This window comes from Haliotis asinina, chromosome 13, assembly GCF_037392515.1.
Source record: "Haliotis asinina isolate JCU_RB_2024 chromosome 13, JCU_Hal_asi_v2, whole genome shotgun sequence".
NCBI lineage: Eukaryota > Metazoa > Mollusca > Gastropoda > Lepetellida > Haliotidae > Haliotis > Haliotis asinina.
Genome location: NC_090292.1, coordinates 20,981,043 through 21,053,131, shown reverse-complemented (window position 1 = coordinate 21,053,131; position 72,089 = coordinate 20,981,043). Strand labels below are relative to the sequence as shown.

The 72,089-nt window shown below is 40.8% G+C and overlaps 2 protein-coding genes across 2 annotated transcripts; both read right to left on the bottom strand.

Moving 5' to 3' along the window:
- Positions 1–26,479: 26,479 nt before the first annotated feature.
- LOC137259275 (uncharacterized) lies at positions 26,480–30,673 on the bottom strand. The gene is made up of 2 exons (XM_067796907.1): positions 30,549–30,673; positions 26,480–26,917 (listed from the first exon to the last, which is right to left on the bottom strand). Exons 1-2 carry the CDS (start codon positions 30,660–30,662, stop codon positions 26,627–26,629), a joined length of 405 nt encoding a protein of 134 aa, XP_067653008.1. The 5' UTR covers positions 30,663–30,673; the 3' UTR covers positions 26,480–26,626.
- Positions 30,674–38,403: 7,730 nt separating this feature from the next.
- On the bottom strand, positions 38,404–63,164 carry LOC137259412 (aminopeptidase N-like). Its single transcript, XM_067797077.1, has 21 exons — positions 62,891–63,164; positions 62,163–62,655; positions 61,712–61,879; positions 58,950–59,061; positions 58,276–58,396; positions 57,720–57,871; positions 56,681–56,794; positions 55,486–55,620; positions 51,912–51,977; positions 50,607–50,672; positions 50,324–50,502; positions 48,941–49,050; positions 47,871–48,016; positions 46,981–47,036; positions 45,553–45,697; positions 43,960–44,039; positions 43,185–43,295; positions 42,187–42,357; positions 40,450–40,590; positions 38,934–39,009; positions 38,404–38,562 (listed from the first exon to the last, which is right to left on the bottom strand). The coding sequence occupies exons 1-21, from the start codon at positions 63,162–63,164 to the stop codon at positions 38,404–38,406; spliced, it is 3,075 nt and encodes a 1,024-aa protein (XP_067653178.1).
- Positions 63,165–72,089: the final 8,925 nt, after the last annotated feature.

Genomic DNA, 72,089 nt, shown 5'->3' with positions numbered 1-72,089 from the left:
TACTAATCTCTAATATCGACAAGTTAGAGGATTTGTGAAGCTGATGGCTTTTTCTGAATTATCTACAAATACCATCACCATACCTAGTGTATCCTGCGGCTACTGTTGTTCTGCACAACATGCTAATGACCACTGAAAGCCTCAAGCCATATCAGGATTTCTTTCACGTGTCAGGTTTCACTTCAAACACACTGACTGATGTTGCCTACAAACACGAAATGTTACCAACGAGTACACATGTTACCAGCCTATCTACCGCTTATATCATGGAACGATGCAAATTTTATTTAGATCAGGATCAACTTGTGTTCTGACATTTCAACAAAATCGAGTTCATTACATGATAATAATATAGTCTAAACCATCTAAGCAATGAAGAGTTTTATTGAACGCTCAGTTAATATATAATATGTAGCCAAGGAACCATTTCAATCTATTAATAGGCAGTACTGCGTTTCTAATCAGTTTTATGATCTCCAACAATTTCATCAGTATTAATTATGGTATAGTATCGTACTGTCACTGCAACAAAACATGTCACGTACAAATACCCTGAGCCACAACCAGCTGTTTACTGGTCATGAGATGGGCATTGATTAATGTACCCTCGATGATTGAGCCAGAAAGTACATCAACCCATGGTCCCCGCTGGACCTGTGAATTACGTATTTATCTTATAGAATACCTCAATGCTAATTTTGAACTTTTTGAGACGTGGGTATCGGATCGTACACTTCAGCCAACCTGTGTGAATCAAACGATTCAAATTTTGCATCTTGCTTTTTTTCCCGCAAGAAAAACAATTCATTTCTAGAGATACATTTTGCCTTCGAGTTTGTATAAACCAGCGTTGTGAAATATGTGAAAAAATCGTACACACGATTTCTTTCCTTAGATATATCTGTCTCAAGGTGTCCTACTTTTATGAAAAATGTCATTGGTTGCATTGAAACAAAATTCACACTTTCTAAAGCTGGGATAAATCATCTCATAAATAATTTCACGAACATAAGTTTCAAGAGTACAGTTTTACCGAGAAGGTAGATTGAGGACACAGGCACTCGTGAAGGACAACCTGAACGTGATGAGCGCTGGGGAACTCTAATCGCTCTACAGGTTGCTCAGCTTGACCTGATTAAGTGAATACTAATGCATTGCATGAGCATGTCACACCTGGTAGGGTCTATTACTGTGAAGGGGTGAGCCTTTATCAAGTGATTGGATACATGTCCGAAAAGCGGAGACCAAGTCGCCGTTTGACGTCTCAGTGTCGAGACATCGTCAACAATGTCCTAACTTTCATTAAACAATTACCTACAGATCGTTAAATATTTCCTGTTCGGGCAGCAGTGAATCGAATTCTGAAAGTAACTGGCTTTACGTTGTAAAGCTAGTAAACCAAATTGATAGCTTATGACTGTAAAAATAATTCAATTAAAACATGAGATGAATGGTTTTGTTCAGAAGAGTTGTTTTCCGGGACGAGTTCTGTAACGAATCAATGTCTGCATGTTTCGCTAGGACGCTACAATAACAACATTTCCTGCTCCCCTATTTAATGACATAAACTCGACCAGCCGTTTGTGCCATTTGACCTCCCGGGTCATGCATATGCAGAGTAGCACAGGTCAAACTGAACACGTTGTACCTCGTGTAGATGTCCTCAGCACCCTTTTTCTGCTCATAAGAGGTGACCCAACTGAATAGCGTCTTTTCAAAGGGTCGCGCCCATTTTCTATGCAGGATTCTGGTAGTTGGCACTGGTTCCAGGACTTATGTCCCTTTCATCACGTACACTGTTGCTTCAGCTTGACGGGAGGTTTTTGTCAGTTAGCTGGTCATGCCAAGTCTATATGTATACACTCAAGCTACATCGAAAAGTTATACGTTAAAAATATTTACTTTTACAGTAGACACGGCTTGACATAACCAGCCAGCTGATAAAACCTTCCAGTATGCATGGGAGCAGGACCAGTGTTCCTATTGCTCAACACACCACTTCGGCCCTGACTTCACCTAGACGGGTGGTTGAATGGGTCCGGTTCAGCAATCGGCTAGTCATGCCAAGGCCTGTGCATGGTTGGTTCATAGAATATAGTTTGACTTGAATTTTGTTTACATGAACTTGCCTAGGGTCTTATGCCCAGAAGGCGGTGCCTCATGGGCCAGTCTGGTACAATTATTAATCTATTTAATGTTTCTGTTGGATTACATCATCCGGGTATCCTTGGTGCTGCAAGTTGGAGACCCACTTGTATTTAGCATTGTCCTTGTGATACTCCGTGGTGGGTGGGGAACTCGGAGGATGAACCATATAACCAACAAACATGGAATACCAAACCCCTTGCCAAAAAAGAAAGCAAACGTCCACTGGATAATTAAGATGAGCAAAGACCTTTAAAAGTTGTAGAACATTGGCCACGATTTCTAGTGCTTGAGACAGTTGACAAAACACCTCTCAAACTGAACCCTTTTGCAGTATCTAAGGGTATTCAAGGCATAGCCGGTGAGGTTAAAAACGTCAGACGATTACGATCAGGTTCTTTGCTGATAGAATGCAACAGAAAACAGCTATCTACCAACCTTATGTAAACAGTTTCGTTTGTCGGCATTCCTGTTTCAGTTACAGCACACAGAACACTCAGTACCAGTAAAGGAATTGTTCGAGACAGGGACCAGTTGTTTGCTGATATGACTAAAGCTGGCATAGTGTTTGAGATGAGAGATTAGGGAGCTATGTTTGTTAAACGGTCCTCAACACGAAAGAACTCACAAACACAACCAGCTAATAAGTACCTGTTTTCATTTTCAACGCCGATTGCCTCGACATCAATAAAAACAGGTTACGGCAATAGCAAAGTTGACACCTTTATTCCAAACCCATTAAGGTGTTTTAATGTCAAAGATTTGGCCATGGCGTCAATACGTGTACAAGACCTGTCACATGTGCTCACTACGGTGAACAAACTCATACAACGGAAGATTGTGACAATGAGGCTAAAAATGTACCAACTGTTCAGGGAGTCACACATCATACTCTAAAGACTGTCCTGTCTGGAAACACCATATGAAAATAAATAGAATTAAATTTTCCAGAAACATCAGTTTTTCTGAAGCAAAGAAACTTCTTCAGTCTGATGAAGGCATAGAAACCTATGCGTCTGTCCTCCAGACAGTCCCTGAAATAACTATCAAAGTAACAACATTATCTACTGACTGCCAGACAGATTTGACATGGCTGAACTCTGAAGCGCCTCAAATATATTCAAATGAACAATCAACACAGACATCTGATTCACTCTCTGACATACAGACTCTTTCTTAAGGCCAATCATAATCTCTCACACAGAAGAAATCTCAAGCACAAAAAAACACAAATATCTCAAAGAAATATGAAACAAAACAAAAGGACATCAAAGCGATAGGATTTCAAAGGGGTCGGATAAGCCGATCCACCTATATAATAGGTTTGGATCTCTTGAAAGAATGGATGTGGCTGAAAACATCCAACCAAGGGCGCATAGCGTAAGTACGGGCTAGATCCACAGTCATACCTCCCAAAAGATAGATTCCCAAAAACAATAACATACAGTGGAATTGCCGAGGACTGAAGACAAACTTAATGAATTACTACTATTGGTCCAGGACATAAGTCCATCAGCATCCTGTCTGCAAGAAATATATCTGAATGAGACAGATTTCAGTTTGCGTCAGTTCAATGCATATCATTCATTTTCTCCTCCGGGCGATAGGGCCACGGGAGGACCTTCCATCCTTGTAAGCCCTGTTGTACTTAAAACTAATCTTCAGTACGACTTACTTTGCATGTTACTTTTACTCTCTGCTCGCTATATACTCCACCATCTCCAACTCTTTAGCAGGCTGATATCCAAACCCTTTACAATCAACTCCCGAACCCCTGTATTATTATGGGTGATTTTAATGGCCACAACCCACTCTGGGGTGGTACAACTGTTAATACTAAAGGGAAAGTACTGGAGGGGTTTATTATACACAATGATTTATGCATATATAATGATTGTTCAAATAAATATTTACACCCTGGCACAGGAACTCATTCAGCTCTTTATTTGTCAATTACTGATTCTGGCCTATTGAGTGAGTTTGAATGGTCAGTCCACGACGACCTTTGTGGAAGTGACCGTTTCCCAACAATCTTAAAACCCCTGAACCCATCTAGATGGAATTTTAAAAAGGCCAGCTGGAGTTTATATGAAACAATCTGCATTGACAAACTTAAACATGAACTTTTCATTTACGTTCCTGATGCTATTAAATGTTGTTTTTTGTGAGAAACTGAACGACATATGGGTGTATCCCAAAGTCCTCAGTACATTACTTTCGTCGTCATACAATGGTCCATAACTTGAACAAATGTAAAATCTTAAATGTTCAAGCACCGTGTACTTTTAAACAAAATAAACGTCAGTCTTGGAAAAGCTATGTATCTAAAATCAATTCACGTACGCTGATTTCTAAAGTATGGAATATGATCCAGAAAAGCAAAGGTAAGGGCTCTAAATGTAGCATTCGCCATCTCAAAGACGGAGACCTGTTATTAACTAATAAATCTAATATTGCTAATAAACTTGGTGAAACACTGGCACAACATTCTTCTTCCACAAATTATCTCAGTTCCAAACGTATCAACAACAACAAGAAAAAAATCTATTAAATTTCACTTCAGATAACGGGGAAGATTAAACGAGGTATTTTCAATTCATGAGCTCCATACAGCCCTTGACCAGGCTCACGATACTGCTACAGGAGCTGATAACATACACTATCAACTTCTGAAGCACTTTACAGAATCCTGTTTAGAAACCCTTTTAAATATTTTGGTGACATTTGGACGTCGGGGAAATTTCCGTCATCATGGTGAGATGCTATAGTACTCCCAATATCTAAAGCTGGACTTGACCATGCCGACCCTTCAAATTATCGCCCAATTTCTCTCGCAAGCTGCGTTTCCAAAACCGTGCAACGCATGATAAACCAAACTAGTCTGGTACATAGAAACCAATAACCTCCTAACAGATATTCAGTGTGACTATCGTAAAAACAGAAGTACCATTGATCACTTAGAATCATTTGTCAAAAACGCTATAACAACATGCAATGTCTATCTATTTATTGTTTAGAAAAAGCATATGACACTACATGGATATACGGCATTTTAAAAGATGTACATGACTTTGGATTGTGAGGCCGAGTGTCTCAATTTATATCCAACTTTTTAAATGACAGGCAATTTCAAGTCCGAGTGGGTTCCACCCTGTCTGATCATTATAATCAGGACCAGGGTGTTCCACAAGGGAGTATTTTGTCTGTTACTGTATTTAGCATTAATGTATCAACAGTTTATCCAAAGTTTTAAATGATTCGATTGACGGATCACTTTTGTGGATGATTTTAATATTTCTTGTCGTGGTAAAAATATGCATACTATTGAGAGGCAACTGCAGTTGTGTTTGATTAAAATCAATAAATGGTGTCTTGAGAACGGTTTCAAATTTTCTAAATCGAACACTAGTTGTATATATTTCTGTAGACGATATAAACCACATAAAACCCTGAACTGTTTCTAAATGGCACTGCTATTAAAGTTGTAAAGGAGGCCAAGTTCTTGGGATTGACTTTTGACTCACATTTAACGTTTCTCCCCCATATCAAATCCCTTAAAACTAAATGCCTGAAGTCACTTGACTTGCTGAAAGCCATTTCTAATTGTAAGTGGGGAGGGGACCAAGCTACCCTCCTACAACGTCATCGATCTTTGGTCCGTTCGAAACTAGACTACGGCTCCATCGTATATGGTGGAGCCTGCAATTGCATCCTTAAACTTCTTGATTCTGTCCACCACCAAGGTTTAAACCTTTGTCTTGGGTCTTTCCGAACTTCACATACTGACAATGTTTACGCTGAGGCCGATGAACCATCTCTTACACAAAGTCATATAAAATTTTCCTTACAATACATTACAAAATTATACTCTAATGAATCTAACCCTCCATATAACTGTGTGTTCAGTCCACTTTATGAGGATTTGTACAACAAGAAGTCTTCTCTTTGTTCCACCTCTAGGGAGAGTTAAACCCTTTCTTTCTTCGGCCGGCATTGAGCTGGAAAACATAGCTCCCTCCCGTCTTCTTTCTTCTCCTCCTAGGCAGTTGGTTAGGCCACAAGTCGACCTAACATTAACTTCATTTCAAAAATCAAAAACAATTACAATAAAAACAAGAATATGATCAATTAAAAAGTATACATAGCAATTACAAACATAAATATAACAACTATAAATCCTTATTTAGAGATGGTTCCAAGGACGGTGGCGCAGTAGCTTGAGCCACTGTCACTCGATCGAGAACAATATCTTCTAGATTACCGGATAACAGCTCTATTTGTACCGCAGAAACAAAGGCCATATTAACAGACTGTATAATGATCTTGCTACTGGCCAATACGACATCGTCTTCTGTTGGTTACCCAGCCATGTAGGAATCTCTGGTAACACACTGGCTGACCTTGCTGCTACAGCAGCACTCAACAAATCTGTGACTCCACTTCTTATTCCTTACAGCGATTATAAAGCCACTATCAGATCTTATATCCGTGATCTGATGCAAAAGAAGTGGGACACCCAAGTAGGTATAAACAAATTACATGCGAGTGGTATCGGTTATACTTACTTGGGTTGTCAGTCGAGATTTGAGGAGGTCCTTTTGCGACGATGTCGCATTGGCTATACGAAGTATACTTACGAATATCTATTAAAAGGTGAAGATCCTCCGTTTTGTATCCCTTGTGATGAAAGAATCACAGACAAGCATCTGTGTGGAATATTCCATCACAAGGGATAAATAATTTAACTCACGAACTTTCAAGGATCTTTTTAATAATGTTAGATCTCATTTAATTAATGCATTTTAAAAGAATTAGATTTGCTAAATGAATTGTAAATAGATAAATATGTTATGCTTAGACGTTTGAATTAGTAACTCAAGCGTATTAGTGGCTGTATCCTCGAAGGGGGTTGAAGCAGTGTAAAATTATTGTCCTCCTGAGAGGGTACGTACGTCCCAAAACATTCAAAGTACATCAAAACGTTCCACTGTTTCTAATCGTAGAATACCCGTCTTTTTAATTAATGGCTAGATTCCCTGAATTGCTAACGGCTGAAGAGATGATGTAAATCCAGCTAGGGTCCATGCAGGAAGTAAATGTACTGTAAGTCTCCATGGTCCCTAGTATGGTGATCTACCTTCGGTCGTTGGTGATATAGATATATGTTTTAGATTGTATTTTCTGCTTTAATTACTAGAATGTTTTACTTTTTCATGCTAGTTTTGTGTGATGTCCTAGTATTTTTACTTTCTTCAAAATGTTTTCATTTTTCTCATATATATATGGTTTTCGTAAGGATATGGCTGAGATATTCCCGATGTGATGTTAAATTGTAACTCACTCACTCACTCAAATTGCGCTTTTAATCGATTTCTGTATAGGACCTCTGGAAACTCGATGTCATGATAGTATAGGCCTCTGGTTCATTGGTGCTGAAAGAGCTGAACCATGTGTTACAATTTCTCAATACAAGATAAGATGTTCACTGGCCACGAGGGGGGTATGGGCTAATGTACCTTCGAGGTTTGTTTATAACCAAATCTCGAGGGTACATGAGCCTATGGACTGCGAGGGACCAATGAACAAGGTATTTATCTTACCGAACACCTGAATTTTAATTTTGAACTGTTCAAAGCACTTCTGTTGAATGCGAGGCGAATCGCCATTTTGCAGACGACACACGGTAAACAGATTTAGAGTTATCACCCTTCCATCGATTTTCAATCGCAAAACATCGGTAATTTCCGTGCTTCATGCGTGATTCAATGGTATTCGAGACAAAGAAGTACTACCATCAAGCACCAGAAGAGTTCGGAATTCCCAGCGGTGTACATTGAAAATAATACATCTCCCGAAAGCGGGGTACATTGAAAATAGTAGAATAACGCTTAGCCAATCAGAAAGCGACATTCAAGATAATGCAAATTGTATATACGCCAACACATAACACAACATATAGCAGTACGAACATATTTGCATAACCCAACCTTAGACGGGAAACCCACCCCAATCCCATCGCTGAATTTATCTTCAATTGCCGACAGTGTGACAGTGGCAAGAAATGCAGACAAAAGTTTATCTGAAATTTACAACAACAAGCAATTAAAAAAGAAAAAAAAACGTTTAAGCAAATGAAACACAAATTTACTCGTTCTAAGAATATATACACTGTAGGATCGTAGATTAGAGGCAAGCTACTTTTGACGCAGTTGCACAGAGCAACGGCAAGCTACTTTGCAGGGTCAAATGTCCTGACAACCGAAAGCTTGGGGGACCTAATGGCGCCTTAGCAACAAGCTATCCCGCAGTGATGGAAACCCGCGATCTGATTGGTTGGCGGGCGATCGGTCGGCACCATGCATACTGATCGAGTTCAGGAGTTGTTTGAAGTCACCACGTGTAATCGCAAAAGTACGACAGACTGGTATTGATTTCTAATGGAGGTTCAGTGCGTTTTGTCGCTGCTCTTAACATTGACAGGCTGTTTTGTTGAAAACCAAGTTGCGCTGGCATCAGGGGAAATTCTCTCCCACATTCAGCAACTAAATCCACCTGAAGTAATTTTCTGCTGTTTGGCAATACGTCCAAAACCTGTGTCAGCAGAGTTGGGCCAAGCAAATACCTGATAACCCATGTACAATATAACCATTGATAAGGGGGCAGTAGGGTTGCCCAGTGGTGAAAGCATCACGCCGTAGACCTGGTTTCTATTCTTTACATGGATAGAGTGTGTGAAGCTCCCGCCTTGATATTGCTGGAATAATGCTAAAAGGGGGTACAACCATATTCACTCACTCATGGAGGACAGAGGATCCAATATAATATATTCCGTGTAACAATCTTTTGACTATCAAGTCACCTTTTGGTGGAATGTAATTAGTTTTCATCATTCGACCACGATTTCATGATGTTTAGACTATGTCTGAACTTATCAGTTCCGTTTCTAATCATGTAATTGTATACTTTTTAAAGAAATGAAACTATATTGTACATATTAAATTCTGAACGTCAGTGTTTACTGTGATTATGGAACGAAGTTTCCGTGATTTTCGTTGCATATACGTATCAACAGGACAAAGTTCTATACATGGGTAGCTGCAAAGTTGCTTTATGCAGCATTTACGTACTTGACGCCACAATGCACATTAACACGGACGCACACATCCACGCAAGCACGCGCACGCGTAAACAAAGTGGAGGTAGCTCGCCATGGGTGCCTTACTTGTTTGACATGACATGAGTGAGTTTAGTTTTACGCCACACGCAACAATATTCCAGCTGTATGGCGATAATCTGTAAATAATCTGGACCAGACAATCCGGTGATTAGAACCATGCGCCTCGATCGTTGCAACTGGATTACGTTGACATGTGTCAACCAAGTACCCTTGCCCGACAACCCGATCGCGTTAGTCGCTTCTTTTTGAAGGTCAACTCTGGTTCGTACCCTCATAGGTTCATTGGGCACTAGACAGGATGAAACAAGGACTGATCGTCAATGTGGCTGGAATCCCTGTTAAACAGGCAGCGAATTGAAGAACATGTGAAATGAGTGCAAAGAAAATTAAAGCTGTTTTATCAATTTTTATTCAGGGTGCAGGTACAGAGGTGTTCTTTGACGCAAAACATTCACTTCATTTACCATCCGGATCCATTGATTTGTTTTGCTCCATTTTTCGTTTTGAGTCAGTGCAGAGGGTATACAAACAACCCAACGTGGTACATTGTACGAGAGTAACAGTATAACACAAGACTAATTGCACAGGATTAATGTACAAAGATAACAATATACTATACTGATAAAGCCTTGATGGCGTATGGGAGAGGGTGGAGGTGTCTTAATGTACACACATAACAACATAGCTGGGCGGGAATTAGATAGGATCAGTGTGCTGGTGAGCTCTTGTGATGGGACTGGTTTGGTCTAGGGATCTTGACCGTTTTCAAGGGTGACTAGGGTTTTCCTTATTGTTGTCTCCACCAGATACTAGGCTACCCTTTGAGAGCCATGCAGATGTGCTGGAGGTGATAAATGTCTTGAATGAGGCTGTTTGAATTGCATATGTGGGTGGCAATGATAGCTTGTTTGATCTGAGGGTAGGGAATTGACACGTAATGAATGTACTGACTCGCGTGGGTAGGTGTGCCGTAGATGGCAGAGTGGTTGTTGTCGTGGTTGTTGTCGTGGTTGTTATAAGGTCTGTATCAGGGAGGCTAATTGGTGGTGGTTTTCTGTTTCGATAGTGAATTTGATTATGTGACCCTGTATGTTGAGGTGCTCCAGTAGGTTCATTTTTTTCATCAGTTTCACATGCATACGGGACAACAATTAGTATCGTCTTTAGGTGCATGTAATCATATTAGCCAATCAATTACATTCTGAAAACTTCCAAACTTTTTCTTCTCAATTCTTGAAAGGATCTACATTATCAGAGCAGTAACTTTTCCTTCTCAATTCACGGGACTTACAAGAACGTGAACTGTTTCTACTCTTTGGAAAGATCTACACTTGTGGGTCGTACGTATATCTCCTGCCAGGACTGGGAGACTTGTTCATTTCTTTTACTATGTCACAAAGGTTCTCAAAAACAGCTTTAATGGTGTCATCAAATTTGCTGCATGAGCTGTCGCTAGTGGCAGAGGCGTTTGGTTTAATGTTCTCCCTCTTGTCAATGCCATGACGCGACTGCACTCTCAAATGTTGCATTTTCAGGATCTCAGGAAATTTGTAACCTTGAAGCGTATTTTGCTTGGCGTCGTGACTCCAAGCTCCGCTTGCAAGTTTTTGATCACCAGGATTTATTTCAGTGGAAGCCTGTGGCACTTGTGTAAAAAAAGCATATTTTTTCGTATGTTTACGTAGAAACGCCAGAAAGCGACCAGAAGCTGTTTCTGTACGCATGGCAGGTACATGTTTCTCGGGCATCTTTATGAAGACACGTGAAGTTTCCTCACAGAGTTTCAAAAGTCTTTCATTCATGTCAGACACTCTCCGAGTCACAGAATCTTGACCATCAGTCACCTTCTCTTCAGGTAGGACTGTAAGCTTATGACGCCATGTATACTGATCTGGCGAGTTGCTTTTTTCCTGTGACTCTGTTTGGATTGCTATTGAATTTTCATGTTTATCTGTGTCAAAACTCTGTTGTCCATGTCCAGAAGCAAAGTAATTCTCATTGTCTTTCAAGTTATCATTTCTTTCGGTAAAATACTTTCCAAGGTGACTGACAAGTGGGCATGTCAAATCAACTTCATTCCTTTCCTCTACATGATCTGGATCATGAAATGCTTGTCTCGCTGTCTCATCGTTCTTTTGACGAGGAAATTTCTTAGTGCTGATCATCGATGAAGCAGGGAAACTCTTTTGAAGATCTGAAGGCATGTTTATAAATGCAGCAAAGCTTTCCTCTTTTCGTTGTTGACTGCTTGCAATTGAATGTTTATATTGTCGGTCAAAACATCGAAGGTCGCTTGGTACAGTTTCGGGTATTTCTCCCGTTTCAAATTCACTATCAGTGGTCGAAATCTCAAGAGGGGGGGACATCACATCGTGGACCTTCAATGCGAATGTGTCTTCGTCATCAAGAATTTTCATTACTACAGGAATATTGTGATCACCTTGTGCGTTGATGACAGTGTCCAGCACTGTTCTACCTGTGCTTACACTAGACCTGTTTGTGAGTATCACTACAGCATTGCCTTTCACCAAAACTGGTTTGGGTAAAAGGATCTCTTCATGACCAGGAAGGGAATTGATGCAATAGTTCATTACATTCACCGTCTTAGGCGTGCCCACCTCTCTGAAGATAGCCTCGAGTTTGCCCTTGTAAACATCCCTGTAAACACAAAGGTACTATCTTAAACGTCATTAATGTGATTGTCAGAACACTTATCATTGAATTGGCAGAAAAGAAATGCGTGTGTGTATAGACAGGATACGAAACCACATGTATCGTATTATTTATATATGTTTTCGTTCATGAAAATAATCATGCATGGATTGGCCAACAAGCTTATTTGAAGGCTGCTGATATATGCTGATATATGATATATGCTGATATACAAACACATATACAAATACAGAAACAGATGACAATACTGATGCAATTCAATGCATTATCGAGATAAGGACAATGCATGAATATCTGTTCAATTGTTTGACAGTCAATAAAGGAGTATTTATGAAATATCTGTTCGTTTTTCAGTCAGTATCAAAGTATTTATGAATTATGAAATCTATCAGCTTTTATTTTGTAATCATAAACTGCTTTCAATAATTTGTAAAGATGATTGCCAGTGAGCGATGCACATCCACGTAGTACCAGTTTTGATACTAAATCTTTAAGTAAAAGGATGATTCCTCTCTTAGTTTTGCCTATGTACTACACGTGAAGTAATAATGTACAACATTCTCGATTGGATAACTACGTGATCACGATATACCTGTCAAACATATCAGCATTCAAATCACTACAAGCCTGAGGTGAGTATGGATGGCATATTCTTGAGTCATATAATTTAGGTAAAAGACAATTGTTTGGGTATTAGGTTTGCATAACAATTTCTTTTCATCGGGATAAGGTATCAATATTTTGACTTCAGGACTTAGTGTCCCTAGTATTGTGGTCTACCTTCAGTTATAGCCAGTTTTTATATTGTATTGTCCAAATAGTGATATCAGTTTTAACTTTCCACACTAGTTTTATTCAAATTGTGATATTCTAGCTGATTTACTGTCCTTCGTCTACAGGTTTTTATAAGACCGATATAGTTCCTTTCAGTGTTAACACCTCTTGTCACGATACGGCTGAATTCCACACTTTATTGTATCCTGTGAAACTTATCTAGCATATACCGCCATTCTGCATTTAACTTTTCGCGATATTGAATTCTATAATTAAGTAGTTAATCGAAGGCCTAATATCTTTCGCATAGAGTTTATGTAAATATATCAGTAACAGTTATTGACCCGTGATGGCCCCTGGGTGGTATAGGCCTTTTGCAACCCATGCTTGCCATAAAAGGCGACTATGCTTGTCGTAAGAGGCGACTAACGGGATCGAGTGCTTAGGCTCGCTGACATTGCATCGGTTCCCAATTGTGCAGATCGACGGTCATTTTGTTGATCACTGGATTACCTGGTCCAGACTCGATTATTTACAGACCGCCGCAATATAGCTGGAATATTGCGGCGTGAAACTAAACTCACTCACTCACTCAGTAACAGTTATGTGAAGGGCCAAGCCAAGATGTTAGTGATTTATTTTCTAAGTCTTGAATTATCACACCGTTCACTGTAATATCTGGTTTGATGCTACGATATAGTTTTCTACTAGGCTGTATTAATTTCATTGAATGAATATTTTAACATTTCTGGTCGTAAAACCGATCCTTGTGGGATGCCTGCTAATGCTTGACTACGATTTGATGTGTGTCGTAGAAGAACTCGATGGGTTCTACCATTCAAATAACTTTCAAAATACTTCAGGAGGTTACCTTGAATTCCATAGGATTTCAATTTATGCTAACATCGCAGAATACCGCTCCTATTTCTTTCCCATCGTCAAGTGCTAAAGGTATACATTTCATATCATTTGATATCCCTTCAAAATGAAATTTATGCTGCGGATATGAAACACAACCACTCTGATGTTTGCGAGGTGCTTGTTATTGCAGTGACAGAAATTTTAAGAGGCCTTATGAAAGATTTCATGTCTTCTTAATGCACGATTGCTAGCACTACATGGCTTAACACACAGTATTTATACGGGAATGGGATCAGAGTCTCCGAATGCACTTATGAATGAACATATTCACGAAAACGATCCTTACCTGAAGGTGTTGTTGACGATACAGTAGATCTTGGGGTTTTCGGCCATGCAACTAATAAATGTAACCGTGAAGGTATTACCACGGTGTTTCAAACTCATGTTGGTATAAGGTGAGTTACTTGTACCAACGGATCGGTTGTTGCCTCTCGCAGCAGCTTCTACAACCTCTGGGCTCTCGAGTGCAGCCAGTCATCGTCTCTTCTGCCGGAGACCTTTATATAGTCTTTTCCGGCACTCCCTGATACGTGTCAACAATAACTTAACGGTGATCAACACAAAAGTATTTTTCACGCCATGAAGAGCAAGTCTTTGCCTCGGCTTTAAGAAGAGGTACAATGCAATGACCACATGATAATATTCTAAACATTGCGAATTGATATTTATTCTTTTTATTTCACACTTTGTTGTTATCAAGAGTGCAATATGACAAGTTCCTGACTTTTTTTTATTCATTTCTCCATTTCCATCATAATGGAGGGGGGCAGTGTTGGAAAAACTAAAGAAGGCAGTCAGGACCATCTCATTTTGACATACAAACGGTATGTGTAACCAAAACCGTCCAGTACATAATGAACATACAAAAGGACCAAATAATGTAAATCCTAGGACTCAGTAAATATGCATGACACAGTCACAAATCTTGTAACCCCCAACTGGAAACATGTTCCACTTATAGTTATGCATCATCACATGTCTCCTTTCAGAGGCTTTCTGAACAAACTGGATCACTTAAGAAGAAGGGCAAACAGTTCAGAGTAAGTAAACGTATTCTAGTCATTTTACATCTTGCACAGATTAAAACTTTAAAGGACACTTTTTAAAAATCAAGTTAGTGTTGTTTCTTGATATGTACATTCAAGGAATTTTAAAATGAACACTGCTTAACAAGTGCAATTTATCCTTTGAAATGTTCAGCTTAAAGAGTTACAAATAGCACATATAATGGTGCAGTTTATGCTTGTGACACCATATTCAGAGTTTGTCTGACAGAATGACTGCACGTTATTGGTTAAGGAAACATTTCGTTTCACAATAACGGATAATTTGTAGTTCTATACTCATAATTCATAGTTCTATACTCATAATTTGTAGTTCTATACTCATAATTTGTAGTTCTATACACGTAATATATAAGTATATCATAAGTAACATTCAGAAAATAAATTATGGCTTTCAAAGGAGAATTTCTTCGTGTCTCTGCACTCTATCAAATATCAATAAGCTGTTCTGCGATTGCAACTTTTGTCACTTTTGAGGTCAAATGCTCAGTTTATACTTTTTGAGCTCCTCGCGTATTGGACAGGGGGTTCAGTTTATTTCACCTCAGGCAATACTGAACAGTCTTCCTTTCTCTAGCCATGGATATTGTTGACGAATGCTTGTTTGCAGTGTTATTTTGTTTTCTAAATTTCAGAAGATGGAAAGCAGGAAGGCTGTGAAACCATTGACTGGCCGGAGGAGAAGAAGCAGAAAGTTCTTCCTTTCTTGGAGAAAGAGCTAACATTTCTCAAACTAGGAAGCGAAGTGATATGGGCTAATCTACATTGATGTGTTTAAGAAAGCACTATATACTCACTGCTATTTATTCCATTGTTTTTATTTCATTTACTTATTTGAATATTCCAAATATCATTTGTTTGCAAACAGATTGTTGACTATAAATGAACTTTTAATGAATTTGTGTTTTATTCTGTTATTTGTCATCCTGAAGCCTCTTACCATTATGCAATTGTATAAAATATATATACCTGATTTGATACGTGTGAGACATGAAACAACCTCTTTTCAGGAGGAACGGGTAAAGGACCGGCAAGTTTCAGTTCATAGAAACTAGGTTGGAAACTAGATTGGAAACTGTATTGGAAAATACAACATGGAAACCGGATTGAAACCTACAATAAACTCATACATGAAAACCAGAGTGGATAATGAATCGCACTGGAAACCAGTTGGAAATGATGCAAAATTCAATTTCAGTTTTCATTGAAACCTACAGTAAACAAAAAACATGGAAACCAGCTGGATCCTGCTTGGAGGAGTGGGTAATGAAACGAACTGGAAACCATCCTGAAATGGTGCAGTTTCAGTTGCATGGAAGCCACGATGAAACCATAAGAAACTCCCTGGATACTAACTGGAAATGTTGGTTTCCGTGACGTGTCTTCTCAGTTTCAGAGTTCCGGAAACCAGCCTATTTTTGTAGTGAGACCTGTCTGGTGCGTGATTTGTGATATGTTTACCACCATGCATTCGTCTGTTTTCAGAAAACATTTTATTTCTGAAAATGTCAATACCAGTATCCATTTTCAAACACGAAGTTATATTGTAAGTATTTTTAGTATTTGAGCCATATTGTAACTTTGAAAGTTATTTCATATCAAGAAACAAACTTTGCTTGATCTTGATTCCTTCATCACAAGGGATGCGAAATCCTCACTTTTTAACCAATATTTGTTCAATAAATGAATGGGTCCGTAAACAGGGATTGCACATATTTATTGCCGCTCAACAGTGAAATGTCCTCTGTTTTTAACGAGCAAACGTGTGTTACCACGTGTGATAGTTTTGTGGCTCATTATCTCACTATTTCAATAAATAGTCATGAAAACATCGTGGCACTACACACAACACTGTATACACCTTCATATTTTGGGACTCGTGAAGGTCCCTGGCTAGAAGAGGCCTTCACCAACCCATGCTTGCCATAAAAGGCGACTATGCTTGTCGTAAGACAATCACTGGATTGTCTGGTCCAGACTCGATTATTAACAGACCGCCGCCATATAGTTGGAATATTGATGAGTGCGACGGGAAACCAAACTCACTCACTCACTCATATTTTGGAGGTTTAACTATGAGACATCCTTGTATGTTGGATCTGTTCATATGGAGAGGATACCAAACGACCTTCCACGTAATACCATTATTATTAAACGAGTTAATAATTTGGTATCAAACGAACGAAAGCGAGTTTGATACTAAATCTTTCACGAGTTTAATAAAATGGAAACGAGTTTAGTATCTATTTATTACTCGCCAACTGAGAAGCGTTATGACGTCATGTGTCTCGCGGTATTAAACTAGTGTAATATTGTCGTAATAATATCACACTGCAGTATCTTCCACGGACGAGTAATACATATCACCGTATATGTCATTATGTAACGACTGTAATGTTCAGCAAAGTGTTTTTTCTTTTGTTTTGGTTTGTTTGGTTTGTATTTTTTTAATTTGTTTCTTTCTTGACAACGGAAACACGAATAAAATTTTAATCCAGAACATATAACTGTAAGTTAAAAGTACCTGGAGATGAAAATATGCGTGTAAGTAAGACAATATGTAACAAAATATCAGGCTTATACAAACACGATTAACCTTGTGAACGAATAGTTCGAGATTGGAATATCAAGATTTTGCATTGTAGCATCATTGTGGGAAAAGTTATTTTTCCTTTGTCCATATCTTCGTAGACAAAACTGTATCAGCTGAACAGCTGAGCTTTATTACGAAACACTATTATATTTTATATACAGGAAGAAGGGGCAAGCTAAACACATATATAATTAATTTTAATCACAAAAGATCGTAGTCAGAGCTTTTGTTTATGTCTCCTCAAACGGCATCAGTATCGTTCAGTTTACTGCATACATTTTGAAAAATATCAAATACCTTAAGAAAAGCGATATACTTTTTCCTTCGTTGTTAAATTTATTTTAGTAACCAGTTGTTCTCGTTGATGAACAAACTCGTAAAATAAAAAATAATAATAAAACTGCTTGTGGTGAAACAACTACTGTGTGGAGCAAACAAGTTGACAAATAATTTGGCTTTGAGATATTTCATTCAAAATGTAAATAAAAGTCAAACAACTTTCTTGATCATGAGAAAAACAACGAACTACGCGCTCGCCCCCAGACTTAATACTTATATTTTTAGTGAACCGTTATTTGTAAGAAAACGTTTCAGGGATAAAGGCTATTTGTCAAATAAAACTGTTTGAATCGTTAAAAAAAATAGTGAAAACTTTCTGTTATTTTCATTTGTCTTCAATTTTAAATTGATGGTGTATGCTCCGTGGCTGTCAGGCAGTGGGGTAGGTTAGTGGTTAAAGCGTTCGCTCGTAACCCAGAATACACGAGTTCAACTCCCAAAATGGGTACAAAGTGTGAAGCCCTTTCAGGTGTGACATCCATGGAGGGCCACCTCCTCGTGGTGAGTGCTGGGTAACGCTAAGCGTTCGCCAACCCACCGTGAGGACCCAGATCAACTAGGTCCATAGAACCCCATTGCTGGTCGCAAGGTGCGATCGAATTGGGCAACCTGTTTGTCGTGGGTTGCGTTCCGTGTCGGTGGAGGACGGTAGTCTGGTATTTGAGGGCAATTGGAGACTGAACAATTTTGCTCCATTTGCTCGACACACCACGTCGGCCCTTACTTCACCTGGTAGTAGAACTGGCACAGGTCTATCAATCGGCTGGTCACGCAGAGCCCTGAGCTACAACTATGTAATACTCAAAATTTGTCAAACTGTTTCAAAATTTTGAGATTGTAATTTGAAACCCATCATTTCATGTATGTTTTTGTCTAGAGTCGTATGCCCAGAAGGCATAACTCATGTGGCTCATGGACCAATCTGGTGGAACTATTAATCTTTTAATTTTTCTGCTGGAGTTTATCATCCGTGTATCGTTGGTGCAGCAAGCTGGAGATCCGCTTGTTTCTAGCATTGCCCTTACTCCGTGGTAAAAAAGCCCTCATAAAAAAGCAAAACGTCCACTTAATATTGATCAAGATGATAAAGAACACAGACCGAGCCAATCAATTGCCTACTGGCCAAGCTTTTTAATGATCGAGAGTCTTGATAAGATGCCACTAAAGTTTGCGGACTGGTAACAAAATCCAACTTTTTAATAAGTTCGGATCTTTGGAGGATATGGATGTATCCGAAAACATCCAAACAAGGGCATATAGCTTGTCGCCCAAGAGAAAAGTGTTGGGTAGATCCCCATTCAACCCACCCAATAGGCAATGTAATTTACGAATATAGTTCAGGGGAACTGTAGAGGATTAAGGACTTATCTTATGTGTTGCAGTTATTAGCCCAGGAGCTAGCACCATCAGCATTCTGTCTGCAGGAAACTTTTCTTAGACAGCCACATACTTTTAATCTACGTCAGTTCGAAGCATATCACTCATACCCACCTCCGGGTGATAGGGTCACTGGCGGGGCTCCAATCCTATACAACTAATCTTCAAGCCGTTGCAGTGAGACGTACTCTTCATGTTGCCTTCACAATATGTTCGATGCATATTCCCTGTTCAGCACTTCAACTGTCTGATCTGTCTATGATCACTTTCCTAAGCCCTGCATTATAATGGGTGATCTCAATGGCCATTATCCGCTCAGGGGTGGTACAAATACTAACACTAAAGGTAAAAGACTGAAAGATTTTATCTCCAACAATGAATTGTGAAGTGTATATACAATGATGATTCAAGCACCTATCTGCATCCTGCAACTGGCACCTATTCATCTCTGGAATTTTCTATTGCAGATCCTAACCTCATGAATGAATTTGATTGGTCTGTTCAAAATGACCTTTGTGGAAGTGACCACTTCTCCACTATTCTTTCAGGTACAACTCCACGTGATTCTCCATCGTATACAAGATGGAACTTTGCAAAAGTTAACTGGTCCCAAAATCAAACTATTTGTAAATTGATACGGCAACCTGAATTTTTCCGTGATATAATGATCCTATTCCAACTTTTGAATGCAATAGCTGATGAGTGTGTACCAAAGACTTCTACGTCTCCACACGTACGAAAACCATTTCTTAATATAAATTGTAGACAAGCCAGAAAAGCTAGGAAAAAGACAGAACATTATTCCCGCCGTCATCCTTCGCGGCGTAATGTCATTGTAATCCCAATACATACAGATCCGTCAAAATACAGACCGATATTTCTAACTAGCTGTGTCTGTAAAACCATGGAACGTATTGTGAATAACAGATTAACTTGGTACCTTGAAACCAATAGCCGTATAACCAATATTCAGTATGGTTTCAGGAAAAATCGTAGTACCATTAATCATTTGGTACGTTTACAATCCTTTGTTAAAGATGCTATGGTAAATAAACAACATGCTGCATCAATTTTCTTTGATCTTGAAAAGATACCACCTGATCTTGAGAAAGCTTATGACAAGACCTTGAAGCATGGCATTTCAAAGGATTTACATGATTTTGGTTTCAGATGTAGGTTGGCTCTTTTTATATGAGCGTTTATAAAAGACAAGCTATTTCAAGTCCGAGTGGGTTCAATCCTGTCTGATCATTACTGTCAGGATCAGGGTGTCCCGCAAGGCAGTATTTTGTCTGTCACTTTGTGTAGTATCAAGATCAAAGGTTTATCCAAAGTTTTAAATGATTCAATCGATGGGTCACTCTTTGTGGATGATTTTAATATTTCTTGTCGTGGTAGAAATAAGCACACTATTAAACGGCAATTAAGTTGTGTTTAAATAAAAGAAATAAATGGTGTCTTGAATAAATGGTGCCTGTAAAAGCAACCTTAATATTCTTGATTCTGTCCACCACCAAGATCTGAGACTTTTTCTTGGGTCTTTCAGAACCTCACCTGCAGCTGTTGACAATCTGTACGTTGAAGCCGATGAACCATCTCTTACACAATGTCGTATAGAATTATCTTTTTCGATACTTTACCAAATTACACGTATCTAGACCTGCCTATAACTGTGTGCTAAATTCCATTTATGAGGATTTATACAACAAGAAATCTTCTCTTGTTCCTCCCCTCGTGCACAATTATTTCTGCTGCCGGCATTGAGGTGGAAAATATAGATCCTTCCCGTCTTCCTTCCTCTCCCCCTTGGCAACTGGTTAGGCCACAAGTTGACCTAACATTAACTACATTTAAAAACAGAATTACAATAAAAACAAGAGTATAATCAATTCAAAAAATAAATATAGCAATTACAAATCCTGATTTACCGATGTGTCCAAGGACGGCGGAGCAGTGGCTAGAGCCACTGTCATTGGATGCAGTGCAGTATCTACTAGAATACCAGATAATAGCTCTATTTTTACTGCTGAAGCAAACACCATATTAACAGCTCTTAAATATATTCGAAGGCACCCTAAATATAAATATTATAGACTATTTTCAGATTCTCTTTCTTGCCTTCAGACTATTAAAAATCTTTGTAGTAAACATCCACGTTTAATAGAAATTATTGAACTATACAATGATCTTCTTACTGGACATCGTCTTTAGTTAGTTACCCAGCCACTTTGGCATTTCTGGTAACACAATGACTGATCTTGCTGCCAAAACAGCAATCAAGAAATCTGTGACACCAGAATGGGCATTAATATATATAAAAGCTATATATGCTATAAAAGCCTCTTTTGGTTGCACCTACTTGGGTTGTCAGTCCAGATTTGAAGAGGTCATTATTCAGCGGTGTCGCATTGGCCATACTTGATATACGCATGAATATCTGCTTAAAGGTAAGGATCCCCCTTTTTGTACTCATGAATATTTATTGAAAGGTGAGGATCTCCGTTCTACTTGTGATGAAAGAATTACAGTCAAGCATGTCTTGCTTGACTGTGTTGAATATTCCATCACAAGGGAAAAATATCTTAATGTTCTCAATTAGTTATTGCATTTTTGAAAGAATTAGATTTGTGAAATGACTTGTAAATAAGTAAATATATTATTATCACAATGTGGGGATTGCAGTATTGTAAAATTATTGTCCCCCTGAGAGGATACGTAAGTCCCAAAACTTTTGAAGTAAATTTAAATTTGCGATTAACATTTTCTTCAATCGCTAGCGGTTGAGGGGATCCAGCTAGGGTCCATGCATGTAGCAAAGGTACTGTGAGTACCCATGGTCCCTAGTATGGTGATCTACCTTTAGTTGTTGGCGATCTATAGCCTGTTTTCATATTGTATTATCCACATAGTGATATCAATTTTAACTTTACACACTAGGTCTAATTCAAATTTTGACATTCTAGTTGTTTTACTGTCCTTCGTCGATGGGTTTTTATATCATATGTACATAAAGTCCTTTTCAGCGTTAACTGTTCTCGTCACATTTCCTATTACGAGGAAACGTCCGGAGTTCTTGTCTTGGAGTCATTAGGAAGATCAATATGCAGAAACATGTAGCATTATCCGATTCTTTGGCTGAATGATCATATTTTAACTTGGAATATATTTAACACTTGAATGCTTGAAATTTGCAGAGGAGTTCATTTGTGAATAAAGATCATTGTCGGCTATTATTTCATGGCTCTTCCGTCAGTTTACCATTATCAGATCACATGATTATGTGCCATGGGATTGTAATAAAAATGATCTTTGAACAATTCTTCCAAGAATTTGTCGTCTTTGGTGCTTCTATAAAAATCCCAGGGAAAGAAAAATGAGGTGGTTTCTTCCTCCATCATGCAAATTCATGCAGCGAAGGTAATACCGTATTACTGCCAACGTATCAAGGCGCGGTCATCAGGCCATCATTTCAGGCATGTCGAACACTATTCGACAAGGATGTTACTTTACAATATGAGATCGAAACAAATATCAACAGATGGACTCGTGTGAGATCCAACAATCTGTCAGTATTCGTTAGAACCACCGAACCCTTTGTGCAGAGGTAGAACTCTTCAGTGGTTTGACGGTCATCGAGTGCGTACATATTTTGATGTTTCGAGTGAGTGAGTGAGTGAGTGAGTGAGTGAGTGAGTGAGTGAGTGAGTGAGCGAGTGAGCGAGCGAGAATAACGCCGAAGGATTACTATCCTGGACTAATAGATGTATATACTTCATGAATATATTCAATCACAGCTATATCCTTGCGCTATCAATGGGTCTCACACATTGATACAAGTATGAATGAGTGTTTCAAACACTTTCAACCTCTAGATATTTTAAACATGGTGCTATGAATTGACAACTGCGATTGTTTGTGGCTGTACCCGTAAAGGGGGGTAAAGTAGCGTAAACGTATTGTCCCCCTGAGAGGGTACGTAAGTCCAAAAACTTTCAAAATCAAATTTAAACTTGGCCTTTTATTAAACGTAGTATTTTTGTCATTATTAATTTCGGCAACATTTTCCTCGGTAGTTGCTGAGGGGATGGTGTAAATCCGACTGGGGTCCATGAAGCTAGCAAAAGTAATATTGGTCCCCTTGATCCCCAGTACGGTGATCTTCCTTCAGTTGTTGGTGATCTACAGCCTATTTATATATTATGTATTGTACAAGTTGTGCTGTTAGTTTTAACTTCATGTGCTAGTTTTAAATTCGAATTCGAATACTGTTGCTGTTTTACAATACTTTGACGACGGGTTTCATAATATATACATATTGTTTATAATCATGTTTGTTCTCTTCACGATATGACAAGTTAAATTAGAACTCACTCACTCATTCAATTACTAGACCAACGTCCTACCTCAAACGAAGTAACCAATATTAACACGCTAATTTGGCAAATTTTAAACTTCTGAAAATTCTGAAAATTCTGAAAATAATTTCAATGTTCCTTATAGGCCTAAAACTGAAAAAGTCAAGTATGTAAGCTTTCAGTTGCCAGAAGTCGACTGAAAACGATACTTGAGCAGGCCAAGCTGTTGTCCGTGTTCGATTAGTCTGGCAGACCGAATGAAGCTGTATTATTATGCACATTCGATCTGTGATATCTTGATTTATACACATATGTTGTTTGATGAACTTGAAGACAGAACATGAGAGATCTCAGTACTTTAGACCCGTGAAGGTCCCGGGGTACGTAGAATAGGCCTTCAGCAACACATGCTTGCCACAAAAAGCGACAATGCTTGTCGTAACGGGATCGGGGGTCAGGCTTGCTGACTTGGTTGACATGGCATCGGTTCCCAATTGCGCAGATAGATGCTCATGTTGTTGATCACTGGATTGTCTGGTCCAGACTCGATTATTTACAGACCGCCGCCACATAACTGGATTATTGCTGAGTGCGGCGTAAATCTAAACTCACCCACTCACTCTCAGTAGTTAAATTCTGATCTGAGGTTGGAATAGTAGCTTTGCACACTGAACCTGTGTATTGAGGATGCCGACTGAATGAGTTTGGTTGGGGCCTCCTCGTTTTGCCACTACCCTAGTGTTAAGGATGGCGAACAGCCATGCGTGTTGGTTAACAGAACAATAGGAGGTCTCAGGGGTCGTCTCAAGTATTATGAAAAGTATTATTAAACTTTGCGCCAAATTTTACAGTAAAGTGTATTGAGTGTTACTGATGAAATTGCACAAGATTTGCACAAGTTTGAATGCATTTGCACGTGTAGCAAAACAGCATTTCCAGTGAATGCTGGCACTTCGCGTTCTCGTAACTCTAAACTTCAAACATTGAAATACTAGACTACAGCCACCACTTAAAACGTGATGAATAAAACATAAAATTCAATCTCCTGACATATATTGCAGCAATTTCTTAAAAGTTTCTAGCATTATATTTTTTTCGCCAAACGCTCTATGATCAGCTACGTTGTACTGTTGCATATACTCATGGAAAGAATTATCGCTACATAATATATTTGTCATAGTATCATTATATTACCATTAACTACATCAAGGAATTACCAAAATCTCAATTTATTTCATTTATGGCAAGTCTAAGCGACAAAAATAACAAAATATACTATACTGGGCTAAATACGTTAGCGTTATTTTGTTTTTATGACAGTGAATAAATACATCATTATTAATAATTTCCAAACTTACAAATATCCATGTTTTTTGCAGTATAGTATTTATTAAACTTAGCACAGAGAGTGAATCAATCTGTTTGAAGGGCTGATTGTGATAGCCCAACCCAGGCTTGCCATAAAAGGCGACTTGTCGTAAGAGGCGACTAACGTGATCGGGTGGTCAGGCTCGCTGACTTGGTTGACACATGTCATCGGTTCCCAATTACGCAGATCGATTTTCATGTTATTGATCACTGGATTGTCTGGTCCAGACTCGATTATATACAGACTGCCGCCATATAGCTGTAATACTGCTGAGTGCGGCGTAAAACTAAAACTCACTCACTCACTCACCCAACACTTAACGTCGTTTTCATATAATCTGAGGACCCGAGTGAACGTCGATATCTACCCAGCCAACATCACTGACCCTGAATCAGACGTTGAATTTGACGTTAATTTCTTCATGGAGGAATTTTACTGGAAGATCTGTCTTGGGAATTCACCTTCTCGCAACATGCTCTATGGGGTTGATGGTACACATGGAGAGTTTCTGCATGTGTACTTTCGTCCGACCAATGGACTCTTTTTCTTGAGGTGAGTTTTACGCCGTACTCATCTCTTCTACAGCGGCCACTTACTTCAGTCAACTTCATATGTAACATTGAAAAGCTTATTGTGATGAGTCCAATATATGTTGAAAATTAGAGAATTCTTATCTTTACATCAAAACGTAGATGTTCACATGGAACAATACCTGGGCCTGACAGTAACCATGGCAACGCTCACGGTTTTTGTACGAGTGACCAACGCGACGCTCACAGTTTTCATACGAGTGAACAAGACAACTCTCACGGTTGTTATACGTGTGACCAACGCGACGCTCACGGTTTTCATCAGAGGAATGAACTTTAAGGCAGTCGTGTAAAAGATTCCGCTTAGTCAGCAGTGGTAATATCACACGATAAACAATCGCTATGTCTTGTTTTATTTGTAAAAAAGTTGTATTTAGTCAGATGAACAGATATATCGAGGAAAGTGTAAGGGGTCGTCGTGAATCGGAGCCGAAGTTAAAGAAAGTCACAGGAGTGATCCATCCACAATTGTATACCAAACGTCACTGTGCTCTGTAATCTGATTTGTTGAAAGACTGGTCACTGCGTATCGACACGTAGAAACATCGCACACACTTGTTTTGTTGTGTCATCAACAGTGGTGACGTCATTCAAATCACATTGTGACGTAAAGTTAGATTGCGACGTTTCGGTACAGATTCTTGTACCGTTGTCAAGCAGGAATGACGTTCCTGACATTCCTGCTTGACAACGATACAAGAATCTGTACCGAAACGTCGCAATCACGCAATAAAGAAGTTGTTATCCATACAAGTCCTATTCCTAATTCATAATAACCTCGACAAACGCTACCCGTGAGGATTCGGGTTAGAATTGATCTTCAGTGACTTATGCTTGTCATGAAAGGCGACTAACGGGATTGTGTGTCCAGGCTCCATGACTTGGTTGACACATATCATCGTATCCCAGTTGCGTAGACTGATGCTCATGCTGTTGATCACTAGCCTGTCTGGTCCAGACTCGATTATATATAGACCGCCGCCATATAGATGGAATACTGGTAAGTGCGGCGTATACCTAACAACACACACTCAATGCTGTACACTGACTCCTTCTGTCTTACGATGTCAGTTGCAATTCATGTAAACAACAAAGCCACTTCGGGAATTACCAGAACATCTTTCATTCAGAGTTTGATTGATAATGATTCATTTGTCCTTTTTTTGAAACACAATGACACTACAAATTTGAGGCATTAAGTTGTATATACAAGTTCATACGTCAAGCCAGGATTAGCATCACTCATCACTTAAGGCTTACAGATGATGTAGACATGGGTGTGGTCATAAAACAACGACCACATTCTTCTCATGCTGTTGGCCTTGAACTCTAGGACGTCACAGTCGTGGTCGCTGGGGTTGTAGGTCCTGGAGATGTCATTGATGCCGGGGACGAACCACGTGGACCACCGCTTACTCCTCCATTGGATTTTGTAGGCGATGATTTTCCCCCCGTCTATCAGCTGATCGGCGAAGATGTTGAGCCCGGCAACCCATGCACAGTTTCTGGTTGGTTTTCTTTCGTATTCTAGGCAGACTACCTGGAATACGAAAGAATTAATAAGTGAAGATCCAGATTAGAACTGGTCTTCAGCAACCCATGCTTCTAAGAGGCGACTAATGGGATCGATTGGTCAGACTCGCTGACTTGGTTAACACATGTCATCGTGTATCAATTGAGGTCATGGCATTACAATGTAATTGGTCTGTGCATTGTTAATGTATACTGACCAGCAAAAGTAACGCAACCTTGGCTTTTCTGACAAGTTTTTAGATAGAAGACATACAAAAGAAGAAACAAACACGAACACTTTCTTTTACATTTCTAAGGATATTACGTTGCTTTTGATGTTCGGTATATCTACGACACAGATTTCCTCTCAATTGGGACACAGGGTTGAGTGATTTATGCAATACTCCAGGCGCTGATTTCTCGAAACAAACATAAGTCTGAGTTTTGATTTAAGCTAAACTATTTCCTCAAATATGAGAAAATGCATTTCCCAAAAAGAACTGAAATGGATGTTACATTTCAGATCACTTGAGGTAGGTGAATAGATTACTTTAGTTCTTTGGGCTTTATTATTTAAAAATTGCAGTTGGGGTAAAAATTCAGTTGTTTCAAATTGTCCAATTCAGTTTGAATTTTGAAAAACTTTCGTTTCCAGAAATCGGTGCGATGAATGCCAAGGTAGGGAGCATTAGCAACTAGCTCCACACATCTGTGGAACTGTCCTCGGCTTCACACGTTGTACTCATGTGGGGAATCTATCAGTCGATGTGTAAATATCGTGTATTTCTTCCTGGTTTCTGAGTTGATCATAAACGTAATAAATAATTCAAAGATAATTCAGACATGTAGTATCAGTTTGTTTGCATAGTGATATGAATGTTGCAAACAATTAATACCATATTTTCCTTATTAGTAATAGATATTTTGTTTGCATCACATCACAACGTAAAGACCAAAATAAATGCAAGTTCAGTTCATAAAGATGAAACATAATGCTAAGAATAGGTTCGCGCAGTTTGAAGAGGCATTCCCGGATTATAAGGTCGTGAGCAGGAGTGGTCTAACCTTCGTTGTGACACGAACAAGTAAATGATCTACTCGTTACATAAAAGAAAACAAGCAATCTCTGTCACAGACAAAAATCAGTGTCTATTTTATTTTATTATATGTTATTTTATTATCTATGTAGCTACCTAATAGCAATACTCAGCTACAATCATTGACCACATCCAATGTAAACGTAAGATCTATCACGCTATGCGGCACAAACAAGCAACACTGAGAATATCAGCATATGAATCAGCCAATGAAAGTCCTCGTTACACTTGAGTGCTCACCCACCCGCTCTCACTCGGTTCGGTATCCCGTCTGTTTCGGTTGTGTTGTAAACCCAAGTACAAACTATTTTGATTTGCGACTGTACCCTTATAATTTTGCTGTTTCGGGTTTTTTTTAATGATCAGCAATATATATTGTATATCATGAAAAAATGCTAACTGTGTTTCAATTATGTTTTATGTTTCTTGTTCCAATGAATCTTTAAGAATTGTCTTTAGGCTTTATACAAACAACAACAATAAACAATAGCATAACAACTGACACAGAAGTGTGTTACCTCGATATTCATTTTGATTATTATTTCTTTAGTTCTTATCAGCTTAACGCCTCACTCAACAATATTACAGCGAAATGGCAGCTGTGTGTGTCATATGTTTGCCTGAACAAGGAAGTGTGTCGATTACACTAATCATTTTTTTTCTTGGAGTAACAATTCTTGGTTTGAAATTATTGGAAACACATAATATAGAGAGAGGATTTTCCAAGTGTCCAGTGAAATGTATATATCTGTCACCGGGTGGCGTGAAAGCGTATTATTGTCACTAGAGACGCGGAAACGTAATATTGTCACAAGAGACGAGGAAACCTAATATTGTCACGCGGAACTAGAGACGCGGAAACGTAATATTGTCACGACTGACGTGTTAACGTAATATTGTCACGACTGACGTGTTAACGTAATATTATCACTAGAGACGTGTTATCGTAATATTGTCACGACTGATTCACTAGAGACGTGTTAACGTAATGTTGTCATGAGAGACGTGGAAATGTTATATTGTCACTAGAGACGCGGAAACGTAATATTGCCACTAGAGACGTGTTAATGTAATGTTGTCACAAAAGACGTGGAAATGTAATATTGTCACTAGAAACGCGGAAACGTAATATTGTCACTAGAGACTCGGAAACGTAATATTGTCACGACTGACGTGTTAACGTAATATTGTCACGACTGACGTGTTAATGTAACATTGTCAGAAGAGACGTGGAAATGTAATATTGTCACTAGAGACGTGACTGACTCACTAGAGACGTGTTAACGTAATGTTGTCATAAGAGACGTGGAAATGTTATATTGTCACTAGAGACGCGGAAACGTAATATTGCCACTAGAGACGTGTTAATGTAATGTTGTCACAAAAGACGTGGAAATGTAATATTGTCACTAGAGACGCGGAAACGTAAAATTGTCACTAGAGACGTGTTAACGTAATATTGTCACGACTGACGTGTTAATGTAATATTGTCAGAAGAGACGTGGAAATGTAATATTGTCACTAGTGACGCGGAAACGTAATATTGTCACTGGAGACGCGGAAACGTAATATTGTCACTAGAGACGCGGAAACGTAATATTGTCACTAGTGACGCGGAAACGTAACATTGTCACTACAGACGTGGAAGCGTAATATTGTCACTAGAGACGTGTGAACGTAATATTGTCACGGCTGACGTGTTAACGTAATATTGTCACTAGAGACGTGTTAACGTAAAATTGTCACGACTGACTCACTAGAGACGTGTTAACGTAATGTTGTCATAAGAGACGTGGAAATGTTATATTGTCACTAGAGACGCAGAGACGTAATGTTGCCACTAGAGACGTGTTAATGTAATATTGTCACTAGTGACGCGGAAACGTAATATTGTCACGCGGAAACGTAATATTGCCACTAGAGACGTGTTAATGTAATATTGTCACTAGTGACGCGGAAACGTAATATTGTCACGCGGAAACGTAATATTGTCACTAGAGACGTGTTAGCGTAATGTTGTCACAAGAGACGTGGAAATTAAATATTGTCACTAGAGACGCGGAAACGTAATACTGTCACTAGAGATGTGTTAACGTAATATTGTCACTAGAGATGCGGAAACGTAATTTTGTCACTAGAGACGTGTTAACGTGATATTGTCACAAGAGACGTGGAAACGTAATATTGACCTGAACACGTAACATTGTAACGAGTGACGTGAACATATAGTATTGTCACGAGTGACATGGAAACATAGTATGGTCACGAGTGACATGAAAACGTAACAATATATTGTCCGAGTCATTTGAAAACGTAACATTGTCATGAGTGACGTGTAAAACATGAGCAAGCAATCATATCCCATTCGTCACGTCACGATCTCTGTTCTGAGAGACAACCCAGACTTCGTCTAAAAGGGTGGTGGCGGTGGGGAGTCCTTTCACGAAACAACCTTAACTGAGGTTATCTTTAGTTCCCATTTTTAAATATTTCACTAAGGTTACGGTTGCCTTAGTGACTTACGATCACCGTAGTGCTTTGTGAAACGGATGCCCAGCTTACCTGAGAACTGATATCCTGCTTCAACGTAGCGGATTCTATCGTCGACATGACACGCGCTGACGCGATCGCCATGATGGCGGACAGGATAAAGAGAAACCATCCAAATTTCCTCATTGTAAGCCGGTAGACACGTAAATATGAGGAAGGTGTGTTTTATATCTACAGAATCAACCAATCAGCTGGTTGAGAGATGTCACGTCCAAATCAATCAGGTATTGACTGTGATAGCATTCTCCATAAGGAAAACCGTGCCATGTAAGGTCACCAATCGATGTTTACTATTCACATACCCACACAGAGCTTATCAGAATATAACAAATGCAGAACAATAACCCATAAAGAAGGATTGTTTACACAGACAAACATCTCACAAAGAGCATCTGCGAAAGAATTGGTTACTTCATACAACCAAATGAGCACTCGTGCAAGGAAATTCCGATAAACAATCTGCAAATATACGTTGCGTTTTGTTTTGCTTTATTGACTAAACGTCTTTTATTCGACTCACGAATGCCCACACCCACCTTCCAGGCAATAAAATATGCTCTGAACGATTTAATAAGTGAAGATCCAGGTTAGAATTGGTCTTCAACAACCCATGGAATCGGATGGTCAGATTCAGACTTGGTTTGTCATCCTGTAATAATTTATCGGTGCTCATGTTGACCACTGGATTGTCTAGACCAGACACAATCTGACATTTGAGGCTGATTTTGTTTATGGTGATGTATGGCTGGACGGTACAGCGATGGGAGTAAGTTAGGAGACGTCACTCACCAAGTCAGCGTCGGTCTTTTGTAGTGACGCTCTCTCAGAAGACACCGCATTGCGTTGTGTAGAACACAGTAGCAGGCCAACTGATCCTTTCGACTGGATGAAGCTGGTTGGTCATAAATGTGAAACAGAGGGCTTCCGTTGTTTTGCTGTTAGGACCCTACTCGCAATCGCCTATATCTTATTCTTGAAGAAAGTGTTAACATGAAAGGCCGACTGTCTAATAATATCACAGAGATTGCCCAACACCTGTCAGAGGATGCCCTTTCGTGGCACAAACAGCATGTCACAAACAGCATGGTCGCGTCTCTGCCATACCTGTAGCTTTCCCTCCGCAATCCATCCTTGGAACGACCCTGAAAATGTCCAGGGCGTCATTGAAAATGGTGCTTTCAAACTTCTTTGGAATAGACCCATACGTACAGCCTCAGAAGAATTCCTGACAAAACATTTGATTGTGTCCTTTTTGATAAATCCAATGAATTTATTTAAACATGTCTGGACTACTTGTAGAGGGGACAAGGGCCTTGAGCTAATGATAAGCTTTAACAGCCTGACTGTGCCAAGATCACCCGAACCCTCTCTGCTGCATTTGTCATCTTCATGTGTAAGAGAAATGACAATAATAGCTACAAACCTGCATGCTTTAAGCGCATATATGATAGACGTTATTACCCGGGATAACCCAAACTATGAGGAAGAAGGCTAATAGTTACATTTGTTATCCCACCGGGTACCCTTTTTCTACTAGTTGAAGGAACCAAATGTTTAAAAGTTTTGACAAAAAACAACCACTGCGCTATTAATACGAATTATATTGCAACTCATATAACAACATCTACAGATATTGCCACTGCTACCGAAAAGCAATACAGCCAAGGAGGTACATTATTTCTAACCCGTAGCTGTTTTAACGTAGCCGTAGCTATCCCTTGTTATGTAAGACTTAGTGGACAGATGTTCATCGTGGCGTCCGGGTTTAATTGGTCCTCAGCAACCCTCGTAAGATGCGATTCACGGGATCGGGTGGTCATGGTCGCTGACTTGGTTGACACATGTCATCGGTTCCCAGTTGTCAGAGTACGGCGTTAAACAATAACTACAACTGCTTGACGGGATAAAATATGGACTGATCAGCTCAGAGTCTGTACACCTTACTGGGAAGACAGCTGGTAGGCATGTAACTGGCACTGTATCCTCCCTCCCTGGATACATTCGCCCATCAATCCAGCCATCCATCCACCCCTTCTCTGCCTCCATACATCCATCTACCCTTCCACTCACCCTTCCATCCACCCTTCCATCCGTCCACTCATGCTTCCATCCATCACCCATACATCCATCCATCGTCCGTCCGTCTACCCACTATCCATCCATCCATCCGTCCATCATCCGCCCATCCATCCGAACAATCCATCTATCTATCTGCACATCCATACATTCATCCATCACCTATAGATCCAGAGATCCATCCATCCACCCACCCACCCTTCCATACTTAATGGGGATCGGGTGGTCAGGCTCGCTGGCTTGGTTGACACATGACATCTGTTCCCAATTGCGCGGATCGATGCGCATTTTGTTGATCACTGGATTGTCTGGTCCAGACTCGATTATTTACAGACCATCGCCATGTAGCTGGAATATTGCAAACTCACTCACTCACTCCATACTTAATGACGCGACGCTGGATACACTACTATCACAATCACTGTCAACACCGCAATCACCGCCGTCGTCGACTGCACGAACGACGTTCAAATGTCGATTCACAAGCTGGTTCCTGATCATTATTTGTTACAGCTACCTCGTGCCTAGTAGGAGGGCAGCATGTTGCACAAGTCAACATTTGACATCAGTTGTGACAACGTATAAATTCCTACATGACTACAAATTGACAAGGACACAGGTGTCGCTGTCTGTGACACGCATGTCATGGTATACGTTCTTTAGTCCATGAATGCCGGAACTCGGATCTAGTCTTATCAGCCCATGCTTGTCTCCACCCGCGAGTAACCAATGCTTGTGTCCATGCGCGAGGGAATAGTCTTAAACAACACGCGCTTGTTTCCACCCGTGTAGAATCACATTACAGCGACGTATACATGTCTGCACCCGTGAAGATCCGTATCAGAACTGATCTTCAACAACCAATGATTGCTTCACTAGTGAATGATAGGACCAGGATTAAAACTGGTACTGCCACGAGTGAAATGAAAACGTACTTTTGTCACATAACATTGTCACGAGTGACATAAAAATGTAAAATCCACGAGTAGTCAGGTCTCGTTCTTCCCGTCACGATCTGTGTACTTGTATGCAAGGTTCGGAGAGAATGGATGACTTTTCTCCGGCTAGTGAGTTTCTCAGACTGACACTGGTACGTGTAAGATGTTTGCCTAAGTTAAGTTGGGGTTGAAGGTGGAAGTACGGGGTAGTCGCGTTCGATATGACTGCACGTGTGTACTGACTTGCACTTATTCCAGTTTCATGGCCTCAGTCCCGTGAAGGTCTAGCCGGGGTAGAACAGGCCTTCAGCAATCCATGCTTGCCATAAAAAGCGACTATGCATGTCGTAAGAGGCGACTAACGGGATCGAGTGGTCAGGCTCGTTGACTTGGTTGGCACATGTCGTCGGTTCCCAATTGCACAGATCGATTTTCATGTTGTTGATCACTGGATTATCTGTCCAGGTTCGATCCTTTACAGACCGCCGCCATATAGCTTGGGCGTAAAACTAAATTCATTCACTCACTCACTCACTCATTGCCACAGATTTTCAATGCACAACTGCCTGTGTTTAATTTCTGTAATGCCGAACGTCAGACCGGGTGATAACGGAAACAGACATCTTATAATGTATTCTGGTAGGATACGAGAAGAGAATTGAACCATAGAATTTCGCTCTCCGGACAGACGTCAATCAATCAGGCGACAGAAGGCAATCGGCCATATTAACGCTGAGATGTGTACCATGACGATAGGCCAGGTGAGGTGGGCGCACGGTGTATAAATCTTTTATCGATCTGCAGGTATGGGAGTACCGCGCTACACGTGTTGCCATGTCATCAATAACACTGTTCGGAGCGCAGAGGGTTCGAGTGACAATTGTTGGCCTTGCATTTCATTGGAACCGGAATCAATATAGGGCGATGTGACATCTGCCACACTTCGTTTTACATCATCAAAACAAGCAGTGGCAATATATAGCTTGCTTTGACCATGTATTGTCCTGTATGGTTAAACTGTTTTAGATCTAGTTGTTAGTTATACACTGGAATCTCTGATAATCTAGTTGTTTTACTGTCCTTCGCTGACTGGTTTATACAAATTACCATTCATTATAAGGTATAAAATTAATTGTTCTCGTCATGGTAGGGCTGAAATATTGCCGATGTGACGATAAATGTTAACTCACTCACTCACTCAGACTGCGTTATGTATGGTCAGTTCTTGCAGCAGCGTCGACGGTGAGCTGGGACGCAGTCTCATACTCAAACTGCGCTGCTGAGGCTGGATATTTCTTCACAAGTATGTAAGCGAGGCCCAAAATGCACGGGTCAACAAGACGTTAAACATGTAGCACTGCCAATCCCGGGTTGTGTCCCTTGGGCGTTCCAGGGAGTTATGACATTGAGATCCAAAACATATGCTCTGATTATGAGTCTGTCAGAACTTTACCCCCAAGGTGTCAAACATTTACGAAATGCATCGATTGGGCTTTTCTTCGACATATTGATAATAGAACAGAAATGCAGCCATCTGCTACCTCACTCTCAACAGTAGCGAGTGAGTGAGTGAGTGAGTGAGTGAGTGAGTGAGTGAGTGAGTCATATCGTGACAACTCTCCACAGTAAACTTTAGGTACAATAGACTAAACGTGACCACTATTTAGTGTTCGATATACACGTACGTCCTTATGAGTTCTTCGACTAAAATATGAAGCAAGTGGTGGGAACAAGGAAACAGTTCGGCATATCCGTAGGTTCGGGATAAAACAAAGTTATGCTGTACTGAAACTGGAGGTGAGATCAGCTGATGAGATTCGATGGCACACAGGCCACAATCATATTAGATTTGTGTAAACTATGATATAAAACCACATTCTAACCTTATTTTGTTCATAGGCACAATGTCACACATTTTGCATAATATTTGGCCTATATTTTATATTACAAGATCAGGGTATCTCAGCCAGACCACAACGTGGTTAGCTGTAAAACTTGCAAGCCCTGACCAAAAGTTACATTCCAAAATATCTTCCTGTACATGTTATTTTTTGACCCGACCATTAGGCTGGTGAATTTGCGAATCTGGCAGTCTCTGTTGAAAAAACATCCTTCACGGGCGGTCGGGCAGGCATGTATTTTGAACGCAGATTAGGTGCACATGCACTCACTTTAGCTTACTACTGATGCGATAAAAGACTTGTTATCTCTTGCCGCAAATCAATAAGGGATCCTGCGATAATACTTGTCATGTATCGACCCGTGAAGGTCTAGCCGGGGTAGAATATCTTCAGCAACCCATGCTTGCCTTAAAAGGCGACTATGCTTGTCGTAAGAGGCGACTAACGGGATCGGGTGGTCAGGCTCGCTGACCTGGTTCACACATGTCATCGGTTCCCAATTGCACAGATCGATGCTCATGTTGTTGATCACAGGATTGTCTGGTCCAGACTCGGTTATATACAGACCGTCGCCATATAGCTGGAACATTGCTAAATGCGGCGTAGAACTAAACTCAATCACTCACTCACTACAACCATTTCCAGTTTCAATTAGTATAAAAACAAGTTGTGTTTCTACAGTGAAATAAAGTCACTTGTACATGACGTGACGGTTATGAACACTGCTAGAGGTTTGAACTTCAGTTTTACAATGAAGTGTTAGAACATTATGGCATAACTGAAGAGAGTGTACAGGTTTCGTGGAACGGCATACTGATCTTTTAAGTCTTAATAAGTGAACAGTCCCGCAATGGAGACAGCTGAAATTCTGATTAAAAATTATATCGACGGAAAATTTTATATTTTAAAGCATCACTGACAAGGACCACAACACCAATCATAATTATATAAAAGGAGTTTATTTTAGACACCGATTAAATATACAAAATAAGCTGTTAAATATCTCATTTACTGGAGATGCTATCAAACACTGTTCCCGCTTTCAAGTCGTCAAAGAGGGATTAGAGTTGAAATGAATCAGTAGCAAAATGTAGAAGGGGGAATGTTTATTGTATGCCTGGCAAATGATCATTGGCGCATTGAATATTGATCGCCTTACATGTACGAGCCATCAGTATATGTCAAGGTTATTCTACGTGATATTCGCCTATAAAACAGTTTAAAGTAGATAGGTATTTTGCAGAAGATGTAGCTGAGAATAAAAAATCATATCTCACTACATCTCCTCAAACTTGTTCATCCCTGTCTTCCTAAATTATCTGTATGTACACTAACCTGATGTATTATACGTATTTCTCATCTTTTTAAAAGCAGTAAAGAAAATGCATTCCAAAGCGTTATCAATAATATGTATATTGCTTTAGCTTTGGATTATATGAAATAGGTTTGTGACCGGTCAGTATTTATCTGTCAAATACAGATGGGATGTGTGATTTTGTGTTGTCAGGTCTGACAACTGGTCCTCAGATTACCCTGGTTTCAACTTGGGAGTCATTATCAACATTCACTGTTCCGATACCCTTTTTCTATATGAAGACCATAATTTCTGTCAACTGGCACGTGACAATCGGGACAACCATTAACAGTTAGACCAATCGCAGTTAATGTGCTGTCTAGATAGAATATGTTAACTTGGTCTGTATGCCAAACGTCTGGTGGAAACTATCTGCAGGTCAAAAAAAGGATGACTTTAATTCGTCTAGAGCAAGAACCCTGCTAAAGTATAGGTTGACAATGTTCGTAGAGCTACGACTGTCGTGAGCCTGTGCTAAGGTATAGGGGTGACAATGTTCGCAGAGCTACGACTGTCATGAGCCTGTGCTAAGGTATAGGGATGACAATGTTCGTAGAGTTACGACTGTCATGAGCCTGTGCTAAGGTATAGGGATGACAACGTTCGTAGAGTTACGACTGTCATGAGCCTGTGCTAAGGTATAGGGGTGACAATGTTCGTAGAGTTACGACTGTCATGAGCCTGTGCTAAGGTATAGGGATGACAACGTTCGTAGAGTTACGACTGTCATGAGCCTGTGCTAAGGTATAGGGATGACAACGTTCGTAGAGTTACGACTGTCATGAGCCTGTGCTAAGGTATAGGGGTGACAATGTTCGTAGAACTACGACTGTCGTGAGCCTGTGCTAAGGTATAGGGGTGACAATGTTCGTAGAGCTACGACTGTCATGAGCCTGTGCTAAGGTATAGGGAGTGACAATGTTCGTAGAGCTACGACTGTCATGAGCCTGTGCTAAGGTATAGGGGTGACAATGTTCGCAGAGCTACGACTGTCGTGAGCCTGCGCTAAGGTGTAGGGGTGACAATGTTCGTAGAGCTACGACTGTCATGAGCCTGTGCTAAGGTATAGGGATGACAACGTTCGTAGAGTTACGACTGTCATGAGCCTGTGCTAAGGTATAGGGATGACAACGTTCGTAGAGTTACGACTGTCATGAGCCTGTGCTAAGGTATAGGGGTGACAATGTTCGTAGAACTACGACTGTCGTGAGCCTGTGCTAAGGTATAGGGGTGACAATGTTCGTAGAGCTACGACTGTCATGAGCCTGTGCTAAGGTATAGGGGTGACAATGTTCATAGACCTACGACTGTCATGAGCCTGTGCTAAGGTATAGGGGTGACAATGTTCGTAGAGCTACGACTGTCGTGCGCCTGTGCTAAGGTATAGGGGTGACAATATTCGTAGAGCTACGACTGTCATGAGCCTGTGCTAAGGTATAGGAGTGACAATGTTCGTAGACCTACGACTGTCATGAGCCTGTGCTGAGGTATAGGGAGTGACAATGTTCGTAGAGCTACGACTGTCATGAGCCTGTGCTAAAGTGTAGGGGTTACGATGTTCCAAGCGATTTGATCACTAACAGCACCTCAGTGGCCAGTTATAGCAGGTATTCTGCGAAGCCCTGTTCTGTGAGCCACTCTTTGACGTCGTCACCATATTTCTCCAGCCAGTCCAAATTATCCTGCGTCGTTTTAATGGCCTCTTGAAATGTAGTCTGATACTCTTCTGCCATGGTGGTGTTGGCCAACGACTGCAGCTGTTATAAGCAACAGAGATACTTTTGACAACAACACTTAAATTACTGGGACACTTATCTATTATGAAATGAATCCGATTTGTGGAACTTGTACTCTGGGCGCTGCTCAGAATTAACTAAAAGTACATTTTGTACAATGCTTTTGAAATAACTATTATAAACAACAAAATAAATGCAACTCTGTGTTTTGTCAAGTTTTTAAACACAAGACATAAACATAAAGGCTTACCTTCATGAGATTTCATGTGTTTGTATCTTTTGCTATCAGTATATATACTTTCAAACATTAATTTAAGGGCAATTTCCGAACTCAAGCCAGATTTACCCAGGAAGCATTGTAGCATCAAACGAACTCACTCAAACAAACCTACCTCATTCAAAAAGTATCCCGTGTTATAAAAATAGGCCATGTATCCTATCAATCTAGACAGCTCGCCTTGACCGAATCTTCAAGAAAAAGAAATACCTTATTAGCATCACATGTGAACAGTTAGTTACAGTGAACTCAGTCATGGTGGACAGCCCAGGTACACAAGAAGCAGGAGGGCCATGTTGACCATTAAAACGGTCACAATAAAGACCAATCTACGTATCGAACCCACGAGCCACAGCAAGTAGGGCCGGCTCAAAGGACTGGGATCTGGGTGAAAACTGACCTTCAGTCTTTCGTAAGGGGATACTAATGGGAATGGGTGGTCAGACTTGCTGACTTGGTTGACACATGTTATATCATCGCAGTTGTGAACATATATGTTCATGATGTCCGTTCACTGGATTATGTGGTCCAGACTCGAACATAAATCAATTTAATGGCAGTAACTATAAGTAGATAATTTCACCCCTCCACCTTCGCCGGCCCGGTGGCCGTGCGGTAGAGTGTCTGCCTACGGATGAGAGAATTGCGGTTTCAGTCCCGCTTCGGGAAACCTTTGTATTGTGACTTTGATCTTGAACGATATTTTTCACTTGATTTCAAACACTCATGTATCATTTGAATGTTGATGTTCATATAAAGTTAGGATAAGTAAACCCTGGGAAGCGGTCTTACTAACGAAAAGTAAAACCTGTCCCTCCAAAACAAATGCGGTTATTCTGGGAAAACAAGAGATGACATAATAGACAGTGAGAAGCACACTTTAGGTTTATATAACTGGCATAAAACCTTAAAGAGTTATGTATATATACAGAAATACAATGTAACAATGGGAGATCACCACACCGAAATGACTATATCTTAGGATTTACTTCATTGATAAGAGTTGCGAAAGAACTGACTTCGATTAGAGCGACATTCCAAAGTTCCTTTGATGTGGATTAACCAGACTCATATCCTACATAACCTGCATCCATAGCTTGTGATCGGAATGGCAACAACTGTGGATGGATAACAGTGAAAAGACTTCCCAGATCGAAAAGTGCAAACATTGTAACTATAATTAAAAGAAGACCGTGCTTTAGAGGATAAACGGTAGAATTTACTCCCATGAAACGGATCAGTGATGAGAGGTAGCAAAGGCTTGTTTTCGATGAGGTCTAGAGATGACAAAACAGCTCCAAATTTTGTTTGGCTTTGCAAATCAGTGTGATATCTTAAATGACCTGGATCAATAGCGTCGATCGGAATGTCAATAAATTAACTTTGATAGCAGCGAGAAAACAATTTGTTAACTTTCCCATATTCCAAGAGGAACCATCAGTGGGGATCAAAGGACATTTCTTTGAGGTCTAAAGCTAATTTATACCTCACATAGTTCACATATGAAAGATATTGTCACATTTGATTCATTACTGACAAAACTGATATAGGATACTTATGACTGTCAGTTTACAGGCCTCTGGACTGACCTGGATAATTGCAAGGGGAAGTTTGCTCAGTGTGTTACTTACTTGTTGTGTAGTGTCATGAAGTTGTTCTTGACAAAGTTCCATGTTATGACTTTGTCGGCGGCATTCCCGGCGACGCTGTACAAATTGTCAAGTGCATCAGAAGAGCGAACGGTTGTATTGTCCAATGTCATGTCCAACAACCTGAAAACATAGTACTTGTTAAGATGAACAAACCATCATCGTCATAGTCATCGTCATCGTCGTCGTCATCATCATCATCATCATCACCGTCGTCCTCGTCGTCGCCGTCATCATTGTCATCAACAACGTTAACTTCAAAAGCCCAACATTTTGACTCAGTGAACAATGCGAACTCATTTGGTACAAATTTGAAGGGATTTTATCTGTTTCGTGAACTGTAAATATGTACCTATATGATATAACTCTGTCTAATAGTGGTTAAATATATATACACTCAATACAATACAATGTGGGGGAAAGGTATTCTTTCGAGTTATGTAGTGAGTGAGTGACTTAATATTTAACGTCACATCGGCAATATTTCAGTCATATCGTGACGAGAACATATTTGATATTGAAATGAAATAAGTATACATTATGTAGACCTATCGTCAAAGGACATTAATATAAAACAACTAGAACATCACAGTTACAATTAAAACTGGTGTGGGAAGTTAAAACTAATGTCACTGTTTGGACAATACGATATAAATACGGGCTTATACATCACCAACAGCTGAAGGTAGATCACCATACTAGGGTCTATGGGTGGAAAGCTGCGAGGAATGTCTGCAGGCTACAGAATGGTGTGAGTGGCGACGAATGTATATGCAATTTAGTTTTCTTGTAGGTTACAGAAAGGCGCGAGTGTTGTTGAATGTGATGGAGGGACCTTTTCTTCCATGTTACAGAAAGGTGAGGATGATTGCAAATATGATATGGAGACAAGTCTTGTGGCAGGTTACGTATAGTCATGTTGTAGGTTACGTATAGTCTTCTGGCAGGTTACGTATAGTATTGTGGCAGGTTACGTATAGGAGCGAGTGATGATGAATGCGACATTGGGAGAAGCGTTCGTTCAAGTTACGTCGAATGGTGATGAAAGTGACATGACTACGAGTGTTCTTGCGGGGTATGGAAACATGCTCGAGAAGTCTTCTGGAACTTGGCGTGGTAAAGAAAGTCATTGTGGTCCTTATGTTCTTGGAGGCCACAGAAAGTACGCGAGCAGAAGTCAATGCGCTGACGTGACGAGTCTTTTTTCAAGTTGAGGAAATGGTGTTGAATGTGTTTTTTAGGACGAGTCTTCTTACAGAAATTGTAAAAGACGTCGGATGTCACAAGGGGACGCATGTTCTTGCAAGTTACCAAAAGATTCGAGTGGTGACGAATGCCAATTATGGAAAGTCTGTACAGTTTACGGAAAGGTTCGAGTGGTGACGAATGCCTATTATGGAAAGTCTTACAGTTTACGGAAAGGTTCGAGTGGTGACGAATGCCTATTATGGAAAGTCTGTACAGTTTACGGAAAGGTTCGAGTGGTGACGAATGCCAATTATGGAAAGTCTGTACAGTTTACGGAAAGGTTCGAGTGGTGACGAATGCCTATTATGGAAAGTCTTACAGTTTACGGAAAGGTTCGAGTGGTGACGAATGCCAATTATGGAAAGTCTGTACAGTTTACGGAAAGGTTCGAGTGGTGACGAATGCCTATTATGGAAAGTCTTACAGTTTACGGAAAGGTTCGACTGGTGACGAAATGAGTAAGAACATCACCTTTGTAAAAGCCAAGGTTGTGGTGTGCAGGACAAAGCGTTTAACCAGTGGAAGCCGTCCACTTCTGACGGAGACTGGTCCTTGTATCGGTTGTAGGCAAAGTTCCATTCTGCCATTCCCCCGTATCGTATAGCGTTACAGGGGACAAATCTAGTGAGATCGGGGTTCATCCTGTAACAGAGAATGGCTTAATGATTACCTCCTTAATTTCTTTGAATGGTATTTTCAAAGGCGGGAGGTACAATACAGACATACTTTATGGTTTATAACATTTTCACTTCGAGTGCGGAGCTTCGATACAGATTCTTGTGCCGATGTCAAGCAGGAACTACATGGTAAAAGAATAGTATCGAAACAACGCACTAACGAAATAAAGATATTGTCACATACTTTATCTATAGTGTACCTCCTTAGTGCTTGTTTGTTTGTATGTTTATACCGCCTACTATTATGACGTCGATCTGCAAACAATCAGATTTGGACCAGACACTCCGTTGATCGATATTCCGAGCATCGATCAACCTCTTTGGCACATAATGTCATACATCACCATCACGAGTGATTAATATTGCGAGCAGAGGTCCACAACAGGGACAGCCAATCAAAGGAGTCACGGAATCTGACCACTTGACCAACGTATTTTATAAAGGACACGCAGTTCGAGCATGATGATACAAACTGGCAAGTCTGATCTCGTCTGTCTCCTCAAATCTGGCATGGTGTCTTTTAAAAATATATCTATGTAAGACGAGTTGTGTCGGTATGCCAAGTATATGACATTGAGGACACAAATTTTCCTCCAAAGCTAATTTGATTCATCAGTACTGTAACCCTCTGACGCTAAAACCTTGTCTTCGTGTTCTTAATACGTACTATTCTCTTTCTACACCATTGTAATTTAACTGCGCTGTAATACCAGTATGGGTATGATCTATAGGTCTGTATGAACTTTGGTCTCTTGGTGTTATTTTTTGTTTATTTCCGAAATAATTGTCTACCTGTTATTCACCGGGTCTTTCATCAGCTCCCGGTACACCCTCAAAGCATCATCCGCACATTCCTGAAGTCCATATAGGCAGGCGTAGTTTGCACCACGAGCTGTCTGGTATCTGTGCACATGTGTATGTTGACATACAGTCATTAACATATGTTCTTACATCAGTGAGTGAGTATGGTTTTACATCGCTGTTAGCAATATTCCAGCAGTATCACTGCTGGGAACCATAAATGGGCTTCACACGTTACACCCATGTTCCACTTAAGTACCGTCCCCAAAATGGGATGTGACCTCAAATTAGGTAACATATTTGGCTCAGGTGAGAGATCAAATATCACAGCGGGGGATCCACAAATTGGCTTCACACAATGCACCCATGTAGGGAATCGAACCTGGGTCTTCGGCGAGAGAAGCCAAAGCTTTAACATCTAGACTTCCCCACCGCCCTCATTATAACATAAAAAATCTCGGAATGTTTACTCACAGGTTTGAAACCACAATCACAACCTTTAAATTCAACAGTATATTTATTCGTGATACCGGAGTCGAATACAGTAAACTACTGTTACATCGAACAACACATATTCGACCAAACCAGTTCATCGAGTTATTGTAAGCGTGATCATTATAAATGCTCTTTAACTTATAACAGTACAAGGTTATCAATAATTGTGGTTCTGTTCGTTGTTTATCGTCGGCAGTCGACTTGAAAATAATCCAGTTATTGTGAGCAAAGCTCTGGCCAATTAACCATGACAACCAGTACTAGTACTTACACGTCGATTGGAACAGTATCAGTCTGTACGTTCATCCTGTAGTGGTTGTAGGTCTTCTTAACGGTCACCTTCATGAATTCCTAAAATATATACATTTATACTTTTTTATATTTGAGTCAAACATATGTGCGTGTTAAGACAGTTATGACTGTTTGAAAAGTTAATAACATGGTTAACCATTGTTTACAAACACCTCCACAGCGATGACGTGAGTCTCATGGGTAAAACAGCTCCATTTTGTGGTCTACTTTTGGTTTCTTCCCTGTGAAGATTCGGGTAAGAATTAATGTCAAACAACCCATGCTTGTCGGAGGCTGCAACTAACGGGATCGGGTGCTCAGGCTTGCTGACTTGGTTGACACATGTCATCGGTTCCCATTTGTGCACACTACCGCCTTCGCTGGAATACTGCTGAGTGCGGCGTAAATACTAAACCCACTTGCGTAGGTCGACGCTCCGGAGTTGATCACTGGATTGCCTGGTTCATACAGACCGCCGCCAAATGGCTGGAATAATGCTGAGTTAAACAACAAACAACAAACAACAAACCAACCCTTGGCTTCTGAGGCTTAAATGTGTTCATGCAACAATGTGGTCCGAATAGAACTTTGCTATTCATATTCGATTTGGTCAAAAACGTAATGTTGATCGCATCGCTAAATAGCTGAAGCCATGTTCAGATCCATTCACGTGTTTGACTTTTAACTGAGGGTTTATTTTTGGAAACCTACTTTTACTACTTTGTCACTACAATGCAGTTCGTGACAATACTACTTATCAGACTCACACATAAATGTCGTTTTCTGCTTGGCTAAGCGCTCTTCTATTATTTTCAATGTACCTCACTTACAAGCGAGTTACAGTGGAACCTGTCAAAACCGGCATCTGTCCAATCCTGCAAGTTGTCAACACTGGCATAAAATCTCAGCCCCATCCATGGCTTTTTGATTTATCGTCAGCTCTACAATCCATCACTTTGAATAAACCGGATTATTTCTTCAGTCCCGATGAGTGCCGGCTTAGACAGCTTCCACTGTACATTGCAATGTATCCCTGCTGCCAAAGGCAGCTCATTCGGCACTTCGTGGCAGTACTTCTAGATCTGTATCTCGAATAACATTGAAGCATACATGATGCACGGAAATTACCTATGTTTTGCGAATGCAGATCGATGGAAGAGAGATAACTCTAAATTCTTGCAATGGTTACGAAACGACTTACCCAGCATTCTAATTAATAAATTTTGTCAAAACGTTCAAATGCAGTCCCTGCGAATAATAAAAAGGGGAACCGCGGTGATTTTACTAAGACAATACCTGCGGGGAAAACAGCAAAATGCAAGATTCGAATCCTTTGATTCACACAAGTTGACTGAAGTGCTCGATCCAATACCTATACTCCAACCAGTTCAGAACTAACATTGAGGTGTTCGGTAAGATAAATACCTTGTTCACTGGTCCCTCGATGGCCACGGCTTGAGGTACAGTCTATGTTTGTTTATGTCCCCCTTGCCGTTCGAGCTCAAATAACATAAACATACACCTTCGTCTCCAGTGAGCAACTTATATTATACGACAGTCTGGGTACACTTACCCTAATGGCACCGTAATACTGAGTACGTTCCAGTGTAGTGAGGTATCTGCTATGCGCTGAAAACGCAAGCCAAGGTACGTAGTCGATCTCGTTCTTGAGGAAACTATGAGTACGAAGGGCAATTCCAATCTCCAGAACACCTGCGCTGAAAGAAGAATATCCCAGTTGGAAGAGATAGTAATGTACACTTGCTTGAAGTAGGGTGGTGGGTAGTGTTGAGGTTGAACGTTTCACTCGTCACGCCAATGACCAGTGTTCGATTCCCTATGCTGGTACGATGTTGGGGTGGCTAAAGTAATCGATATTCGAAAAATATCGTCGATGGGGAAAATGATTAATGATTAGGGATATGAAAATGTTGTTATCACTAACATTGTTCATTAACCTTTCTGACAGAAAAGACCCGTGAAGGTCCCGGGGTAGAATAAGCCTTCACCAACCCATGCTTGCCATAAAGGCCGACTATGCTTGTCGTAAGAGGCGACTAACGGGATCGTGTGGTCAGGCTCGCTGACTTGGTAGACGCATGTCATCGGTTCCCAAATGCGCAGATCGATGCTCATGTTGTTGATCACTGGATTGTCTGGTCCAGACTCGATTATTTACAGACCGCCGCCATATAGCTGAAATATTGCTGAGTGCGGCGTAAAACTAAACTCACCCACTCACTCACTCTGACAGAAAATAGTTTCAAATTTCTCATTCAGTGTACTAATTTAGGACTTTATTCAGGGTCTGCTTCTAAACTACGATGACGACACCGCATTGTTAATAGTCATCGTCGATGGATAAGTGGTTAAAGTGTTTGCTCGTCACGCCGAAGAACCGTGTTCGAATATCTACATGGATGCTATGTGTGAAGAACATTTCCGGTGTCCCTGACCATTATACCATTAAACAACAAAGCAAGAAGGAAACCGAGGTACGCGGGGCTGGGGGCTATCCCATTCCCACAATGCGGGGCACAAACACTGGTTACACAGCTGAAACATACTTTCATCTATGAAAACCCATCCTGTCCTCATCGTAAGGAGAGGTCGTCCCATTCACAGATACCCACTGACGCAGCAGTGACCATTTCGTCACCAGGTGACAAGGACTACTAGTATTTACCGTGAAGTAGTACCCGACCTCCAAATAAAGAATCACCATCCAGTTAGGGTGTTATCATCCCATTTGTAGATTAAGGAGTGAGTAAGTTTAGTTTGACTCTGTTGTTAGCAATGTTCCAGCCATATCAAAGCGGGGGACACAAGAAATGAGCTTCTAAAACGGCACCCATATTGGGAATCGAACCCGGGTCTTCGGCGTGACGAGCGAATGCTTTAACTAATGTGCTACCCCATCGCCCCGGGTAAAGGAGTGAGTACCACATCCTCATGTAAGTATTTCTCAGATTTCAACTGAGACAATAAGAATGTTACTTACTCATGAAGTGACCAGGCATCGCTTACGATCTGTGCACGGGTCACTGGCAGAAACACCTGTAAATATAATGAAAGCTCAAATTACAGTTGAAATGAATTAGTTGGATAAACAACATGGAACAATTTGGAAAGGTCGGCTAAAGCATCTATATTCTCCACATAAATCTTCCAGTCCTGAAGCATGCTTACAGCCATGAAACATTCTTCCTGCCCTGAACGATCTCGAATCATAAGCATTCTTTCGCCTGAAACATGCCTACAGTCATGAAACATTCTAACTGAAATATACTTCTTGTCCCGCAACATTCTTACAGCATTGCCCTCGAAGAGCCCTGAAACGTAGTTTCAAATCATTAACATTCTTCACACCATGAAACGTACTCAGGGTAAGAACCATACTTCATAATGAAACATTCTTTCCACAACGCAAGATACTTCCCACTTTCTTGCAATGAAACAGTCTTCTAGCTCCAAATTCCCAAGGGATTATTCGAGGACTAAATATCTTTCCAGCCCAGAAACATTCTTGCAATCACTTCAAGCCCTGAAACATTCTTTCATCACTGAATCATTCTTCTTGCACTGAAACATAACCTGGAGGCACTGAAACATACATCCACAAAAAGCATTGTTCTCGTAATGAAATACTATTCCCGGTTAGAAACATTATTACAGCCCAAAAATATTCTTCCTGTCCTGAAACAGTCCTAGATTCCTGAGATAGTCTTTCGGGACTGAATTATTCTTCTTGCCCTTAAACCATCCTAGATCCCCGAGAGGGTCTTTCAGGACTGAATTATCCTTCTACCTATGGAACATTCTTCCTGTCCTCAAACATTCTTCCTGACCTCAAACATTTTTCGTCTTCACCACCGAGGCTGCATCCCATACCGTGTGGTCTGTCTCTAGTTGTTTAATTAGAGCCATCCAGTTTCTCTCCTCGTAGTTGACCCTGTAGTAACCCCATTGTTGACCGTTTACGACGACCCACGAGTTCTCCTCTGAAGGGTCGGGGATGATTGGGTCGCTGATGTTCTCTGTTGAGAAATACATTGAGAAGCAATTATTTTCGCATCTTCGTATAGATACGATGACCAACGTTCCTGATTATTTTAATTGCACACTGCCCCACGTTAGCTCTCGTCTCTTCGATTTCACACTGAGTGAGTGAGTTATGTTTTTCAAACTCAGCATTATTCCAGGTAAATGGTGACGGTCTGTAGATAATCGAATCTGGACCAGACAATCCGATGACCAACAACATGAGCATCGATCTACACAACCGGGAGCCGAAGAGATGTGTAGAAAATGTCATCGAGGCTGACCACCTGATATGTTTTGAAATGTGAAAATCAATTTATAACAGGAAAGGTCTGATTTTTCTAATAAAGCTTATCGGTGATCACTGATATCTGTTTTTCATCAAGTACAACTTATAATTCAGAATTATCCTCCCATGCTTTCAATAAAGATGCCCAATATAAAGAATGTTTACACAGATTTACTGTTTTTAAAGGCGACAATTTCTTACAAAACTTTATCGAAACTCCGAAGCACTTGTCTTGGATATATACCATTGGCAATTGTGAATCTGACATGTATAGATTCAAAATCACGACTCTCCTTCCTGGTGTACAATATTTCTGATCTTTCACAGCATGTCGTGAGGAAGAGAAAGCCCAACCGGAAGTGGGGCGACCAAAGCTGAACTGAGGAGGCTACACCGGAAGTAACGCAGGTTCAAGCGACGAGTTCTTTTGTGAAACCTGCCCTTCCGCGCTACTTGCAACAGAAGTGTGTACATATAGTTATATCACATTTCTACCATCGACCAAACGTTTCGAGAGGCTTGTGAAGAAACCTGGAAAAGAATTAGGGAGCACTTGTACATTTAAGTGTTCCCTCGTTTGACTCGGGCACAATTCATGTGACATCCTGTATTCAGAAGAGATACTACTTACTCTCTTCTTCCGTCGTAACCAACCACGCAAAGTCGTTGTAGCTGTACACCTTGTTGAGGTTGCTGTAGTTACTGCTGGTGGCGATTGTGATAGGAATTGTCCATTTGTAACTGGAAAGTAGAGCATTCACTTTAGGTAAATATATTTATCTTTACTTGAATGATCGGGCAGGCGGTCAGTGGGGTGATGATTTTTGCCGTTTAAGTGGTCATGATAGTGGGCGTGTAGTTCATAAGTGAGTGGGTGAGTGGAAATTACACGTCTGACGTGTAGGCGTTAGGGTGGGAGGGTGTAAAGTCTTGTGTGTGTGTGTGTGTGTGTGTGTTTTCTTTAACGTCGCCCTTTACACTATTCCAGAATAATGGAGGTAATCTAGTCTAGAGCAAATTCAGGAGGAGTGAGTGAGTTTAGTTTTACCCCGCACTCAGCAATATTCGAGCCATATGGCGGCGGTCTGTAACTAATCGAGTCTGGACCAGACAGTCCAGTGACCAACAACATGAGCATCGATCGGCGCATATGGGAACCGGTGACATGTGTCAACCAAGTCAGCGAGCTTGACCACCCGATCCCGTTAGTCGCCTCTTACGACAAGCATCGTCGCCCTTTATGGCAAGCATGGGTTGGTGAAGGCATGTTCTACCCCGGGTAGACCTTCACGGGTCAAATTCAGGAGGATCATTGTGGCAGAAAAACAGACAGGTTTGTTCGGTTTAGAAAGAATCGGGACACGTTGACCCGTTGCTTGCGCGACTCTTGCGGTCCCTCAAAACTGCCAAATGGACAAGCAACACTGATACTAAGGGATGGCGGAATGGAAACTTTCATGGATCAAACAACATTTGCTCGGACGAATCGATGGTATAGCCTAGTGATTAATCGTTCTCTCGTAATCACATCACCCAATAACCCTCATCATATTCCCTACATTGATGCTACGTCTGAGGCATATTTCTCATACTGCTAAAGGTCGCGTACAATTCACTCTCTATGTGCTATCACAACCAACTCGGATTTTCTTGCACCGAAGTGTTTTAACCATATGAATCGCCAGTTTGTCTGTCCAATGTCTTGTTATTTACTGGTTATTGCAATGTAGTTATCCGAGAGGATCCGGGTATGAGGATATAACTCGTCCTTGTCGCATGAGGCGACGAACGGACTTGCTGACTTAGTTGACACATGACATTGTATCTCAATTATTTATATATGCACGTGTTGTTAATCACTGGACTGTCAGGTTCAAGCATGAGTTTTGGTTTCATACAGCTGGATTTTTTATGTGTGTTGCATAAAATAACAAAGCAACAAAGCAATTGTAGCAGTTCTTTTAAAGTATCACTGAACAACAAACAACTAAACGGAAAACACCGCCGTATTTACCCGAAAGGAGCGGTGTCTCCGGTGGTGTTGGAACTCATGTTGTTGAGGTAGCGTTCCTGGCGGACTTTGATGGTTCCAGGACCTGTGACCTTGACAGTGACCAGGGGGTAGTTCATCTGAGTGACCCAGGGTTCAAAGATCTCGGTCATGTTGATAGGGGTGCCTTCAGCTACAGATTGCTGTGTATAAAGATGAAACAATATTACATATAGTTTATGAATCAGTGTCAAGTTCGAGAACGTGGACAGAGCGAGTACAAAGCAATTCTAAAGGATAGACCCACCTCTGTCAGAGCGTTGAATAGGTCTTTATGCTCTGCAACGCCGTACTGATGTCTCTTCAGATACAGCTGAAACAATAATTATTATCAGATTTGTGAAAGACAAATATGAACGTATGCTGAAACAATGCCATTTAGAAAGTAGTCAAGTGTTAACATATGGTCTAGTATATTTGTTGGGTTGAGTCGTTTCCGAGATTCGTCGACAGCTTCGGAGCCAGGCACCTAATTTACATTTTGTGTACCCCTATGAAAAAATGTAATTTACACGTTTCAGAGGGGTACACAAAGTCCGCAGTCTAGACTACCTGTTATCCTACTTCCATTTTTATGGCTGCCGATGTGACGTTACATTTTAACTCACTCACTGACTTAGTCCATTTTTGTGAGGGTCGCTGTCGCTCAGCGGTTTAAAGAGCTGACCTCGTGTCCGAGCGATTCAGCCCAACATAAGTGCTAGAATCTGTACTTTACTAAGAAAATATAACAAATGTTAAAGATGAACAGGGTTTTTTTTTCAATATTTCTCTCTCTCTCTCTCTCTCTCTCTCTCTCTGTGTGTGTGTGTGTGTGTGTGTGTGTTGTTTCTTGCACAATTGTTTATTGCACGGGGCATCACATTGCCGGATTATACCTGGACTGTCGACAACAACGAACAATCCGTCCAAATTACTTGTCGACAGTCCGGGAAAAGGGAGATGATGTTCCGCATGAGTGACTTCACGCCCTAGGTGCTCGTTAAGTAACGGGGGTATATAGCGTTCATTCTGACCGTATATATTTGCACAATATATTTTGATATAGATATATATTATATAAGTGAAAAGGGTATTAACATTTGAGAATTGGGATGACAAAGTCCATTTCAGTAATCTGAATTTTCAGCCACGATGAAGCAACTCTGACACGTGGTCTGTGTAGTTCCAGTCAATCTATCTATCTATCTATCTATCTATCTATCTATCTATCTATCTATCTATCTATCTATCTATCTGTCTGTCTGTCTGTCTGTCTATCTAAGTAACTAACTAACGATGGATAGATGGATAGATTGATAGATAGAATAAAGGATGGACAGACGGATAGTCGACATTTCATGACAGGCATACAGACGGGAGGACGGACAGAAAGACAGACAGACAGAAAGACAGAAAAACAGATAGCACATGATATAGCTACCTTTAACTTAAAATTCCAGTGGTCAAACTCTAAACGTGTCTAAGTCAGCATTGTCGACACGTTTAGCCTTATCGACTTGGTTTCGTCGTTAAATGACTGAAATGATAAAGTCCATTAAACTGTACTTACATTGAGCCCTCTGATGAACAGGTCATGTCCCATGATGCAGCGCATCATTCCAATCACACAAGCTCCCTACAAAGTGTAGAAAAACGTTAAATTCGTAATATAGTAACTACGGTTATTACGAAGTCAAGGCGATCAATAATTCAGTTCTCTGTAGTTCGTTTTACGTATTTCCGCTACAACATGCAGCAATGGTTTGGGGGAGAGTATATATGTGTGTGTGTGTGTGTGTGTGTGTGTGTGTGTGTGTGTGTGTGTGTGTGTGTGTGTGTGTGTGTGTGTGTGTGTGTGTGTGTGTGTGTGTGTGTGTGTGTGTGTGTGTGTGTGTGTGTGTGTGTGTGTGTGTGTGTGTTACACAGGTGTGGGACAAAAGTAAACAGATAGACCGGCCACTTAGTATTGTATTGAAGATATTATGAACAAGTACGTGTATCACTGTTGTTTCTGACCCTTAGCGCTTCACACAGAATGGGGAGTCTCCCGGCAATGTACTTGACATGCAAGCGAGAAATTCCAAAGGGACCGCATATTTGGCATGTTTTTCCTAAATCTTCGCAATCACGTTGCCGTCAAAAGGGACAGAAACTTCAATGATATAAATAATTTCATTAGTTTTATCAAAAAGGACAAAATCCATTGCCTATATAAAAAACGACAAGATCAGGCTTGTTGGAATTCCCCTGAGGCTGTTTATTCCAATGACATTTTAAGGCATCATTCTCACTTTCAAGGCAGTACCATGGATGGACCTCGGAATCAAAACCTCGGGTATAGCGAAGACGGCAGTAGAAGCAAAGAGCCATGCAACCATGTCGTTTAAGATATGCTGTTTGTGTCAAGGAAGGACATCCACTGACAAGGCGTTGGACAGTCTCTGTGAATTCATTGCAAGTCAACATTTCATGTTAATGTCTTCTTTAAGAATCACATGGTGGTGATTACGATGGGAAAGTGACGATTCCTGAGCAGCAAAAAGGAAGCCCTTATCCAGGCAAAGGAGTCGGTTGGATTGGTGTTCTGCTCCACACAGCATGTACACACGATGCAGTGGCTTCTCAGACAGCTTCTCCACAAAGGACCGACTCCTGGCAGACTTGGTGAATGACTTCAACTGGTTTATTCCCATTGCTCTACCGACCAGCAATACATTTTCATCAACCTGCAATTTTAGATTCTGTCCAACAACCTTGGCACATTTAACATAGCTGTTTAATCCCTCGCTTTCATCCTGACACGCATCACCAGTTGACATTCCCATAAAAAAACATCTGCAAAATTAATAGTAAAATTCTACCATGAAGACCCTCTGCATCAATCAAACCAAGACCTCCAGAATTGATTGAATTATGTAAACTATGTAACTAAGGAACTGAGGACCTTGACCTTTGACCATCCTATTAGCCGCCATTTTTTTAGTGCTCAACAAGGATAGAGTTCCTGTCGATGTTTTCACTGCTATAATTTGTAATTTATGATACAATTGGTATAGTTGGTACCGACAGGAAAGTGCATAATTGTCCAGGAACAAGTGACGAATGTGAGACTGAATTATCGCCCATAATGAGCCCAAGTGAAAACGAGTCGTAGGTGATTGAACGTTAAGAGCTACTTATAACGTCACCTAGCAACGGGCTTGATATTGATAATGACCCATCGTCAAGCTCTTTGCGGACATTAACAAATTACAGTGGCCCTCTCATTTGTAATAAAATGCGGGGATTTTAATGACAATTATATCCATTTTAGCCACAAGACATTTACAAAAAGGGAGATAACCATTACAGGCATATATACACCACCGACACTAATATCGCACCACCCACTTTTGTCATTAAGTAGAACTGGATCTTGAGTCTCATAAAATGGTGCTTAGCTATAGTGTTAACATGTCGCCGTGAGCGTTCGGTCAGAAAATTGGCAATACAAAACCAAATTTGAGCTTCATTATAGCAAACTAAAGGTCACTAAACTCAGTGTAAATTACTGTGAAATGGCTGTCGGGGTCGTTACAGCTCACACTCAACACAGTTCAGATTTCATCAATGTCGAACAAACTGGGAGGGTCCACAATAACTGGCTAACTCAGCAGTTGGTGCAACTGCATCGCATTTCGATAACATTTGCTACACACCGTCTCATGCTGGTCACCAGACGTCTGATTCTCTGTTGGGAGATCTGCTGCCACTCAAAATGTAATGCAAGGATCAGTTACTGAAGGGTCTGAACTGGCGGATCCCTTGCTGTCCTACGTCCCAAAATGTCCCACAAATGGGATGTCGGCTTGAATGGTCCTCTGATTCCATGCTCCAAACTCCTCCCGTCTGTACAGTTCAACAACAATCTGCTTTCATCGTACCGGTGGATGTCGCCAGGTTCCAGCGATAAGTGCTTGGCACCAGGATAAATGGACATGGCCGTGCTGATTTGTACGGAGTGGACGTCTGATTGGTTGTCTCAATCCTGCAGAATCTAGGTGTCGTCTGACTGACACCATGTCAATCATTTGTGCAAGTAGACGTTGGGCTTCGTCTGGCTTGGCGTACGAGAACAAGATCATCCGTCTCCAGACCTCGGTGCATCCTTAATTCACCGGAAGCAGTATTCTTACCTGCTAAAGATTGTGTGATTAATGTTCAGTTGTGATCCAATAACACAACATGACATGCCAGTCTGGTGCATGCCAATAATTTGGTATCTTTGGTCCTGAGGAAGTAGATGCTTAGTATCTGGTCAAAGCAAAGCTTAATTTATCCTAGAAATCAAATTTTAACTGCGTCTGCCAACATGACATACACCAAAAGTGGCTATGTGCATATTGCATTTTTAACAAACAGAATCCTGGAAAAACATGCTCAATGCATGCGTAGCTCGGAACAGGGTGTGTTTGTGATATTTTGGAAACAGATGATGTAGTGTATAATATGTACTTGTAGTTCAAAAACCAGAAAATGTATTTCCTAAACTCACTAATGCGAGGTGCATATTAAATAGCCACATACTCATCGTCGAAATGACTGTCTCCAAAGTTAATGCAGTATATTTGACACAAGACATTAAGTACAGCTCACACAAAGCTCTTTTTGTGCCGACCCGTGAAGGTCCCGGGATAGAACAGGTCTTCAGCAACCCATGCTTGCCATAAAAGGTGACTATGCTTGTCGTAGGAGACGACTAACGGGATCGGGTGGTCAGGCTCTCTGACTTGGTTGACACATGCCATCGGTTCCCAGTTGCGCAGATCGATGATTGTGTTGTTGATCAGTGGACTGTCTGGTCCAGACTCGATTATTTACAGACCGCCGCCATGTAGCTGGAATATTGCTGAGCGCGGCTCACTCACTCACTCTTTTTGTGCCAGAATACATGGAAGGTCGAAATGACCAATACAATAATGTATTTCCGACGCACGACCTGGCTGGTCTAGGCAGCATCTGGCTACTTGTGTATTTCAGTCGAAATTCATGAACTACGGATATAAGGAACTGAAGTTAGTGGTCTCTTTGTGTTCGATATAGCCCTGGTTTACTGTATTATATAAATACTCTTCATCTGCCCCATCTTGCTAAGTTACACTTACCTTGGTGTAAGTAATTGTGTCGAAAGAGCCCTCCACTTCAGCGTTACTCTCGACGTCGTTCGTCATTGGGTGCGACGTCTGCACACCGTCTACGTACATCGCAGCATGCATCGACTGTACTGTGAACTGTTCAATCTGGAAAGAGTGACATAGTTTTCTTGGCTTCGCTTCATTGTTTGGGGGGTTTTGGGTTTGTTTTGTTTGTTTGTTTGTTTGTTTGCTTGGGGTTTGTTGTTGTTGTTGTTTTATATTTGGCTGTTTGGATTTGGGGGAGTTTTTCGTTTATCTTGTTTATTATTTGTGTTTGTGGTGTGTGCATGTGAGCGCCTGTGTGTGTTTGTTTGTTTTGTTTTGATTATTTCTAACCACACTCCACAAAATTGTACGTTTTTGTTTCTTTCGCGTTTAACGTAGAACTCAGCAGTGTTACCGCTGTTTGACTGCGGTGTGTAAATAAAAGAGACATTCCAGTGATCAACAGCATGAGCTTCGATCTACGGAACAGCGATACGATGACATATGTCAACTAAGTCTGACCACCCGATTCCGTTAGTAGCCTCTTTCAACAAGCATGGCTTACTGAATTCTATGCGAGATCTTCACGGGCCATGTGGTGAACTACCACCACTACTCCCCATGTTCCCTCGCATCCTAACGCGGTACGGTATGTATTATTTCTTTTCAATGTATGTATTCTTTCTGTTACATTTCATGCTGCCATCGGGGCGGTGGGGTAGTCTAGTAGTTAACCTAGTGGTCAACCTATTCGGTCACGCCGAATACCCGGGTTCGATTCCCCACATGAGTACAATGTTAGAAGCCCATTTTCTGGTGTCCACCGCCGTGTGTTGCTGGAATATTGCTAAAAAAGCAGCGTAAAACTAACCTCCGTCACTCACTGCCATCCATCAATATCAAACGACATTATCCCTTATCCTCCAAATCTAGGCTGAAGAATGACCTACTAGTACACAAACTGATGTCGCATTTTCTAACCCTGAATTTCACGGGTGGTCGCATTATGATGAGTACACAATCCAGTGACCTACACACAGAGCATCGATCTTTGCCACATGAATTTAAACACGTGTGTCACCCATGCCACATTCAGATTCCCTTTACCATCTGCATAAGGGTAGTATTCTTACCTTACATCTAAAGTGTGACAACTGGAATTTGTTGTTTAGAAACCTACCGACCTCCTCTCTGGGTAGAGTGTGCCCACCGCAAGGAATTGGAAGAAGGAGGCGAAGGACTCGGTTAGCCAGACCCACCACCACCACTTGGGTGACACAAGGTTGCCGAACCACTGCAACACAAAAACGACACGATGCCCTATACCGCACTAGCCAATGGTCAGTTATTGCAATATTCAGGTGTTAAGAGTATGTATTTTCGTATATTGTGTTATTAATTCAGTAATAATTATTATTGGGTCACAACATTTAGTGTTTTGAATATTAATTATGATGGGTCACATTTTGTTTTAGTATCTGGTCAACACTTTTAGGATTCTGGTTTTCGGAATTTATCTGCTCCTAGTTTTCTATGTGTTTACTTCCGTGAGACTTATTCGAGGGCATTCTACAGTGCTGACGATGTTCGTTTGTGCCCGAAATTGCGGGAAATGACTTAGAGTATATATAAATAGGCTGGTTGCCGTGTTGAGGGCTACTCTCATACTCATTCACATCACTGCCACGCTTGGAATCCCATCAACGCCTGAATCTACATTATCTGCTGTCGCGCTGATCGCTGTGTTGACATTCTGCCATAGTTGATTCTCTCTCACACCAAGACTTTGGTGAGTTTGCTATATTCTATTTTGTGACCCACTGACTTTGAACGTAAACAACTTGTCTTTGTTCTGTTTTACTGGTTTACGAGGGGATTTCTTAAATTGTTGTCATGGTAACCGTAACACGCAGTATATGTACATTATTTTACCAGTCATTGCATTGGTAAGTTATTGCATATATTCAGGCAGTAATGTTATTGTATGCTAAATGAAAACAAACACGATGTACTATACCATACCAGTCATTGTATGTTGTTGCGACATTCAGTCAGCAACATCCGTACCAGGGATGTCTCTTCTTGCTCATTCACAACTGTGACACTACGTATGTGCACCTTGGACCGGATGTGGTACACGTGTTTTGGCATCAGGTTGTCTCAAAGCTCCGTTACGCTGCAAAACACGTGAGTAAAACCCGTTTATAACCGTGACCTACCTGGTGGGATATCTCGTGCGAGATGATTTCGGCAACCCAGGCGTCGTGACCGACTGATGACACACCCTCTTCATAAAGAAGGAGTTCCCTGTAGGTGACAAGGCCCCAGTTCTCTATGGCGCCGTATATGAAGTCGGGGATGGCGATGTTATCTGCACAGACGCAGTTACCATTATAGACGCTTGAAGACAGATATGTATTTTGTAAATTGTAATATTGCTGGATAACACGGTTAATAACAGTTAATAACATTGGTTTCAAGCCCTGTTTGCATACATTTGGGGTTTGTTTCATATCTCTTAGTGAACTATACAATCATACAATCCAAAGCTATGAGTACATACAAACTCATAAAGACTCGCGGTCTCGCCAATCAATTTCCAGAACAGGGTCGAGATGTTTCTCTTTGTGGACTACAAGTTACCAATATGTTGTCAAGAATACAACAACTACCGTCATCAGATTCATAGCTGTCAACGCCTCACGTAAATCTACACTGAGGGCTGACTAATTGTTTCCTGAAGGTATGCATGGCAGCATAAACTCGTCTACATACCAAGTTTGGTAATGGGATAGTCAGGGTCGAAGGTCTCCTCGAACCAGTCGAACAAATCCATACCATACCTCTGGGCCCGAACGGCGTGTTGTATGGCGTTTGGACGTGCCAGCGTCCGGTACTGCAACGACACAGAATACTGCATCATCATCATCATCATCATCGTCGTCATCGTCATCGTCATCGTCATCGTCATCGTCAACCTCATCATCATCGTCATCGTCATCGTCATCGTCACCATCATCATCATCATCATCACCACCCTCATCATATCATCATCGTCGTCGTCGTCGTCGTCGTCATCGTCATCAAATAAACAATCACATCATCGTCATTGTCATCACCATCACTATTGTTGCTGTTGCTATTAGCAACTGCCACATACCAATATTTATCACCATTATCCATATGCTCTCTTTGCATTTTCATTGATACTGGTGTCATCATCGTCGTCATCGACGTTGTTGTCATGAACATAATTCTGTATTCGCCACCAGGTTTTTTTGGACTTGTTCTTTTAACACCGCACTCAGCAATATTCCAGCTATGTATCGGCGGTCTGTAAATAATCGAACCTAGATCAGACAATCCAGTGATCAACAGCAGGGGAAACAAATTACACAGATGGGGTTCGATCCCGATCACGGGTTTCATACAACATGGTATGATCGTACCGTTATATTTGAGGTGGTGTTTTCCAGCTGCTCGAAGTCACAAATGATGAAGGCGAGGAGGTATGTGGACATTACCGGCGTCGTTGCAAATGTATCAGCCGTATAGTTCCCCCTGTAATGGACAACATGTAAAAACTAACCCGACTATTATTTGCCACAACAAACTATGTAATTTCCCGAAGTGCAGCTTCCACTGCAAATCCTGCAGTCCACTGAAATCTCTTTAACAAGGGAGATAACTGACTGTAGCGTTTCAGCGTCCACTAATCTAATCTTATGTCGTCAGCTATCTGTCTGGTATACGGAGTCTTCCTAAATTCTAGAGTTATGTTTATAAATTCTGTTGTCCTTACAGAATAGTTCGTGGATAGATGCACGAGATGAGTGAGAACGTATCAATTACATTATGTATATATATATACTACCGACAGAAAATAAGGGAACCAACAAATTGAATGTAGATGACTTTGACAGGGTCCGTTATCGTGGCGTATCTCCCAAACGCAACATCCAATGACAATGGAATTTCGCATAATGCATGCCCAGCACGTGCTACACGTGCATACAGAAGTTAACTCCTGTAAATGTACTGGAGAAGTCGCAATCACTAATGCAATAGAGATTGACACTTACTGACAGAAATGCCTCCGAGGCAGTATCTCGTTGAAGCAACAAAATGGAGAATTGTGGGGATGATAGAGGGGGGGACATCATTATGTGAAGTTGCCCGGCAGATGGGTAAATCAAAAAGTGTAATTTCACGCCTGTGGGATAAGTACCGTCAAACGGGTGGGGTTGCAACGAAACCTGGGCGTGGTAGACCTAAATCAACGACACCACGACAGGATCGTCTCATTACGTTAATTGCTCTACGCGATAGGTTTCAGTCGGCCCCTGCCATCAATAGAGAATTCCGCACACTCACTGGAAGACGCATTTCAACCTCAACCGTTAAAAACCGACTCTATCAAGCTCGTCTGAAAGCAAGACGGCCTTTTAAGGGTGTCACCCTTTCAGCTCACCATAAGCGCCAAAGATTGGCATGGGCTAGGCAGCATCAGGGACGGGCTATGCGCCGCTGGCGTTACACCATGTTCTCTGATGAGTCAAGGTTTTGCCTACGATTCACAGATGGCAGAAAACGTTGTTGGCGTCGGAGCGGGGAGCGATATGCCAGAGCAGCAATTCTTGACCATGATCGATATGGAGGTAATAGTGTCATGGTTTGGGGTGGGATTACACAGGACAGACGATCAGATTTGGTCATCATTAACGAAGCCATGACTGGTCAGCGATACGTTGACCAAATATTGCGTCCTGTTGTGGCTCCATTGGATAGAGTTATCGGCCGAAATTTTGTATTCCAAGATGATAATGCCATACCACATCGGGCCCGAATTGTCTCCGCTTATCTCCGACAAGAAGGTATCCAGACATTGGACTGGCCCTCTAAGTCCCCAGACCTGTCCCCAACTGAACATCTCTGGGACGTTCTTGGTCGAAGGGTGTACGCCAGGGACCCAGGACCCGCCAACCTGGCCCAGCTTGGTGCAGCTCTCCAAGAGGAATGGCGGGCAATACCACGGGCAACCATCCGGAAACTGATTAACAGCATGCCATCAAGGTGCCGTGAATGTGTTGCCCAACATGGTGGACACACCAGATATTGAACTTGACGCCTAAAATTGATTTAGTGGATATTTAAAGCAGATTCAAATTCCCTATTTTACATTAGTTCTTGTCGGTAGTATACACACACACACACACACACACACACACACACACACACACACACACACACACACACACACACACACACACACACACACACACACACACACACACACACACACACACACACACACACACACACACACACACACACACACATATATATATATATATATATATATATATATCATACATTCATCGCAATAATTCCTAAATATGCCACCTCGCTCTATCGCGTCTACATACGACTTTTGTGTCGGTCTGTAGTTCTTTGCTTTTCCCCGATTTAAGTCCCCTTTGTACCACATCATCTGGTCAAACCACAATCCAAAACGTGGATTCCTGCTGATTGGGTTCCGCCCTATTGCGCAACAAAGTACAATAACCAGTCCATAAGTTTGAGACGAACGCAACTATGCATATAGATATAAATCAGTATCATTTGATAATCTAATCGCTTGTTGCAACACTACGCTCCTTCTACTCCTTACAAACAGCCTGCTCTGTCGGAGAGCGTGTTCTGACAAACTGAAATCTTCAAATCGTGGAAATCTCAAAGCGAGGCTCGACCACTAGAAACGTTTGGCGTCTTTCATTTGAAAGGTACATGTGCCTTGATAATTCTTCAGTCACATTGCACGTTTCAAAAGTAATAATGTAATAAGCGCAATGAACATGTAACAAGTGCAGCCAGTGAGCCAGATGAATACGGAATCATTGTACGACCCCTTCTAACACAGCCTGGGACGTCATGGGTAAAGACATTCCGCCAAATCCTGGACATAAAATAGAGAAATACGATCTTATGACACTTTACAATTACGATTAATTTGACAATACTACTTTCTGAAGAAGCAAGGAGTTCAAATTCAGTGTAATCATAGTTATTCTGTAGTTTGTTGTGTCTCTTTTCACTTTCACACGAGAAAATTCGGAACGCCTGAAAAGTAGGCCATTGTATGAATTGGTTAATGAAACCCATGTTTCGATTTGACGTGATGTATGTAATGGTCCTTGCTTCACCCCCTCACCTGATCTCACTGGACACGGCTTCTGTATTGGACAGTGTCCGGTAGTTCCGCCCCGTGGTCGTCTTTCTGACCAGGGTAACGTCAAAGGTCGCCTTCAGAGCCGGTTCATCAAAGCATGGGAACGCTTTCCTTGCATGAATTGCCCCGAACAGGGTGGTTGCTAAGTAACTGTACGATAAACAAACATTATTTAGTCAGAACCCACGTAGTAATATTTTTTATATCGCAGCATGAGATCACCTTGACATTTTTAAGGAAGTAAATGTATTACACAGCAATTTCCCATTTATGCAGACATTGAAATTGCCTCGAATTTGAAAAATCCTTATTAATGTGCATATACTTTGCAGGTGATGTGTACTTGATACATTTTCAATACATTTTATATCCTTGTTTGGCCTTGTTTTGCAAATAGATTGACAAAGATTGCAGTTTAGGATTTCCTTCTTACATGGTTTCATTCGAATCCGCCTTGTAGGAACTGAGATACAGACCAACCCCGTCGGTTCTCATTTTAGCGTAGAAACTCATCCCGAGTACATATGATCTTCCGGGTTGAAGGTCATCATCAAGGTGAAGGACGTAAAATTCTCTAACCTCGTCATAACTTGTGTTGACAATAGATGGGCCCCTATCGCTCAGATTGTCATTAGGTCTCAGGGATAAAGAGTCGTTATTTATCATCAGATCTTTCTTGTGCAAGGTCACGTTAGACGTTGCTTGCGTTACGTTGATGACAATAGAAACTGTCCCGCTAAAGGTAAACAGAGACGAGTTGTCGCCGTATATCTCAGGTTGAAGTTCAAGGACGTAGTGGAATGGTTTGATAGCTGTTGGGAGGCGGTAGTTGATGACTGGGGCTGGTGTTGTAGTCGGTATCGTTGCTGAAGTTGTCATCGCTGCTGTTGTAGTAGCTGCTGTTGTTGTCTTCGAGCATGTGTCGCCTGATTGTCATGCATATATTAATACCTCCAATATGCCAATTAACTTTATATTTTCTTAACTCATGTTTCCAACTTTCAGATAAGAAAACACAAAATTACTGAATAATCAGTAACATCTGCAAAATTCATTTTCAACAAGTATTTCTATTTTCTTAGAAATGCACGTTTTGCAATTATATAATCTCATAATATTAGCTCAGGTTAAAATGTCTTAAAAATATCATGAAGAACTTACAAAGTTTACGATCACCGTTTCCTGCTAGCTCCACACAACGTGTCCGGAGCTCCTCAGGACCGAGAGGAGGCGTCGCTACAGATGGCGTTTCGCACTTGCACACAACCTGACCTGGTGATACCAGGTGCACGACAAGCCCTACCAACACGGCCAGACAGACAGCAAGAAGGACGAGGATGAAAGCCGCCCCATGGCTGATGTGAACTCCGCCGCTACGCTTCTCCCCTGGCATAGAAGCGGTACCGTTGAGGTCGGACAGGGTATATTCTCCCATGGTCGCAGGGTTTTTAGCTGAGGAGAAACATCAAAGTTTGGTTAAAAAGCGCTAAAATTTGAAGTCTGGTTGGAACACTCGAACACCGACGGATCTGGTTCAAACTTCAGACTGTAAATTCCATTAGATTAGACTACGAGGGATATTCATTCAAATATATAGCAGTCAAAGAGTCATGTAAATATATTCCTTCATGATGGTGTATGAATATATACCAGTCAATATGTCATGTAAATATTTAACAGTCAAGATGACATGTAAATATATACCATGATGATATGTAATTATATACCAGCCAAGAAGTCGTCAAGAAATCCTGTAAATGCATAACGGTACACTATATCATGTAAATATATACCGACTATGAGAAATAAATATTTTAAATATACACGCATTGGGATACAATGTCAGTATGTACCATTGATGTTAAGATGTCATGTAAATATAAACTTGTCACAATGTTATATGTGCATGCAAACCAGTCCCAATGGCATGTGAATTTGTAAAAATGTCTTGTAAGCGTTAAATTTGCAGCTTTACATGCATCAACGTCAACAAATCTCTACTACACCTGCAACTGAGGCAAGTTAAGCATCACTCCCTTCCCTATTTGATAACATTTAACTCACGCAACGGACAACACACAAACACAAACATTTACACTCACACACCATACTAATCCCACAAGCATACAGTATTACTTTGTAAATTTCTCAGCAGATACCCTAATGTTCGGGAGACAGGTCAGAAAATGCCATAATGTTTCCGGAAATAAATATAGGCGTAGTTCCTGGAAAACATAAAGTGAAAGAAAAGGAATATAACTCGTGATCTAAAGCATTGAACATCGGTCGTTTTAACAACATTCAACGCCACTGTATTGTGAAATGAAGTAATCGCGGTGTTTGACGGGCACAGAATTGGGTCACATTTTCGGGTCCTCAAAAAGCGCGACTGTAGGTAGGGTAGTTTCTGGTCGTGGAGAAGACCAATACACATACTGAAATTGTCTTGAAATTTCTTACAAACAAACATCATTTCAACCAGGTATGTTTCTGATTGGGTGTCGTGCTCAAAAGGATATCGAATCTGAGACAGGAGTAATGGAGCCAGTGAATGAGTGAGCGAGCTAGTAAGTGAGCTGGTGAGTGATTAGTTGAGTGATTAGGCTAGTAATTAGTTGAGTGAGTAGGTGAGTGATTCGGTGAGTGATTCATTAAATGATTAGGTCAGTAAGTAGTTGAGTGATTAGGTGAGTGATTAGGTGAGCGATTAGGTGAGTGATATCGTGACTATCGAAGTCGTAAGTTTGCAAATGTCGAAGAAGATTATGGCCATTTGTGAAGACAAGAAACACAATAATTCAACATGGCCTTTTCCCAAGACATGTAGCCTTTCCGAAAGAAGTGGAACACGCATATATCGGAACACATGCAACCATACATCCATTCAGGCGTGGATATATACATACGTATACGAAAATGTATGCACATAAACACGCGTGTGGACGTGCCCACATACACATGCACACATAGACTCGACATTAATGAGTGAGTTTAGTTTTACGCCGTTGTAGGCAATATTCCAGCAATATTCCAGCAACTGAGACCCCAGAAATACACTTCACACATTGTGCCCATTTAGGGAATTGAACCCTGGTTTTAAACCGCTAAGCTACCCCACCGCCCCTGCAAGTAAGAATACATACTGACAATATACTTCTCAATCCAAATATGTTCTAAGCTACACATTACATTATTCTCTTCTAGCTTTCTAGACAACCAACCTTACTGCGATTCTGTCGTCCAACTACCCAAATGTACCACAAACAACCTTCTTATCTCTCGATACAAATCACGTGATTGAACCGAGGACATGCTCACGGCTGGATGACTTGCGCTTTTCAAACAGCAACATAATACCAAAGCGAACATTTTCTTTATAAAGTTTATTCGTTACGACCAAAATATGCGCATATGGGGTGGTTAAACGGGTATTGAGGCCGATATAAATAAAGAGCCTCCTGTCAGTAAAATTCATTCTGTCAGTTTTGAAGTCCGTTTGAGGTAAACAACTTTCGGGTGTAACTATTATTCAGTCAGTGAATACCACGCGTGTTACAGGAAAGTCAGATGTAATTACAGGTATAAAGTGTTGAGACAATTCAAATATCGCAACCCCATCGTGGGGTTCGAACCTGCCTACATAACATCCCGTACGGCTAATTGTCTTTGGGTTATGTGCAGCGCAAATACTGTTGTGAGTGAGTGTGGTCCGTAAATCATCGAGTGTCATCACCCGATCCCGTAGTCACCTCTTATGGCAAGAAAGGTCGTCAGTAGCTCATGCTGGTCGCAAAGATCCAGGGGTCAGACCTGTTGATTTCGTTGACACATGTCATCGTATTGAAGTTGCGTAGATTGATGCTCATGCAGTTGATCACAGGACTGCAGAACTAAAATCACTTTCTCACTCGTGTGCCTGCACCACGATGTCGCTGTTGGAGTTGTTACCGTCCATGCGTGAAACAGGAAACTGTTCAGTTGTTATAACATTTCTGTAATGATTACTGTCAGTGTTGTAAACATCTTGCCTGTTTTGCCATATCATTCTCCTGTCAGACCTATTTCGCCCTGAGATCAAAGTGAGCTTGTGTACTAGCACGTAAATGCCCTACTTGTCGCTTAGTGGTCTTTGGAATACATCGGCCAGTGCACCTGCTTACAGTCGGACTGCCCATTCATACGTGTGTTACCTCCCTACACCGAGGTTTCATAGACATTCACACCTTTTTGAATAATCCGGGTCAACGTTCGGGCGTCTATTTCCAATACGGCATAATCGTAATTTAAATACCCTGACACCGAGCCCCTACAAATAGACTTTGAGAAGAAGCAGTTGGCTACACATAGTGGAGTCCTCTTTCATTTCAAGGGGACTAACCGTGTACCATTGAGACACTTGCTAACCTTAATCCCCCATAGAAGCAACATACAAAGTACTCGAATGAGACAGCAAAATCACAGTGTGTTTGCTTTAAAGCCATTTCAAAGACTATTCCAGTTATACAGTTGGGGCAACAAATAAGGGAACGAATGACAGAGCGAATGTTCCTTTGCCTTAGTCCAGGTGTCTTAGCATTGCACTGTGGGGAAAATCTGAGAACAGATAATAAACAGAGTGATGCAGTATTGTTCCATAAATTTTTTTTCTGGATATATTACGGTATATACGTTAAATGTGGGCGGAAAGCCCGAAACTATACCCGTTTTATATAATTAGCCACTTTTAACGATATTCCAGTTATAAAATGAGGGACACCAATAGGGGAATATATGTATGTGCGAGTGAATCTCTTGTTCTTTTCCGGGTTTCTTAGCAAAATTTGTGTTGCACTGTACACGCTTACGGTCCACAGCCCATTTTCCACTGTGTAATACTGGAATCATCCTTTCCACTGACATTAGTCTTGCGTTCATGCGAAAGTTGGTGCAGACAATCCAGTGACTGACATGGGCATCGATATACGCTTATGAAGTTCGTTGTAAACGTGTGGATGACATCTGAACTGGCTCATCAGTTTGAACATTTGTTTCCCACACTTGAATTATCATTATTATTGGATGTTTATATAGCCCCCATGCAAGGCATCCCGCATTATCAACTCCCTTGGGAGTATACAACTCCTGCTGCCATTCGGCGCACCGTGTGTATTGTGGCTGTCTCATCCTAACGAGGTACCCAACTCACAGCTGGGTGGACCTTGACACATAGTCACAGTATTTTGTCCAGGGTTACTGCACGTTGCTGTACCCGCAACAACATGTTTGCACAAAATCATGTGGTCACCATCTGGTCATATACCAGCGGATTCGTGGGTTCTTTTAAGTCACAGGGTTGTGCATTGTACACTAGGGGTTGTGACAACACTGAAACAGTCTGCACACAGTGTTCACTCCAAGGTTTTTACACCCGGTGGGCTCGATCCTGACACTTTAACCTCGCTGGATCACTAGTCTGCCTCCTTAGACAGCTTGCCCACCGCGATACAAGAACGACTGTTAACACTTAAATATGAACACCATGTGTTTGATGAAGTACCTGATGTATACTTCCCATCAAAAGTTTACACTTACTTAAAACTTCATGTTATGTGTGTATATAAGGCTACATCAGTGATTGATTTCTCCCAACTTCAGGGAACCAGCAGCAAATTTTATGCAGATGAACTGCACGACGATCATGCATCAAATTGCAGAAAAGCATGTGCAAATATCGTACATGTGAACAGCTGCGTTTTGTATAAAATTTTGTTGACATTGATTGTTTACTGACCTTTATGATTTACTTAACTCATGACAATCTTGTCAACATTACGAATGTGTTTTACAATGTGTCACTTGTCAATCTAAACTTTTGATAGGAACTATATAAATTAGATATGAAGTGAGGTTGAGCGTAGTTATTCCATGGAGACTATATACAGCAGAATCTGTCGAAACCGGCATCTGTCCAATCCGGCAAGTTGTCAACACTGGCCTAGATATTGTAGATCATCCCTGGTTATACTGTGCTGCAGCCATACTCCAGCAATATCGCAACTACGGAGACGAAAAGCCGCTTCATACTTTTTAACCATGGAGTAAAGATCTAGCGAACACTTTAACTAACGGGACGTCAACCAAGCTACGCCACCGCACCGGAATACGATCTGTAAAGTGTATCACATGGACTGTGTCCAAATGCAAATCAGTTTGTGTACATGTTTAACATTCTTTAAAATAGCCGAGGACTGGACGATTCGTATCTGAAATGAATAATGTCGTTTGATATTAATTGGTGGCAGCGTGAAATGTAACACACATTGAACAGAAAGTGTAATATACCGTGCCGCATTGGAATGCGAAAATACATACAGCCATCCCTTGGTGGTAGTACAGCACATGACCCGTGAAGATCCGGGTTTGAATTGGTCTTCAGCAACCCATGCTTGCTGTAAGAGGCGACTAACGGAATTGGGTGGTCAGGTTCGCTGATTTGTTTGACACATGGCATCGTCTCCCAGTTGCGGATATCGATACTCATGCTACTGACTGTCAGGTCCCGAGTCGATTATTTACAGACCGCCATACTATAACTGGGATATTCGGGAATGCGGCGTAAAACTAAATTCACTCAATCACTTTTTGTGTATATTCCTCCACAAATTCATTACCCTGCACCATTTGCTTGACAACGACATTAGTATCTATGTCAAAACGTCGCACTCACTGAATAAAAAAAGTTGTATATCCACAAATCATAGTCCTCATTCTTCACTTTCTGTATGACTTGATGTAATCCACCACCTCCATACTGAAATACTAACTTGCAACTAAACCTCATTTAAGCTCATTGGTCAATCAAAGTCAACAAATTTACTTTTAAAAGAGGTGATGGTGGCAAATAGTTATTTTATACGATTATCAAAAACTGCAGTCATATAGGTGGAACCCATTGCTTCGTTGAACCACAAACAAAGCCACATGTTTAGTCACATGCATGAAACCATGTTCCAAAATACAGCGTAAAAATGCAATATAGTTTTCCTTGTTTGAAGAATGAATTAGACGAAAACTGATCTCTCCTAGCGGTGAGCAAGTATTAAAGGGCACGTAGTCTAGGGGCGCTAGTGATCCTAAATCGGCTTTCTCGGCTGTCGTGCAGTAACATACGGGTATCTTTTCCTTCCTCTGAAAAATGGATCCAGAAATGGCTGCCAAATTTCACGCCATCTTGTGCAAACTAGAACAAAATCGTCAAGAATTACAAAGTTCGATCGACCAACAATTTCTAAACTAAGAAATGAGTTTTCTCAGACATCGGCAGACATCAAGAAGCTCAAGGCTGAACCTGAGTACACCTGCAGGAAGGAGGGTAACAGAATACAATTTAGTTTCAATTCTTGGATTGTTTACTTGGATCTGTGAATGCAGACACTGAGACGGATGCAGATTCACTTGTCACGGAGGCTATTGAAAAGTTAAAACGCAGAAACAAACTGATAAAAATTGCTGATTACTCCGACGAAGGATGCGAAACTGTTGCTAATGATTTGACAGATTATTCTGATGATGACAAGAGGATTGAAAGGCTGATAATAGAAACAGCATTTACAAGATGTATCCAAGCAGATAGTTGAATTATGTTCTGTCAACCAGATACATTTGTCTTTGAAGTGGATTCCTCGTTGTGAGAATCATTTAGCAGATATGCTGAGCAGAGTGACTGATTACGATGACTGGGCAATTGCCAGGAACGTATTTCAACAAACTGATGCCAAATGGGGTCCACATGAAGTGAATAGGTTTGCTAGTCACTACAATACCACGCTTGTACGATTTAATTCTCCATTTTACAATCCTGATTGTGAGGCTGTTGACTGTTTCACGGTGGAAGAGAGTGGTTTGAGCTGGGTTGTTCCTCCTGTCTGTCTCATACCAAGAACAATCAGACGTATGTCGGAGTGCGGTGCTAGAGGTACGCTTGTTGTACCAGAGTGGTATTCTTCCTGCTTTTGGCATCTGTTAGCAGAAGGCAATGCGTATATCACATAAGTGAAAGAGTGGATGTATCTGCCCACAGCTGAAGAATGCTGTGTAGCTTCCAGATTGACGGATGGACTGTTTGGAGAGAAAGATTTGCATTTCAATATGGTAGCTTTGCGTGTTAATTTCAGTACATGCTAATTGTTTATTTGTGATGTGTCCATGTGATATTGCTGTGTATGATACTAGAATGATGCTCTGTATAGAAAAATCGAAGATGGTTCTTGGCTGGTCATAGGCAAGATAAATTTGAAACTGTGTCCAGCATCTTGTTTACTGAAATATCTGGATCATTCTAACATTCCATTGGAGTCTGATGAGTATTTTTTTCAGAAATAAATCCGGCGTCACGAAAAGGCAATACTCCAATGTCGTACACGAGGTTACGAGAACTGTATATAGAGACATTCAAGCCGTTTGTCAAGAACATAAAATGTACTGTTTGCACAGTCTTCGTAGTGGGGGTGCGTCTGCTGCAGCAAACAACGGTGTTCAGGACAGCATGTTCAAACGACATGGAAGGTGGAAAAGTGAAAACACGACAGACGGATACATTAATGATAGTTTGAACTGTCGTTTAAAGGTGTCATTAAAGGTGTCATAAAGGTGTCTGAAAACTGACTTCCTTTGAACCTCATGCAATGTTATACAAATACAACCAGTCCAAGTATTTATACTGTTATGTTGTCTGTATACTTGTGAAAGGGGTGTAGGAGAAGCGTCTTTAACATCACTTCCACTCATAAGTCACACAAGCCACTGACTACTCGATGCACTGAGTCTGAGTATGTGTGTACATTCCATCACGTTCTGAACAGAGACTCAGTACCACAATGGACGAACTGGTTAAAAGCCCTTTACTGTTGCAGGTGCCACTAAATAGAACTCACTCCCATTCCCTCTCAAAGACGCCAAGTCGTTGGAATAATTGAAGTGTCTCTTAGAAACTAATCTGTTCCGGTTGTACTTTTAAAGAGAGCTTTTACTCCGAGCACGTTTTTACTTTTTCTTGACTCCTGGATGCGCTATGAGTTCAGTTTTAATAATAAATTGACGGTATTAATAATATGTATGTCACTGGTTCCTATTCACCCAAGAAATGTTCCCATATCTATACCATTGTTCATAAGAGGCAGCGTCATGGACGAAGTACATTCGTTCTGGCACGAGATCAAATATCTTTATGATAAAGCTGATAAAGCTCATAGAAACAATATTAAACAGTTTATTATAAGTCATTAATTACCCGAAGGAAAATCATTGGTCTGTTTAACAAGAGGATTGCCAAATATGGCTTGTGGTGTTTAAAAACTCTTCAGTAGCTAGAGGGTGAATGGGTTTTTTTCCAAGTCGAGCAAATGATCAAGAAAAATCGACTTCATTTCAGTAGCCTCACTGTCACAGATCACTCTAACATAAGTCATATATAATGGACGCAGTGTTTTACCAGACATTTATTCAAATAAGGAATGTCAACACCTCTCCTTACTGGATATGTTGGCAAACATTGTTTTCATTATCATGTGGGCTACAGACATCAGAGTGAGCCTGTGGAGTTTAAAGATGGTGAAGCTGAAGTCAGTGGGAGGCAGGGCGTATTTGGCAGGTCCGGTAAATGAACATTGATCGCCTCACATGTAGCAATCATCAATGTCTGCCAAGGTTATTGTGCTTGGAAATGAAATGATGCCACATAAAAACTATAGTTGGAAGGTGTTTTAATTAAGATATAGAGTTTACGGAAGATATAAAGATTTAGGCCCATGGTTCCAAGTCTGAGGTTAATTGCTTTTATTGTTAATTTATAACCTTTTCAATCATAATATTCCTGAAATATTGCCGATCTGACTATCATTTTAACTCACTCCAATTCTAAGGAGTATTTTGTTCTGAAGATCTGATGAAAATATTTCCAATCTCACTACACCTCTTCAAGAAGGGGTCAGTCTCTAACGCCTTCCGAAAATATCGTCATGTTCAATAAAGTGTGACATCATGAATCATGTCTGTGTGTCACATATTAATGAAAGCAATTACAGGGGATGCATTTTAGATAATTAACTAAAGGTTTGTGTACTACTCTTGCTGTGAAGTGTGTACGATAAGCCGGGGACGTATTTACTGTTTGTCAAAATAAAAACTAGGTATGATCTTGTGTTGTAATTTACTGATTTCACAATTCAGATCTGTAGGAGCCGATTCCTACTTTGGATTCAACATCAACGTGTCTGACAACTGGGACAAAAGTCAAGTCGCTATATTTGAGGGTCGGAGACTGATATCTTTCAATTATGTGGTCCAGCTTTTAAAATGTTCTTATCGCCACTACTGACGTACG

Bases quoted from the DNA above. Each gene is read 5' to 3' on its own strand.
- LOC137259275 (XM_067796907.1), bottom strand. From the start codon at position 30,662: ATGAGGAAATTTGGATGGTTTCTCTTTATCCTGTCCGCCATCATGGCG. The intron at 26,918-30,548 runs GTAAGCTGGGCA...TTCGTATTCCAG, and splicing joins AGCAGGATATCAGTTCTCAG to GTAGTCTGCCTAGAATACGA.
- LOC137259412 (XM_067797077.1), bottom strand. From the start codon at position 63,164: ATGGGAGAATATACCCTGTCCGACCTCAACGGTACCGCTTCTATGCCA. The intron at 51,978-55,485 runs GTAAGTGTAACT...TACACTTTGTAG, and splicing joins ACACAATTACTTACACCAAG to GGAGCTTGTGTGATTGGAAT. The intron at 50,503-50,606 runs GTGGGTCTATCC...CTTTATACACAG, and splicing joins TATTCAACGCTCTGACAGAG to CAATCTGTAGCTGAAGGCAC.